General features: G+C 39.0%; 7 protein-coding genes across 9 annotated transcripts; 3 read left to right on the forward strand and 4 right to left on the reverse strand.

Moving 5' to 3' along the window:
* The first annotated feature begins 8,800 nt into the window (after positions 1-8,800).
* On the forward strand, positions 8,801-11,100 carry LOC127756604 (zinc-finger homeodomain protein 3-like). Its single transcript, XM_052281955.1, is given in 3 exon segments — positions 8,801-9,134; positions 9,919-10,802; positions 10,805-11,100. Coding segments are annotated over 2 exon segments (984 nt in total). The 5' UTR covers positions 8,801-9,134; positions 9,919-9,967; the 3' UTR covers positions 10,954-11,100.
* Positions 11,101-19,265: 8,165 nt separating this feature from the next.
* Positions 19,266-24,675, reverse strand: LOC127756689 (uncharacterized protein ycf45). Its single transcript, XM_052282053.1, has 10 exons — positions 24,376-24,675; positions 23,302-23,364; positions 23,123-23,200; positions 22,799-23,019; positions 22,046-22,118; positions 21,658-21,942; positions 21,039-21,182; positions 20,321-20,371; positions 19,743-19,990; positions 19,266-19,554 (listed from the first exon to the last, which is right to left on the reverse strand). The coding sequence occupies exons 1-9, from the start codon at positions 24,574-24,576 to the stop codon at positions 19,919-19,921; spliced, it is 1,188 nt and encodes a 395-aa protein (XP_052138013.1). The 5' UTR covers positions 24,577-24,675; the 3' UTR covers positions 19,266-19,554; positions 19,743-19,918.
* A 2,865-nt stretch (positions 24,676-27,540) lies between these two features.
* LOC127756578 (uncharacterized) lies at positions 27,541-30,844 on the forward strand. Its single transcript, XM_052281934.1, has 5 exons — positions 27,541-27,696; positions 28,701-28,828; positions 29,908-30,030; positions 30,215-30,317; positions 30,480-30,844. The coding sequence occupies exons 2-5, from the start codon at positions 28,734-28,736 to the stop codon at positions 30,726-30,728; spliced, it is 570 nt and encodes a 189-aa protein (XP_052137894.1). The 5' UTR covers positions 27,541-27,696; positions 28,701-28,733; the 3' UTR covers positions 30,729-30,844.
* A 3,636-nt stretch (positions 30,845-34,480) lies between these two features.
* On the forward strand, positions 34,481-37,303 carry LOC127757448 (B-box zinc finger protein 22-like). Its single transcript, XM_052282950.1, has 2 exons — positions 34,481-34,742; positions 36,548-37,303. Exons 1-2 carry the CDS (start codon positions 34,536-34,538, stop codon positions 36,980-36,982), a joined length of 642 nt encoding a protein of 213 aa, XP_052138910.1. The 5' UTR covers positions 34,481-34,535; the 3' UTR covers positions 36,983-37,303.
* LOC127757447 (protein STICHEL-like) lies at positions 37,293-44,104 on the reverse strand. 2 transcript variants are annotated; one of them, XM_052282948.1, is made up of 7 exons: positions 43,925-44,104; positions 40,968-42,940; positions 40,321-40,540; positions 39,577-40,143; positions 38,159-38,882; positions 37,714-37,789; positions 37,293-37,635 (listed from the first exon to the last, which is right to left on the reverse strand). In XM_052282948.1, exons 2-7 carry the CDS (start codon positions 42,870-42,872, stop codon positions 37,603-37,605), a joined length of 3,525 nt encoding a protein of 1,174 aa, XP_052138908.1. In that variant the 5' UTR covers positions 42,873-42,940; positions 43,925-44,104; the 3' UTR covers positions 37,293-37,602. The 2 variants fall into 2 exon arrangements, with proteins under 2 accessions (XP_052138908.1, XP_052138909.1); XM_052282949.1 differs by having other exon boundaries at positions 43,835-44,104.
* Positions 44,105-50,221: 6,117 nt separating this feature from the next.
* On the reverse strand, positions 50,222-54,916 carry LOC127756881 (uncharacterized). 2 transcript variants are annotated; one of them, XM_052282263.1, is made up of 8 exons: positions 54,489-54,916; positions 53,497-53,771; positions 52,999-53,353; positions 52,666-52,919; positions 52,369-52,581; positions 52,203-52,295; positions 51,999-52,100; positions 50,222-50,854 (listed from the first exon to the last, which is right to left on the reverse strand). In XM_052282263.1, exons 1-8 carry the CDS (start codon positions 54,517-54,519, stop codon positions 50,477-50,479), a joined length of 1,701 nt encoding a protein of 566 aa, XP_052138223.1. In that variant the 5' UTR covers positions 54,520-54,916; the 3' UTR covers positions 50,222-50,476. The 2 variants fall into 2 exon arrangements, with proteins under 2 accessions (XP_052138223.1, XP_052138224.1); XM_052282264.1 differs by lacking the exon at positions 53,497-53,771.
* Positions 54,917-55,902: 986 nt separating this feature from the next.
* Positions 55,903-60,447, reverse strand: LOC127757733 (uncharacterized). The gene is made up of 4 exons (XM_052283301.1): positions 60,110-60,447; positions 57,366-59,878; positions 57,193-57,280; positions 55,903-57,083 (listed from the first exon to the last, which is right to left on the reverse strand). Exons 2-4 carry the CDS (start codon positions 59,876-59,878, stop codon positions 56,307-56,309), a joined length of 3,378 nt encoding a protein of 1,125 aa, XP_052139261.1. The 5' UTR covers positions 60,110-60,447; the 3' UTR covers positions 55,903-56,306.
* Positions 60,448-60,948: the final 501 nt, after the last annotated feature.

The following is a 60,948-nucleotide window of genomic DNA, read 5'->3' on the forward strand; positions in this document are numbered from 1 at the left end:
AGTCCTGTGAGAAATAAGAGGCCTTTGGGCCCTGAAAAATAAGTGGTGTTGGGCCCATTTTGGGGCAAATCAACTTCTGGGTCCAAATGGTGTGAAAAAAGGATTTTGGGCTAATTTTTGGTACAGGTACTGAGTGTTATTTACTTTTTTTTTCTGTTATCATGTTGGGGCTATATGAGAATATATATTGTGTAGACAACAAAAGGAATTTGGGTAGTAAAATGGAATATGCAAATGTGCTATTGTATTGTCATGTAAAAACTCCCCCACTACAAAGGTGGTCCTTGAAAAACTGTGGAGGAATTTCTTAGTAATCTGAAATCATAATTCAGATTCATATATTGAATGGGTGGAAAGGAGATGAGGGTTCACGACAAATGATGAAATGGGTCAAGTATTCTTTTCTTTATTTTATTTTACAAAAAGGCAGGATATATTAGATAAGAAAATTGAACCCCCCCCCCCCCCAACCAACCTTTTTAAGATCTGATGGAGAGAATTACTCTATTTCTCTGATGCAGTAATCCACCATCATAATGTCAACTCAGATATTCAATTGGAGTTCGAAGAAAAGGGAGGGGGGGAAATAGTACCAGGGCCTTCTCTAAGATAAATTATTGACGCGAATTATTTACTTTATTATAGAGCTAAATTAAATATTTTTGAAAATAAACCTAACAAATAACTTAAACAAGTGGTCTAAGCAGTATAAGAATATAATTAGAGACGTGGAGCAAATATTATACTCATGTTTTCCTCTTGGGTAATCAAATAAAAACATACTCCCCTCCATTCCATAGTATAAGTCACAACTACTTTTTAAAGTTGTTTTATAATATAAGACGTGCATACATGCATGCCATTAACTAGCACATATTTTCAACTAAAATATTATTATTTAAATCCTCCACCATCAATATATCTAATATTATTAGGTGTATACATTCTATTTATTAGAATAATCTAAACTATGAGGTAATAATAATTATTGATTATTGGATTAAGAGTGATTATGCCTTGTATTTTTGAACGGAGAGAGAGTAAGAAAGTCATCAAGTGTTAATAATGCAATAAATACATGTGCAGCACAGAATGCAACTAGTACGAAGAATGGAACGGTTGCAAATTAACCTTTTGCACATGAGACAACACTTTGAAGGCAAAGTACACTTAGGTTTGTTAATTGGCTCAACTAACCAAATCTAACTAAAGCTAATGCTAAAGTACACCCCTTTGGGAACTAAACTGGAAGAGATGCCCCAAAATATTAATTGCACTTGGAAGACGGTGTTAAGGTATCTTTGTTTAGAGAGAGAGTGGTGTGTGTTAAGGTATCTTTAAGCCAAGGAAACAGAGATCAGATAGAATTAACACAGTCTCCTGTTACCTCCCTTGCAAGTAACATGCCCATAACTAACCACTTCCAGCCACACTTATATGTTAAAATACACACAAACATGAAACAACATGATAATTCATACTCCCTCCATTTCCAAATAACTAACACCGAGCAATATTCTTTTTTAAACCTTAATCACTCGTTTTTTTAAAAAAAAATTACAAATACTAAAAATGGTGCAATGTTATTAAAGTGTATTGCGTAATTTGCGTCTAAATGTAACCACGAAACTTGTGTTCATCATAGTATACAAGATGATAAAAAAAGGAGTAATTTGTATGGATGGAGGGGGTGTTTGATTTGTGGTTATTTTCATGCCACATCAAATGTGTTGAAAATTTTTGCACATAAGTTTATATTACCTTTTATTTTTCCCTACTTGTCGATCAACATGGTGTACTTTTAGCGCTACACTTTTTATCCAAAAACAGGAATATAAGGCGTCTTTTTCTTGTCAAATGTGTCAATGAAACAAACATGCCAAAAACATACCTTCATGGTGAGACGACTGATACTGACCGGTAAACTTAACCTTCGGTTGCAAACACAAATTCACATAAAACAAAAACGTTTTATTTTATTTTCTACAAAAAAAAGTGAAATAAACCGTGAAAGCAACACGATGATTCAAAATTAAACTCTATTTGTTTTCAGTGACAAAACTCTAGAAACTCTGAAAATTGAAAGGAAAAAAGAGGAGGGGAAGCAATAGAAAGAAAGAGATGCATATGGATTGGGACAGGGCAACTTATTGGATGGGTTTATGCATATACTCCCTTGAGAGTTTTATGAAATACTTGTCTCTGTAGTGATCACCATGGTCCCCAAGGTTAGCCATACGGTCCCAAGAATCGGATGCACGGCAACCACATTAATGTTGTGATTACCAACGTTTTCGAGAGGTCATTTTCAAGTTGTTACGATCGCAAGATTTTGAAGGTTAAGAAGAGATAAACATTGGGGATTATCAGGATCAACAGTGAGTGTACAGCCACCCATTACTGGATGCCGTTTGGATAATGAGGTTTATAAATTGAATTCCGGCCATATGCTTGAAGCTTCATTATGCCAAGAAAATTGGAAGATTAAATTCAGGTTATTATGTGGGGCAAGCTAGCTAGGTAGGTTTAGTTTGAAAGTGGATTGTTGTTGCGGATTATCTATTTGATTGTAGGGGTGAATTTTTTTAAAATAAACTTATTAAACGCTTTAAAACAAGTGGTCTAAGCAACGCAGTACAAGAAAGGCTTTTTTTTCAGAAAATACATTTTTCGAAGCATGAAGCAAATATTCAGTTTTAATAATCTGATGAATAATAAGTTTGTTCTAGTCCCTACATGAATACTCATTATTAAACCTAGGATGCATATACCTCAATGAGTTATGGAGAATTTAAGTTTGGAACTTTTGGTCAAAGTACTTATATTTTATAATTTTCTTCTTTTTGGTATATTCGGAAAAATTTTAGAATTATATTCGAAAGACTTATATTTTGAAATCCAATTGGAAAGGAAGAGGATAGGGATCCACGAATCAGTCTTCCAAAAAAAAAAAGAACAACCGCGCCACAAAAACCACAACCTGTCCAGCCTTCTTGGCTTGATTTAGGAAACATTGGCTCCTAGTTCAGAGTGAGAATGACCCAAAGTGAACAAAGCCATGACCTACAATGTTGAGAGAAAATGACATGATCTGCACCACAGCTAACACTGATCACTGTTCATCACCCTTGATGCAGGTAAAATCTCCAACATGTGGTGGGGTTACATCCATGCATGGACACCTACAACTCACACTTCAGAAAAACAGCAAAGAAAAACCCAGATCTCCACACACAACACAACATGCTTACTTGCCTATGATGTGAGACGACACATCAATCCAATTGGAGGGAGAGAAAGCAGTCAAACCAAGATGTGCATCATATCCATGCCATTCTGCAAGACAAGAACAGTCTTGAAAAAAAAAATGCTGCAAGAACAAACCAAAGCTTAGCCCTGTTTAGTTTCCTGTCAAAATTTTTCACCCTATCACATCGAATGTTTGGACATATACATAGAGTATTAAATATAAATGAAAAAATAACTAATTACACAAATTGTGTGCAAATTGCGAGACGAATCTTTTAAGCCTAATTGCTCCATGATCTGACAATATGGTGCTACAGTAAACATTTGCTAATGTTAGATTAATTAGGCTTAATAAATTCGTCTCGCAGTTTATAGGCGGATTCTGTAATTTGTTTTATTATTAGTCTACGTTTAATAATTTAAATATATGTCCGTATATCCGATGTGATACGCTGAAACTTTACACATTTGATCTAAACACAGCCTTAGCTTGAATCTCTCTCTCTTTCTTTCTCTCATCAGTTTGCATGCATCGATCGATCAGAGAGAGCAGCTGGGGCACACCTGATTAGGTGGTCCAGAGGGGGGGAGGTTGCAATTTAATCCGGTCCATCGATCCATCCAAAGGGGGGCAGGTTTTTGTCCATCATGATCAGGCGCGAATTCCGAGGCAAACAGGGAAGCGTCTGATGATGGGTAGCCATCAAGCTTAACAGGATGAGAGGTTTGTGTGTTGTGGTGCCAATGGGAGTACTAGGATGGTTTTTTTTCTTGGTCCATTCTGAGAGGGAAAACAACTAGATATTGTGGAAATGTTTTATTTGCAAGTAAAGGGAGGTTAATTTGGTGATGCATTTCCTTGGTGTTAATAAGAAAGGATTTTCTTAGTGAACATCCAATATAAATATAATTGAGTTTCGGTAAGAAGCTGGACTTCCTAACCTCGCTGAAATCATCAAATTGTAATATTCGTGGATGTTAGGATTGTGAATTCTAGTAAACAACAAACAGAGTTACATCTCGCTAGGTTACAAGTATTAAAAAAATGCATATTTGGTACGACGCTGGGTTACATACAACCGCACACGCACATACCCGAGAGTACTGAGAGTACTTGATTTTATTGATGGCATTGAATGTGTAAAGCCAACAAAAACCTGTGGTCAGTTGAATTGTGCAGGGAGCTTGCTTGCTTGCTTGATCCTGGTCCTCACTTGCAGGGCTGGAGATTGGGCATGAAGTCGGGTGAGATCCATGAGTAATGACTTTCATGCACCAGTGAGCTGCTAGCTAGCTGCAGCCATGGATCCATCATGGTCCAAATACTAATGTCCAGATGAACCAACTCGAGTCCTTAAATCCCTACTTCCTCCTATTTCATTTCAAATATAAATTGTTTTGGTCTTACGCAAGGAAATTTTTAAAAAAGGGTGAAATAACTAAAATTTTATTTCATTTATATTAAATTTAAAAAATAGTCATTTTTCACTAGGGAGATATCATTCATTTTGGGCTCGGTTTGGTTTTTTTTTATCTACGACTGATAAGCCACACAGAAAATAAACTAAGTAACAAAAATAATTTATGAGAAAAAAACCTTATATAAATGCTCGTGTTTTTAGTGGTATAGTGATTTAAAAGTCAATATAAAAACCAAAATTTAATTTTTTTTACTAATAAAACATTAAGCAAATTTGCAAGGCTAACCAGAGAAACAAATGATAGTATGTCTGAAAGCTTCAAAAGGACTTATGTTTACAATAAGATTGAAAATACCATGACCACTTATATTTGAAGTACATTTGGAAGGAAAGATTATTTTTTTTTCTCGAACGCGCAAAAGAATTACACGTCAATATATTAGAAAAAAAAAATATTTTTTACACAACGCATTAAGCCAGACCGACTCATGCTAAGAGAGGAGGGAAACAAAAGACCAAAGAAAAAAGACTCGGAAAGTATGACTCCAACCAGCGGGAAGGGGGCAGAGCCCATTACTCTCCCAATAAAACCCCAAAATTAGCAATGTCAGCTAACGACCAAAGATGACCCTATGAGAGGATGGACTGAAGGACCTCCAAGACGAGATAACGCAGAGTCGAAAACCCTGGAGTTCCGTTCCTTCCACAGTTATCAGGAGACCAAGAGGATCAGAGAATCGAAGCCGGGACGGAGATGCTCAGGCAAGCAAACCCTGGACAAAGGCCACCAATCCTGGAGGAAGGAAGGATTATCGCATAGCTAAATACAGCTGGTGACAGGGTACACACATACGTACGTATATGTGTACTGTATAGCGTACGTATATGTGTACTGTATAGCGGTCCTTACACCTCCAAAATTCATTTGTAATGTCGACCGACCAAGATGCAAATCATATGACACGCCCGTACGGTCTTGTCTAGTGATCATCTGCACTTCTGCAAATGGCATCTTAGCTTATTATCTTCCTTGTCAATTTGTTCTGTTTCTTTTTTTGCGAAATTAATTTGAGAAAAATTATCAAAGAATGAACTTTATATATGTCTTGTGCCTTGTATGCTTAGGCCTGTTTGCAACCCCAGAATTTCGCATGAATTAAATTCCTCTGTTTTAAATGGGGGCTTAATTTTAGAGCTACCACTACCAGTAGCAAGGATTGATCGGAACTTGGGAGATGTCAAAATTTGCAATACACAATATGGCACATCTAGATACCTTCTCAAGAATTAGAAAGTTTCTGGAGTAGCTAATACTATGATACTATCTAACGGAGGAAAAACAATATTTAATTCATGTAAAAAATATTTAATTATTTTGTACATATATTCAGAAAATAAAACTAGAAATGTTTCGCACAATATATTATATATTAATCATTATATTTTCTATCAATTGCTCTCATTTTCCCATCTTTTACTGGCTGTTATATTCTCCACGACTATCTATCGAATGAAATTTCAAGATAAAGAAAAGAACACCGAGACGAAAAGTAGGGCGGCAAAAGGAGATTGTATTGGGATGAGATTTTAGTCAAGAATAAAGCTTGCAGCCAGGTATTCAAGAATAAAGTGATGTGGATATGCAAAGACCAGTGAGGATGAAAAACAAAAAGAAGAAGTTGAAGGACTACAAATAATTGCAACCCAAAATCCAATGGGAAGAAAAGGGGAGAGCAAAAGAAGCTTAGATCTGTTCATCTTTAGCAATCTTTTTCCTTCCCCTTGAGAGAGAAAGACTGTAGGGTAATCCAGCCTTCTAACATCAATACCGAACATTCTTGCCGATCCAGAGGACATTCATCTGAAAGAAAGATAAAGGAAGGTACTAATGTACCTTAAAGATCATTCCTTGTGCACTTTGCATATTCATCAGAACAAAAAGCGATCAACATCTTTATCTCCCTCTAAGGGAGAATCTAATTCCAACAATGACAACTATGTTACCAATGCGATGATCAAATGCTCATGGTCAGATGGATGCATTCCAGATTACTCCCTTCAGTAAAAAATAAGTGATCTTCCCTAGAAAGAAAATCTAGGATGAATGAAATTAAATTATTTTATATTAACAAGTAATATTTTTTCTAGAATTTTCATTTATATAAAATTTTAAAAATAAATGTTTATTGAAAAAAAAATCACATCTACTTGTTTGACAGAAATCGACGAGAGTTTATTACAAATTTCAATGATTTTCTATAATTTCACGACATATAGAATTTTCAGTGACAGAGCTAGTAATGTCATGGAGCCTGAGTAGGACGGTCAACAAATGGCGATGGGTATTTGTCAGAGACTGATGAACACATGGTACCTACAGTGCTCTGGTTTGTTGATGAGATCTAGCAGCTCTGGTCACTGAGCCTGAAGTTCGATCCATCAGTGGTATACAACCACCAGCTCGGCCCAATGATGGTATAGTTGTAATGAGATTAGGTCTCCTGAATTCCTGAACAAAAACCATAGTTCTTTTGAAATATTATTTTCAGAGAAAATTTCAGAAAACTACTGCTACTTTGAAAAAAAACCAAGATTATGCCGCAATATCATAAAATTATAGATTTAGCATAGAATTTATTATAAAAATACATATTTTAAAAGTTCTGTAATTGAAATAGTGCTAGGAACTTTCCTCTAAATTTATTGCCGGATCTATAGTTATGCGATAATTCGTCTTAAATCTATATACAACTTCATGATAGGTTCAATGCTAAGTTTGTAATTCTGCAAAATCTTAGCTTAAACCTTCAATTCTGTTAATTTTATCTGTAGTTGTATGAAATATACGCTTACTTCCGGTCTCTGCGTGTAACCACAATATTTTGAAGATTGTCCTTGGAAAAGAAATTGCAACTGTCCTTGTAAACACTGCCCCACAGCACAACAAAAAATGTGCCATTTATTCCCCACAAGAGCCTCAAAGGAACTTAAGGAAGGCAAGCCGATTTTCTTTACAGGCAGAAGAATGTTGTGCAGTGAGCAGACAGCGGTAGACACCAAACATCTCCCATCAGAGAAAAAAGGGCAAACAAAGCTTACAAATATAGGATCCCAAACAAAGCTAGGGTTTAAGTGGGCCTAAGGCTAATGAGCTTCTCTCTGCAGAAGTATCCCCCCATTGCATGGGAAGTTGTAGCTGATAATTCCACAAATCATGTGCAAATTTCCAAATGATAAGATCTCTGAGGTGACAAGGATATATGTGGTGCAAAATTATTGGGCAGGTTTGTGATGATATGGTTTAGTTAATTCTGGTGAGGCTGGGGAACTGTGCCATTTCAGCTTCTAATTGGGTTTACATTGATTAGGAGCAGAGGTTGTTCAGCCATGGGGTGGTAGTGAACTACTCCTGTTTATGTAAAGCCCATGCTGGTTAATACTATATGATTGTATTTTTTTTTCTGTAAAGATACTATATTTTGCATGAGAAGGTAGAATGGGGAAACTTGTAAACAAATGTCATATCAATCAAGCAAATGTTTTCTTCAAAAATAAATTGACTTTAATATCCCCATGATGGAACATGATGCCATCTATTTCAGCTAACTAAAGACTAAAATATTTTGGTCACTAAATCCTTTTTTCAATACTAAATATGCATAACAAAATAGTTTCTGAATGCATACAAAACAAAACAAAACAAAAAATAAATGCTTAAACTCGTTTTCTGCCCAATCCCTTTCTCCCACTCTCTCTCAAATAAAAAGAAAGAATGGAAAGAAAATAATGAAACAAAAACAACAAGTCATTATGAAATTTATTTAGGCTGTGTTTAGTTTCAAATTTTTTCTTTAAACTTCCAACTTTTCCATCGTATCAAAACTTTCCTACACATACAAACTTCCAACTTTTCCGTCACATCGTTCCAATTTCAATCAAACCTCCAATTTTTGACGTGAACTAAACACACCTTTAAAAGAAAACTTAAAAATAATCCTGGTGGGGACATGGTGGACATGCTCAGCTCCTGTAGCTCTGCCCTCCCTCCATCTAGTACATCTCCTGACACAATGGATTCCTGATAGTGCAAGCAAAGCAAGCACCAGAAGCTAGTAGTATTTTTATTTTTATTTTTCTCTTGCCTCACCTCCATTTCTCCTTGTCATTAGATACACCACAAGACAACAAGCTTCTTCTTCACCTCACCTCTCATCTCATCACCCCCCCCCCCCCCCCACAAGCTCATAGCTCTCCTCCTACTCTCACAATCTCTTTGTTTTCTTGTAATTCCAACCACTTTGCAGGGCTTGTGCTTGTGCCCTTGCTAGTTGCTTCTCATTGCTGCAATGGTGGAAGGAGAGAACATTTGAGCTTTCTCACTCACTCATCACCATGGCCTTGCTCCCTCTTTGCCCTCCTGATTAGCTTAGTTCTTGAGAGACACACACACACAAACACTGCAAGGTTTGTTTTCTTATCAGTTACTACTGCTTTTGTGGTCTCTTATTCTTCTTCTTATTATTATTTGGATTTGTTTTCTTTTGTTCCATCTTGTTTGTTCCTCCACTGTTTCCAACCAGTGCAGGAACACCACCTGTTGTCCATCAATTGGTGTCCCTCCCACAGCAAAAAGGAACATACCTAGACTACTGCTAGACAGTCTAGGAGGTTTCTTGTTTTCTCACTAATTTTGATTATTAGTTTGAGTTGTTGTTATTTTTTTTTGTGTGTATTTATGCTAGTAGAAGTCTAGAGGAGCTAGGAGGGGTTCAAGCTCAAAGGCTTGTCCATGCATATGTTAGGCTACAAGTTGATATTGCTAAGAACAAATTAAGCAAAGCATCCCTTGCTTCTAGTAGTAGTAGTACTAGTGATTAAATTCTTGTGCATGGTGATTGATTGGTGAGTAGCCCAAGGAGAAAAATAAAGTTTATTTTTTTTCTTTTTAGGCTTTGGACCAGAATAAGACCTCCATCTTGGAGGTTGCAACTGGTTTATTATCTTTGTTTGTCAAGATCCCAAGAACATCTCCATGACTAATCCTCTTCTCTCTTTTTGTTGTCTTTATGTTTGTATGTTTGTCTCCTTTTTGAGACTCCCAATGAGCAATGGATTCTTGCAATCTTGATTGGTTTATAGTAGTACTTGGATAGTTTTGCAAATTAAGCTCAGCTCCCATGGCGCCATGGCGGCATTCGTCTATTTCGTCTTGCTCTTGCTGATTCTTGCTGTGTGTCCGCCATTGCAGCAAGCTCGGGTAGCTTCTGGAAGCTTCTGCTGTGTGTCCGCCATTGCAAATGGATCTTTCTGGGGCGCAGGGCGAGCTGCCGTTGCCAATGCACGCCGCGGCGTCGCCGTACCTCGGCTTGCACCATGACCACCACCACCATCATGGCGGCGGCGGCGGCGGTGGAGGGATGAATGGGCGGCACATGTCGCCGCCGACGCCACCGGCGGCGGCGGAGGAGTCGAAGGCGGTGGTGGTGGTGTCGTCGTCGGCGACGGCGGCGGCGAGGTACAGGGAGTGCCTCAAGAACCACGCGGCGGCCATCGGCGGCAGCGCCACGGACGGGTGCGGCGAGTTCATGCCCGGCGGCGAGGAAGGCTCGCTCGACGCGCTCCGCTGCTCCGCCTGCGGCTGCCACCGCAACTTCCACCGCAAGGAGCTCGACGCCGCCGCCGCCCCGCCGCTCCACCACCACCACCACCAACTGCTCGGCGTCGGCGCGCACCCCCGCGGCCACGGCCACCACCACCACCACCTCCTGGTGGCGGCGCTGCCGCCGCCGACGCGGATGGTGATGCCGCTGAGCGCCATGCACACGTCGGAGTCGGACGACGCCGCGGCGCGCCCCGGCGGCGGCGCGGCGGCGAGGAAGCGGTTCCGGACCAAGTTCACGGCGGAGCAGAAGGCGCGGATGCTGGGGTTCGCCGAGGAGGTCGGGTGGCGGCTGCAGAAGCTGGAGGACGCCGTCGTGCAGCGCTTCTGCCAGGAGGTCGGCGTCAAGCGCCGCGTCCTCAAGGTCTGGATGCACAACAACAAGCACACCCTCGCCCGCCGCCACCTCCATCCCTCCTCCGCCGCCGCCGCCGGAGACGACGACGACGGCGCGCCGCCGCCGCACCCCGACCCCGGCGGCGCGAGCTCGCCGCCGCCGCCGCACCACCTCCGGCTCCAGTAACCCAACACATCAAGAAATCCATTGACAACAAAAGCCTCATTTCTAGCTTAGCTGCATTGCATTGCATTGCTCTACTACTGTTCCATCAAATTGATGCTTAATCCTCTCTCTCTCTCTCTTGTTTAATTAATTAATCCATGTTTTATTTTTCTCTTGATTTCTCTAACTTGTTGTCTAGTGTTAATTAGTGAGCTGATTGGTGATCATGTGAGCGATGTCAAATTTGTGGGAGGGGGGTGAAACTGAAATCACCTGTCCATGCACATCCATGACTTGTAGCTTTCACTCCCCACTGTTCATGATATGATATGATGTGGTCTTCAGTTCCAAGTAGTAGCTAACTACTAGATGATCAGCACAGCTTTCCACAGTGATCACTGAAGCAAGTACAATATCGTGTGAGTGATCAGCAGCTAATAATTCCAATTTGTGTGTCTCCTTGTTCTTGTTGTTAGTTAGCATCATCAGCCTCTGATACCTCTGACCAGATTAGCTATAGCTAGCAAGCAAGCAAGAATGGTCTAATCAATAATGGATGGCATAACACAAATGATTGATGAAGTGTATGTGTGTTTTTGACAAACTGGCTCAATTATTCTTTTCATGGGGGGGGGGGGGGGGGGGGGCCATGTAGGAGAGAGGAGATGTGTGGGTGTGCAGGGAGGCAGGGAAGCATGTGGCAAGGGAGGGGTGATCCAAATATGGTTAATGCACAAACCAAGATCTGCAATATATGCAGTATGGGAGTGGAGCCCCTGAGGAATTGAAGAAGCTTGGTGAGTGAGCTGGTGTGCCAAGGCATTTCTGCATGCTGTTTGTTGGCAGTTTCAGATGATGTGCTTGCACTTCATGGCTTGGTTGTTTGCAAAGGAAAAAAAAATGAAAATCAACTTAGCCAAATCACAATTTTCATTTTTTTTTCTTTAGATTTTTTTTGGGAGAGGAGGGGGGGGGGGGTGGTAATCCATTAAGAAATAAAATGAAAATACACTTGGCCTCTGCATCTACATCTATCAGGTTGCAGGTAACATAGAAAATAAAATAAACTAAGACAACAAGAACAAATCAATTTATATATGCACGATTTTTGCAACGTTTGGTAGTGTAACATACTAATTTTAATTATAAGCATAATTACAGTTAAGTCCTACAGAAACCTTGTGAACATCAATAAAAGTACTCTTTGCTAGCTCTTGTATCATGTGAACTACTTGAAATAGTTTCAGAGTTCATCACAAGACCTGTCCTCTCCTCTCTCAGTGCTGTGATCTCCATCAGTCCATCTGGTTGTAGCCTGCTACACTGTAATAATCTTGTTTTTTAGTCCTATAGTAGATGCTGATAATTCTACTACTATTAGGTTTGGGCCCTGATTACTTGGGATCACTAGCAGGTAGCTGAGCTGATGATACTTGCTCCAGTTCCCCATGGAGCAAGCATCTGTCAGTCTGTCTGGTGTTGTCGACCTTCCATGGAATCCTGTCACACATACACTTCCATTACACTTTGCAAAGACATGTTCCAAAAGAAAAGAGAATAGAAGTATATAACCACATCCCTGTTTAGATCATTCCTCAAAATTTTACACCCTGTCACACTGTATGAAATATTAAATATAGGCTAAAAAAAATAACTAATTGCACAAATTGCAACTAATTTACGAAACGAATCTTTTAAGCCTAATTGCTCCATGATTTGACAATATGGTGCTACAATAAATATTTGCTAATGACGGATTAATTAGGCTTAATAAATTTGTCTCATAGTTTACCGACGTATTCTGTAATTAGTTTTTTTTGTTAGTGTCCAAACACCCCATGCAACACCCTATATAATATCTCATGTAACACAGCAAAACTTTACGCCTCATTATGTAAACACCCCCTTTGACGGTGTTGTAGTACTACTACTTCCTCCGTCCCAAAATATAAGCATTTTTTAGGTTGGCACGGGTATTAAGAAAGTATGTGAGAACGATAGAAGAAGGTGTGTGATTGGTTGAAAAGAGAAAGTAGGTGAAAAAGAATGGTTGTGATTGGTTGAGAGGAGAAGGTAGGTAGAAAAATAGCTTCATTTTGGGACAAAGTACTGTGCTAGAAATAACTATATTTTAGAACGAAGGTAGTAAGTAAACCTAGGTACAGTAGTAGCATCACATCTCCATGGCTTTGGCTTGGCTGCACGCCTGCATTTCTGAACGTGCTCCTCCTACTACTACAGTCTGAAGAAGTGAGCAGTCAGACATGCGCTACATCAATCATGGCGATGATGAAACGATTGCTAGCTACAAGGTGCACTTCGCTTTCCACAAGCTTAGCTAAAGAGCTCAACATAGCATTTTATATGTAAGGAGGCTAAGGCACTTTCTCTTAATGAAAAAAAGGGGTGATTCCTAATTAAGGAGTATCCCTTGAACCTTTGGGTGCTGAAATTTCTCGGTCGGCGGATTCACCCTACAAAATTTATGCGAAAAGAGACTCGTCTTTATCAGTGGCGAGAACGATCCAGTGGGTTAGGGTTTAGGGGTTGACCATGGAGGAGGTCTCAAGGTGGTAGGGCAGGTCTAGATGGATGGAAGGTGTGGCGAGGCGAGTCAACGGTGGCATTATAGGAGCCATGAATGAAGAAAATGTTGTGGAGTTTTGTAGGAAAGAAGAGCACCAAAGTGATTTAGGAAGTGAGTGATTTGCCAGCCCATGTTGCATTCGACAAATAATTGTCGTCTAAGATGACGTAGGAAGGTGGATCCTTATAGTGGAGGCACAGTAGGGGAAGGACTAACTACATGCCTCCTTTTATAAAAAAAACAAAATGGTAGGAGTTATCGAATTAATCAATTAGTATAAACAATGATTAAGTTAAAGTGACAAAGAACAAAGTAAATGAAAGCATTTTATCACCATGGTTTATGAGCTCATTATTTTAATGGCGGACCTCATTTACACCACGGACACTGCCAACATATATAGTGGTGTGGATAATGCAGTTGCGATAATAGTAAGGGCCAGGTTGGAGGGAGACATCTAGGGTTTAGGAGGACCCCGGGATAAGAGCGGGAAATACATATGCATTGATGAAATGTCTTTTTACAGATAAAGTTTTAGTAATTTTAACAACACTCGAGCACTCCTAACTTCCCTATACACCTCCAAAAAGAGGCATCTATACAAGTGTACGGAAAAAGAGAAGAAGACATTGATGGCTATGGCCTATGTTATTCACTTAGATGGACCTGTAAGGTTGAGTTTGTTTTCTTCATGTGTGCTTCAGCATACATACATAATTCGGTTAGCCACTAATAACTTACTAAGAGATCAACCAGAAGAGCTCAGATGAATATAATTCCATGAAAATTTAGCAACCCGTTGCCTTATTCAAAGTTTTAACTTAAAAATTTATATCTACAATGCAAGCCACGCTATGCAATATATCATGTCGACCACACATTGCCTTATTGTTTTTCATGACGAGTACTCATACCGTTTTAAATTATTTGTTATTCTAGTTTGGTCGCAAGTTAAACTTTTGTATCTTTGACTATCTAGATATTCATATAGTTCAACATCATAAGATATATGTTTTTGATTCACCATGAGAAATACTTTCATAATATGTACAGTCCATATGTCATTAAATTATATGAGTTTTTAGAAATTGATGATCAAAGTTTTTAGAAATTAATGATCAAATATAAAAAAGTTTTAACTTATGACAAAGATAGAACAATAACTAATTCGAAACACTGGAGTATTTGATTACCTTTTTTAAAAGATACTTTCTCGGTAAAAAAAATAATCTTACAGATGAGTTTGAACAAATATTTATCTAGATTTATTCTTAGGATTTATTTTTTTTTCGAGAGAAAGTAGCAGGCATTGTAGAGTAGTACTATCAAGCTCTGTACATACAGAGGCCATTATTAATTTCAGTGTCTTTGGCAGAGGCAGCACTGTAGAGAGCTTCCATTGCCCCTTTGCTGCTGCATGCAAGCATGGCCTCTGCGTATGTCACTGTACATTGTGTGTGTGTGTGATGAGAGAGAGAGAGAGAGAGATGTGTATGGCATGTTGCCATGCTGCTGCAAGGAGGAAGCCAGGCCATCTGCACATGTGGTGTGAGAGAGTGAGTGACTATAGCTCTAGCTGACTGCTTCTCTTGTGCATGCTCATGCTTGGTGTGGTTGCTGGCAAGGCAAGCCATCAGATCTCTCATCCATCTCATGCTCCCAGCTAGCTAGCTAGCCTTATCTCTGCATGCATGTTCTTTTCATCAGAAAGGCAGGGTCACCTTTACAAGCATATACTACTTCTGATTCTAGGTTGTTCAACAAAGATTAAAGATTCAGATAAAATTAACTTGAGATGCCCCTGAAAGTTTACTTGAGTAGGAAAGATCACGTCTAGCGATGTATTCACTCCGTCCTAAAATAGATATTAGCTATTTCTTATCTATATATGTAGCCAGAAACAACTACATTTCAGAATGGAGAGAGTAACTAACGGTGATCAATAAATACCGTGGTTGGATAGTAGTATTATATAATCCCTTATATTTTCTTTACAAAACTGAACCCGAAACCCCTTATATTTATGAATGGAGGGATTAGTATCATTCTTGGTAGCTCTGCTGTTTTGATGAATGCCATTACTCAGGTTTTCTGATTATCCTTTTTAGATAGAGTTGTCTGATTAATGTCTGTGGTCAATGCCCTAGGCCGTGTTTAGTTTTCTCTCTATTCCCAACTTTCTATCACATCATATCACATCAAAAACTTTCCTATACACATAAACTTCTAACTTTATTTTCAAACTCCCAACTTTCTTCAAACTTTCAACTTTTTCCAGGAACTAAACACACCCCTGGCTAGCTTGAGATGCAAACATTTGCAGGCCAAGAAAAAGGAAGCAGTGGCTGTGCTGCTGGCAGGGCCCAAAACCTGCTCCACAGATTCAGGGAAGGGAAGCAAAGCAAAGCAAGCAAACCCTGCACTCTGAAGTCTGAACTGAACTGATCAACCAACCCTCTTGCATGTACTTAATCTTCAGGAAGCAACCTTAACACATGTGGCACAGTGCACACCACAGGCCTCCAATCCAATGAGAACTCAACAGATCGATGCAATGAGGGAGATGGCATTGAAGAAGGCAGAAATGCGGAAACTGAAGAAGGCAGCTGCAATCAAATCGATCAGAAATTCAGACTGAAGGCCTTCTTCTTCTACTACTCCTATCTCCTCTCTCTCTCTCTCTCTCTCTCTCTCTCCTTTCTCCATTCGTTTTCCTTTGCGTGATCGTCGAGACGTCACGGCAAGATCAGATCACTGCAGAAGCTGCAGCAGAGAAATGCAGAGATGCAGATGCTACTGTCTTTACAAGAAAGTAGTGAAGGATCATATCGGAGGCGACGTCCTCGGCTGCACGTGAACAAGGATCATACCATGCATCCATGCGTGCGTGTATTATCCGGCAGAGGTAATAGCTAGCTAAGCACTACTCCATCAGAAATTACGAGCATCTAGGGCTGTGTTTAGCTCCACACCAAAATTGGAAGTTTGAAGAAATTGAAACGATGTGACAGAAAAGTTAGAAGTTTGTTCGTGTAGGAAAGTTCGATCTGACGAAAAAGTTGAAAGTTTATTGAAAAAGGTTGGAATCTAAACAGGGCCTAGGTTTATACTGTGTTCTAAAAAATAATTCTGATCATTTGCAAGTAATTAAAGCAAGGCAAATTCTGTATTGCTCAACAACTCCTTTTTCCTGATGCATATCATGCACAATGGAGAATTGGTAGAACCTTTATAAGGTGTAAGGAATTTTGTAGGATTTTCGCATGAATTTTGTCACAGGAAACAATTAAGTTCCGTATGAGCAAGAAATTTTCCCCTTCAAATATTATATATGGTGTACTAAAAGATATCATCATTGATCAATAAGATTGTTACTGTATCAACCAAGCACCATTGTGATCCCAAATACAGTGGAATAAGACCCAGGAATTTTCTTGAGTCCGGACAAAATGCACGTTTAAGCGATTATGGAACGAAAATTTCCCGTGTTCCAAATGAGGCTTCAATTAACATTGCCTTTTGAAAGTGTTTTAGAAAACATGTTTGAATTTTGATTCAACCTTGGGTTCTCAGTTCCATCCATGATCCATGGCTTGGCTTTCAGAAGCTAGATGATGACAATGACACTATTTTACCACAGGGGAGTCAGGGGAGGGTAAGTACAGAAGGAAGCCCATAGGGCACTGTTGGCCTAGGAAAATTTTTGCAGACAAGTTACCTTGCAGACAGGCCAGAATGATAACTTGTTAGCTTTTCTTTCTACTACCCTTTTTCACCTTTTCACTGTTGCAGTACATGTTTGGCTTAACTCATTGTCATTGATGCCACTGCTAGGCTGGCTTGGCAGGCAGGCATGCAGCTGATCCATTCAACCACTACTCCAAATCAGATCAGACTTCTTGTTATTTTTCCATAGCAACCAACATACTAATTAGTAAGGTTGTAGTTTCTAATAGAATATTACCACCGTGTTTAGTTCAAAAATAATTTTTCAAACTTCCAACTTTTCCATCACATCAAAACTTTCTTACACACACAAACTTCCAACTTTTCCGTCACATCGTTCCAATTTCAACCAAACCTCCAATTTTAATGTGAACTAAACACAGCCTACATTACGGCCCCTGATTAGGTATCGGGAGTGTAACACACTAACACCCTTCCTCCAAAATCTGCATTAATCTGGCTAGGTGTCTCAGGAAGGTATCATATTTTTAATTGTGATTTTTTACCTCTTAATACTATCATTTTAGTGTTGAGGTACCAGGAGATATCAGATATTAAGATGATGCATTCCTGAAGCAAACTTCCTATTGAGGCAAGAAACCTCATTTCTTGTTGTACCAAGAACCCTCATTCCTGAAGGAGGTAAAATTATGCATTTCTTGTTACATGAAAGAACAGTTCAAGGAAAAAGAGTAGAGGACATATCCGGTGAAAATGAGCTAAGTGTTGAAAACTCGTGAAAATCATACCTAAAAGTTTCGTAAATTTATGAAAAAAATACTAGAGATATGTGTAGATATAAAATACATTCTCACCAAATCTTAACTCCAAACTCAAGTTCGTTTATGAGAAACAAAAAAAAGACAAATTTCAGGTGAATAGTGTCCTGTTACTATTCACCTGAAATTTGTCTTTTTTATTACTCCTAAACGAAGTTGAGTTTGAACTTGAGATTTGGTGAGAATGTATTTCATATCTACACCTATCTCTAGTATTTTTTTCATGAATTTACAAAACTTTTAGGTATGATTTTCACGAGTTTTCAACACTTAGCTCATTTTCACCGGTTATGTCCCCAAAAGAGTATAGATGAGGGAGAGAAAAATGATCAAGGGCAAACAAACTACTTATACAACTTTTGATGATCATATACACACAGTGATGTGTATGTGCAAAGTTGACTGAATCCAGGTTTAGGAGTGGACTACAAGAAATAAGCCATTGTCTGTCTCTTTGTGCAAGAGATCAATCATGCTCATGCATATGCATGCCACAGGCATGTGAAGCCCTGCCACAGCAAGGACAGATGCTGTTGGCACTAACATGTAGTAACAAGCAAGGGCACACTTGGCCATGCAGGAAAGCCTCTTTATCTCTTGCTGGGAAATGTAGCAATGGCAGTTACTCCCTGATGTCAACCAATGAACCAACCATGACTCAGCATCTCTGCATTGCAAACACCAACAAAACAAATTAAATTGCAAGTGAACAAAATTTCAGAGGTATAGCCTCAGCAACTCAAGCATGAATGGTTCAGGGTTCAGAGAGATGTGTTGATGTTGATTCTTGTGGTCCATAGGAGGAGCTGCATGATAATATGTAGTACTAATGTACCAGCGATGCAGCAATCAGTTCACAGCTCAGAAAAAAAAAAAACAACTGGGTTACTACAAACAAAGTGTCTGCATTCTTACTACTGGCATTGACACTGTGCAAACTACAAAATTCAGGGTTTAACACTGAAACTGTACACAAGGACCACAGAGAGAATTGCAGGTCCTGCAGCTGAACTAAACCATGCACCCAATGAGATTGTAGCATATTCCACATGGTTATAAACACCAGGAGTCAGAATTAGGTACATCTAGCATGTTTCAGGGGATGCTTCATTGTGCTGTGGGATTCAGAGAACAGCAATTTCAGTTGGCTCAGAACAGCTGCAATGCAAGTTTTACTGTTATTTACTTCACTTTCACTTTTATCATAATGCCTTTCTTCAATCCTTTTTTGACCTACTCAGCTCCAGCTGGAACTGGGAATGGGACTACTAAATTTTACTCATCTCAACCTTTTTATCATTGCAATAGGAATTGAAGATTAAGAAGCAGAGGTACAAAACTAACAACAGGACATTAAACAGCATTACTTTTGGACTTCTTCCTTTTGTATTCAAATGTAATTGTCAACAAAGATTTTGAATCCATACAACAATTTTCCTGAGCTAATCAAAACCTCATACAGTAAAATCTTCTAGCTAATTGGGATAGATTTATCTGCTGTTTTCCTCTCATATTTCTGGAAACTAGGAATCAATTGATGAACTGCCATTGAAACACAAAAGGTACAATTCCGGGATAGTTAGTCCAAATGTTCACCAGAGGCACCTATGCAGGATGTTTCACTTCATTTTCTGCCATATGAGAAATATAACCAATACACAATCATTTTCAGTGCCAAAACAGAAAATACATTTATAAATTCAAGTCTACACAAATAAACCCTATCATGATTCAGAGAAAAACGATTTTGAACTGGAAAAGAAAAGAAAAACTTATATGCAATTGATTGAGAGCAACAGCATGGAAATTGTGCACTAACCTCAATGAACAGCACCAATTCCTTTGCCGGAGTAGCAGTAATATAACTTGACAAGTCTTTGGAATCAATACCAACAACACGCTGAATAAGTATACATTAGTCCACAGGGATCCTGAGGGACGGGAACATGCAGTTTGATAAAAGCAACTGTAACAGGTAAGCTCATATTCAGAATTTCAGAGTCCATCTCCATCATACGTTGCCCATCTTTCAATGACAACCTGAAACTTGTTATCCCTTTTCCTGACCTGAAATGTGACAAGTTGTCAGTTGATGCTTTATACATTATGTTCGGACTGAAATTATTGCATGGAGAGAATCACTACAGAAATGAAGATTTTGCTTTGCTAAAGAACAACATTGCACTGAAATAAAGAATAACTTAGATAATTTTACCCATAGAATCAACATTGGAATGCTCTAGTTCGCAGCTAGCACAATGGCAAATAGAATATTATGCTTGCAAGCGAAACTTACAGGTAAATCAGACGATTAACTAGTGGTACAGAAAACTACACACACATACACACACAAAAAATCTTGCATTTATCGTCATGAAATTGCTAGCTTTATATTACCTCAACAAGTGGTTTCTTGCCATGAAGTAACATGTCCACACTCCTTTCAGTCTGCACATAAAACAGACACCATGTATTGTATTCATCGCCCAGTGAACAATACTATAAAATTAATTTAGAGGTGATAACCTTTAGGAAGCATCTTCAGCTTTGAAAAAAAAATAGTTGAAAAATAGAGCAGCAATAGAAGTAGTGAACAAGTAGTTCAATTCAATAAGGATGATGTAAGAAAGAGTAATTATCGCAAAGGCAACCAGTCATTAACCTAGCATTATAGTAAATAACTATCTCATTAACCTAGCATTTGGTCAAGAAAAAAAAATAACGTTTATATATATTTCAGTTGTGTGATATAAAATCATTGCTGATCATGCCTAGTCAGGACATAAGAATACTACTAGTTCACAAGTTAGAACAATATAAGCAAAACTGTGAATTAGGAAATGCATTAGTACTGCAAAATATGATGAATTGATGATCATATTTGGTTCCCCCATCAATTCCTACACTTTACACAGAATCCTGCAAGCACATATATATGGATCTTAACTAAGACATATATTATTTCTGTGCAAATCTGATGTTTTTTACTTGGTTTTCATTTTCAGTTCAGAGCATTCTAGTTCAGCATCAGCTTAAATCACCTTATTAAGGTGAAGTTGAAAGTTACATATTCATGACCGTTTGACATATGTAGATTGTAGCCTGATAGACATACCCGATGAGTTACCCAGTAGTGTCGCTCCCTCATCTCAATAAGGAAAGGGAATGTTGGAGGGGCCTTCCTCTCCAGAATACTTTTCTGACTGCGGCGAGCACGGGCCTCTTCATCACCAAGAGTGACAGTTTCTACTCCTCCAATCTGATTTTCCAACAAAATAGAATTACAATATGACTGAATGGCCCATAAATTATGCTCTTTTTATCTGAAATTTTGTTTATTTAAACAAATCTGCAATTGAACTCTCGAAAAGCAAGGATGTAAGATGTAAGAAATTTGGATAGGATGCTCGAAGACATACTGTTAACTACATATTGTTATCCATAAGCAAATGACAAAAAAATGACTTTGAATGACATGATAAGACAATGGCACTTGTCATCTTCACAGTCCATTTTCAACCAATAATAGCAGAGCAATTCTAGGCTTTTGCAACTACAGATACAGCAAATGAACCTGCTTATAGGATGACAGCAAATGAAAGAATACTACTCTCAGTCAAGCTCATTTTAGGCATTTGACATTTCTGCATTGAGTAAGATGCAATGTAAAAGTTATATATTGAACAGAAGGACACAGTATGCATCTAATGCAAATTAAGTGAATAATGGCATACCAAATCAGATAAAGTTGGATTCTTTATAATGTTTGCGAGATGTTCTCCGTGAGCTGTACCAATAAGCATCACACCCCTTTCTGCAATTGATCGACAAGCTTGCGCCTCTGCTTCAGTACCTATCTCATCTACAATAACCACCTCAGGCATATGGTTTTCGACTGCTTCAATCATCACTGTATGCTGCATTGATGGTTGAGCTACTTGCATTCTTCTTGCACCACCAATCGCAGCATGAGGAATATCTCCATCCCCACCAATCTCATTACTTGTATCCACAATTACCTGCCCTAAACATCAATACACCGATAGAACATGTAAGGAATTAAATATGAAGAAAGTGAACATGAGTAAGAAAGTCTGCAAGATTGTAACATCGATTAGTTACCACTCTTTTCTGAAATTCATCTGCTAGAACACGTGCAATCTCACGCATAACAGTAGTCTTGCCAACCCCAGGCCTGGCCAAATAAAACACAAATCAATGAAATTTCAAATTGCATTAAAATGCACATGACTACACCACACCTTGCCTGAGTCCCTGAAGGGACATGAATGGACAGCATATGTAAAATGTGTTTTGTAACAATCAGACTACAGCATACATGGAATTCCAGATTTGTATGATGATAAATCCTCCCAAACTATGTCGGTTCTTGGTATATTTCTTAATCTAACCAAGGAGTGATCTAGTTACAATAGAAGGTCTAAAGAAGATCTCTTCCAGCCATAGAGGTTGCATTTTACTTAACTGCAACATCTTGATTCAACATCATGGACAATCAGAAAGGTTATATTATATGAATTTATCTGGAGAATTTTAGGTCCTTTTCCTTTAATTCCTCTTTAATTAGTTCTGCAAAATATAGAAAGCTTGATCATTTGAAATATCATCACAATATCACTTCATAGAATATCCTGGAAAAGGGAAGTAAAAACATAAGGTCATAGATTCGTGTTGCTGAACAGTTATGCACAGATTAAGACTACTTTAGATGCTGCTGAATTAAAAAAAATGTGGTCACTCTTGTAATACTAGTAATGTTTGCAAGTAGTACTGAGCAATTTTGGGGGTACCTTATATTTAATAAAAGGAATAATAAAAGGATGATAAAAATGTTGAAGCCGAAAGGCAACATACCTTCCAAGAAACAAAATGCTTTCTTTGTAATTTAAGAGATCACGGACCATATCAACATGCCCAGTAACGGCACGGCCAACTCGACAGGTTAAACCAACAACCATTCCTTTTCTGCTCCTTATGGCAGATATTCTATGTAATGTACCTTCGATTCCTGCACGATTGTCACCTCCAAATTCTCCTACAGCTCTCTGTGCCTCCTCCAATTCTTGCTGTGAGATCTATCGTACAAACAATCCAGAGAACATAAATTAGTTGTCAATACACAGGAAGCAAAACATAATTATGTGAACTGGACAAAATTGTACTATTGTAGCTTGATACCTCACTGTCCCGTAGATATTGGCCACCAGAGTCACCAAGGAAACGTGCCTCAGGTCGTCTCCCCAAATCCAGAATAACCTAATCACCCATTCATCAGCTAGGGTATTTTTGCAAATCCATAATAGCCTAATTTCACTGGAATATTCAAATACGACAGAGCTCAGCAGCATCTAGCTTACCTCTAAAAGCTGATCCTTTCTAGGTTCATTCTGCAGATTATCTCGCAAATCTCTTGGTAGAACCTGTAAAGGATATATTGGTGCCCCTCTGTCACTCAACTAGCATACAAGAACCACTTATACCAAAGTATTAGTACACAACAGTCTAATCAAGTATGGATGAGAGAAATGGCTTTGCACTTAGAAACACGATGGGCATAAAGATTTTAGTTTCTATTGAAACAAATTCATCTCAGAGCAGTAACATGGCCATCCTAGCAATTTATTTAAAAGAATTTATGGTAGGATGTTCGTCTCTTCTTACACTAATAGCTAGTGCTAGACTAAGAGCAGATGATGCAAACTAAACATGTTTATCACCATCTCTGCCATCACTAAACAGAACAGTCGTTATCCTCAGTTCCCCACCTATGTAACATTGATCAACTGCATAATCATCAAGAGATTGATTATTAGATCAGTCTCATTTACATTAGATGTGCAGAGATTCCTGTTAACTGGATGTGATGTATAATTGAGCTTTCACAGCCATCTTCATTCGACATAGTAAGCTGGAGTTCGCCATTCAAAAGGTTATGAACATAACTGTGGTCAGCATTCGAGAGGTTACCAACAACAAAGGTGGTTGCAGTAACAGCTCTCTAGCTGAGGCTATCTACTACTCCCTCCATTTCGTATTATAAGTCATTTTGACTTTTTTAATTCAAACCTCTTGAAAATTTGACTAAACATTTAGAAAAAACATAACAATATTTATAGAACTAAATTAATTTTATTAGATTTAACATTTAATATATTTTGACGTGCTATATTTTTCTATAAACTTTGTCAAATTTAAAAAATGTTTGATTAAGAAAAAAATCAAAACGATTTATAATATAAAACGGAGGGAATAGTATAATATAACCCATGTCAAATAATAATACTTGGTTATTGCAATGTTCTTTGATTTCTTCATTGTGATAAAGATTGAAGAACATTCAACAGCTCCAAAATTGAAGCAAGGAATGCATGAGCAGCTAAAAAACGAATTGAGAAGGTGAGATAAAGAAACGAGAGAGGGTAAGTGGACACCTGCAGGAGCTCATAGAGATCATCCTCGACGACGACGGAGCCTCCACCGCCACCGCCGCCACCTGCCTCCGTGGCGCAGCCGCAGCGGGCGGCGTCGCCGGCAGGCCGGGGCCGACTCCGGCGGCTGACGAGACACCGCGGCGGCGAGGGCTTCGGGGCGAGGAGGGGGAGGTGGAGGAGGCGGGTGGGCGACGGGGCCATGGCGCGGCGGCTGCGGCGGAGGGGAGGGAGGCTCGGCTCAGGCGAGAGGAAGCTGCGGTGGCCGTGTTGCGTTGCGGGCGAACGGATAACAAACGGGCTTCTTTCCCGCGACCGCCGTTTCCAAAATGAAGAAAAGTAATTATGGCTTCTCACGGAGAAATTTTTCACCGTGTCACATCGAATACTTGACACATACATTAATTATTAAATATAGAAAAAAAAACTAATTACATATTTTATATGTAAATTGTGAGACGAATCTTTTAAGCCTAATTGCGTCAAGATTTGATAATATAGTGCTAAAGTAAACATTTGCTAATGACGGATTAATTAGGTTTAATAAATTCGTCTCGCAGGTTACAGTTCTGTAATTTGTTTTGTTATTAGATTACGTTTAATACTTTAAATGTGTGTCCATATATCCGATGTGACACGCCAAAACTTTTCACCCCTGAAACTAAACACAGACTATGTTTTGTTCATGTGCACACATTTATCTCTATAAATACACATCCTACTTCACTAAACACCTCGAGAAAAACATAATAGTAACAATTTTCTTTACAAGCGCACCATAATAATATATGCACAGCACAAATGTTGTATGAACCTTGTCCTTATGAGTTATGAGTTCAAACTAAATAATTAAATACACGTCTGCCTACACCATAATAACATATACACAAATAAGTTTTTACAAATGCCGATGTTTTAGATCACGACTACGGTATTTACGGAGTATGGGGATTATTGGTACCAGGGTATATGCGAGATTGAGGCAAAGAGATGGAAACAATAATTTTTATACAGGTTCGGGGCCCTTATTAATTAGAATCATGTAATAGCCCTACTCCTGTTGGCTGAAGCCGGTGTTGTTCTTATTCATCAGAATCACACAAGTACAATATTTGAGATAACCTATCTAGTTATCTTTGACTTGGCGACATGGAACACCAACACGTAGTCGACGACGGGGTAGTCTTCCTCCTCAAATATGAACTTGTCGTGATCACATATCAGAGATAACACTAGATCCCTCTTATCAGCCTCTAATGGCACTAGATTGGGTCTGTTTAGGCTTATCTCTAATGTCGATGTCTTGCGGCGTGTATTGGTATTTGTTGGCTTGTCTTGGACTATGTGTCCTCCCATCTCCTCCTAAGGGGTCTTATATTTATACTCATAGATGTCTTATTGTTCAAATAGAACTAGAAAGACTAATATATTTACAATCAAGGTAGTCTTTGTAGTTTCTATGTAGAACTCTAATTGTCCTTCTTTATCCGAAACTCCTTCTATGTACGAGATATGATTCCGTACAAGACTTAGTATATGTGAGCCCTGCCGAGTTTACTCGATTACTATTGGGTATGTATTATCCATAACTCTAACAGTAGCCCCTAACTTCAATACAAATGAACGAGTTGATGTTCTCGACCGAAGACCTTAGAACAACATTTGTCGTGCTCACTTATCCTAGTTGTAAAAATCGAACCGAAACGGGGGTTAAAAAACGAAATCACTGCCAGTCTAGAGATGTAATTGACTTGAGAAAAATCATTTAAGCCGGATGTTTTTCTATAGAACCAAAGGAAAAGTGAGCTAGCCTGATTGAATCCCTGATGGACAAGGCATGTGGGTTCTTTCAAAACCCTACCTAATCCTTAAATATTTTCATGTCAAAAAGTATAAAAGTAAGCACATGGCATTCCAGAGCTAACTCTCAAAATTTTCTAAGCAAAATAGTTGGGCCCGTTACTACCTCTATATGCATACATACGTGCGCACCTGACTATTCGGGCTAGTTGCTACAATGGTTTTAGAAACGGAATAAATATATATTTTACGTCCAAATTGGATGTGACTAGGTAGTACGGTAGTGGGTTAGTTCTAACCGGAGACCACTCTATCCCATATATAAATCTCCTTTAATGACTTATATCTTTTAAATTGCATATATTTTTAAGATCTATTTTCATCATTATACTCTACGCAAAATATATGACAAAACAAGATCCATGTTGAATATATTCAGACATTTTATTAATTTAAATGTAATTTATTTAAATTATAGAAGTAGCTTAGATATGCAATAGAAGTAACTCTGTATAACATTAGAAGTAATTACATTATGACTGAATTGTAGTAAAAAAACTATGTGGAGTAAATTCACAAGCAAAGTGTAGAGAAGATTTTCAAGTAAATACATTTATGAAAGTAAGTTAAATAAATTCTTAAAATAACTTACATAAATCATATAAGTAACTTAGCACAAAATAGAAGTAAGTTATTACAACATTAGAAGTAAATTCGTTGTTGGGATAAAAATATGAGTCTACCAAGAAAATAAATTTAATTAGCATAAATTATGGAATTAACTAAAAACAATAATAAAAGTAAACAACTCAGAGCATGTATAAGAAGTAATTTAATCAAATCCGAAAGTATTTTTTATATACGATAAAAGTAACTTACATATATATAATAAAAATAGTTTACAAACATAAATATATTTTCATCATAATATAATTATGTAAGATCTTGTTTTGAATTGCAACGAACACAATGGTGTAATCAGTAGATCAAATAAGTAATCTAAGAGAAAATTTTATAAGAAGAAAAAAGCATGTATGACATAATAACAAACAGGACATGCATGTAATACATACACGTGTAGTAGTACTTATCTTTTTTTGCTCTCCGCGACTCATGCTATGTGCATGTGTGGTCGGATGGCTTTGAGGCGTGTCACGTGATATGACTAAAACGGGAGGCTTCTCGATTTAGATTTTATATTTATTATGTTGATTAAACCAAAATTCTCAATAAAATATAGTAGTATACCGTCATTGACCGATGGTTGAACCGGTTGGAAGTTGGAACCCAAGGTCGGGTTTAGAGAGGCAGGGGATTCACCGGTTGGGCTGGGCCTCTCTAAAATTGGAAGGAATATAGTAGGTCGTCCCGGCCCAGGGCCTGCGCTGCGGCGATCCCCATCCCATCCGTCCCGCGAGCGAGCGAGCAGGGGCGCCTCGTCCTGCTGCTTCCGCCGCCACCGCCGCCTGCGCCGATCCCCATCCATTCCGCGAGCGAGCGAGTGCTTCCGCCGCATCCATCCTGGTTAGTACATCCTCTTTCCCATCTCTCTCTACCCACGCACCTTTATCGATTTTGCGTTAACCCTAGCTTCTGTTCTAGAAATTTGCCTTCACCTTGATACTAATAACAGTTTTGTTTGTTCCCAAAAAGTTTAGATCCGCCCATGGTGCTGTGCTCTTCACTTTGAGTTGCTCCCTCCTAGGAGTTTGCTGAGTCCATCTAGTTGATATATATATCTAGTTAATGACTGCTCTATGATTATGTGCGGTGGTTCTGTGGTTTACAAACATCCATCCTTCTTGATATCAGCCAGTAATCCATCAATCTAGGTGAGCACCTAGTCATATTTGCAAATGCCAGATCCGATCACAGGGTGCTTGGCCCAGCTCCATTATCATCTCTAGGAGCAAGCACCCCTAGGTAAACTAGGTAACCGGTCACTCCGAAGCTCGCTTCACTCCTGTAGTTATCTTGTCATGGGAACCACGTTGTCCATGTGCAATCCAATCTACATTTACTTGTGTTGTTTCGGCTGGCTTGGATGGGTCAGTTACTCAAGAGTGCCATGGAATTGATGTGTTGCTCATTCTGTATCTCTTTCTTTTTATTGGGTAATAAATAGATGAGGTGCTCAAGTAAACTTGGTACTACTAGCAGTCTGTTTCAAAAATAAAAAATAAAAGTTGGGGGTTCAGCTGAGCACTCTTGCCCCACATTGGGTCCTCCCCTGCAAAAATATGTGATTGGTTATGATACTAAGAAAGAGGTGGAGCAAGATAACCAAGGTGGGAGCTTTAGTACGGTACAACATGGGAATACTTCTTTGTAATAAGAACTGGGAATGCCCTGTCAGGTCTTCCCCTTGATATAGGTGCTTTCAGGTTGTGAGTGATAGTGGTAAACAAGTCGCCATTTCTTTCTTGATTCTTGATTTTGATAGGTCTTAATGCCAATTCACCTTCTAGCTAGGTTGTTTCAAGACAGATTTCTCAACTTCCCTCTCAGATGGGCTTTCTGTCTTGCAGATCTCTGAGGATTATTCCAACTTCTGAGGCAAGATGTCGTACATGCGAGGCGACCTGCTCACTAGGACACGGAAGCTGGTGAAGGGCATGGCCAAACCTGCCCCTGCATGGCTCAAGGCCATGGAGCAGTAAGTATTGCCTTTCTGTCCCAAGCTGTTCCCTTACACATGAGTTTATTGATCTTTTTTTCCATGTATTGAGTATTCGTGCTACGAGCAGAGATAAGGTCGTTCAATGTGTTACTGTGATTGGTTGGTGGTGTGCTTACAGTTGGTTACTCTGTTAATGAAAGTATGAAACCCTAAGCTTGGCTACTGCTTGCTTTAAGTGGGAGTGTGCTCTTTATCTGTCCATTCCATTCCATTTTGTATTTAGTTGGCTGGTGTCTTGCTGCACATGCATATCTGATTTATTGGGATGCTGCAATATTCAGAATTCTGTGGGTAGTTCTGTATTATTAATTTATGCCCCTCCATACTCACATACACAATCACCTCTTTTTGGGTTTGCCCTTTTCTTTACCATGCTTTTCATCTTGCGTAGTTCAGTGGGTACATGCTAATAATCCTAATGCTAAATTGATTATCTAGATGTTTCATTTTTCTTTGCTTTTCAATCAAATGCAAATATCGTCCTAGTTTCTTCATTCCTTTTGGCAAATCTCAAATGCAATACCAAGGGAACTACTGATGTCCACACCCAAACATCAAGCATGTACAGTCTTAGTTTAGTGGTGCTCGGTCCAAACATCCAACCTTTTGGAAGTTAATCATCAGTTATGATCATTGTTCAAAACAGAATGAATTACGCCATGCTTTCCACCTTCCACACTCTGGCCGATCACACTTTGCAGTGAGACATGTATGCCATCCACTTGATCTGTAATGCCAAAGTTTGGTGAAATGTAAACCTGTAAAATGAGAGAGGATTCCCTTTGCTTCCTCTCTATTTTTTGATGTCAAGTAAACCTGAGCAAGGCAGAAGGTACTTGTAGCTGAAGGGTTTGTGTTTGTTTTGTCTCCCCTGTTCCATTTGCACTTGTCTGAATTTTGATATTATTATATAAACTAAAGACGTGATGATCTATTCATGGTTCATATTCTTTTTCTCGAAGTGTTTTGGTTGATTTACTTATTTTATACTTTTTTTTCTATTGTATTTCATGTTGCTCCCTAATCTTCTGTAACATATACTGTTTGTTGACCAGGGCACCTCCACCCACATTCCCTCGTACTGATGGGAAGATTAAGAAGATCGAGTTGCCAGAAGATGTTTATGTCAAGAGGTTCTTCAAAAAGCATCCAGATTCACTCTACCATGATGCAATCAAGTAATTTCCGACTCTGTTATTTTCCTTGCTCTAGGTTGTCTATACCTTTTCCTACTACAGCTTCGTTTACCTTTTGTTTCTCTCTCCTTTTTTTTTTCTTTGATTGTTTGTTGGACTTTAGTTTTTCTTTTCTGAATTTATCTCATCTCAAGTACAAAATTTATTATCTGCCCAATTATTACAGGATAAGCGGGTTTGATCCACCGCCAGCACGAGTTTTTGCTTGGCGTGTCTTAGAATTGAAAAAGGACGGAGTCAATGAAGATGATGCAATGGCTGTAGCAGATGTAATCATTCTCTTTTGAGTACATACTTCATTTCTTTTATTGAATATCTTTAAGAAACTGTTTCTATTTCTGTCATACTCTGTCAATTTTGAAAGTGTAGACTTGCATTTTGTGAACTATATAGGGATAGGGATTTGGTACTTATTAGATTCCATTTTGTAGATGGAGTATGCAGCAGAGAAGAAAGCCAAGAAGAAAGCATACAAGGAGCTGAAAGAAATCGCGCGCATCGAAGGAAAAAGGCCACCCCCGAATCCATACCCAAGCGCCATCAAAGAAATACAGGCAGAGGAAAAGAAGTATGTGAGAGAGCGTTTCCATAACCCCAAGATACTTGAGATTGTTAAGAAGATGAAAGAGGATAAGGAGTTATTTTTTAAAGATAGAGAAGCATCCAGGGCTGGGCAGTAGCTGGTATATTGCCATACTGTTGGTCAACTAGGTATTGTTGCTTATGATATTAACAAGCTGCTGTTTGAATCTGACTATTGTTTAACTTTCTCATGAAGAAATAATAGTTGCATAAATCGCGTTTGGTAGGTAGCAAACAGAAAAATCATACCAGTTTTGATATATGTTTGCTATGTGGATGCAAAGGCGACTTCATTACTTTATGGGACTTTGGCATGATTTCAGTTTCATCTCCCATTTCATTAGTGATAATCTGTATGCTTTATATGGAAGATTTTGCACCATTATGCATGAGTGCACAGCAAAATGTGTTTTTTTTTCTTCCCTCTTAGGCAGGATATTAGTCTGTCCAAAAGTGTTTGGATTTTTTTACCTTTCGGACATGGCATATTTTGTGTAGCAGCCATCAATTATATTTTTTAGAAAAAGGGTATTAGCGTATTTATTCAAATTCAGTGATATATGTACAATTGGACAGTGTGCAGGGTAATGTTCACGAGTCAGTTGACCAGATAGTTCTTTTTTGGTCGTGTGAACCTGGCAAGAAATGAAAAACAAAAATGGCAAATCGAAATATCAAGATATAAACAAGGGTTTCATAAAATTGATTTGATTTATGTGTGCACCACTTGTTTCGACCGTGTGAACCTGAGAAGAAACGAGAAGCAAAACGGCAAATCAAATTACAGTAAAAGAAACAACAAATTCAGCAAGAAGAATATCGCATTTGGCTAGCTACATTTGTAACCTAGTGGCCACACGTTTCAGGATAAGTACACATTTGTGTCTCGTTCTTGCAAGTGTATGCCTAACGGCAACATCATCTATTGATGTTGATGTTGATCCATCTAGATGTGTCCATTTGATTAATTTGTCATCTTCAGCCAAGATTTCCTCGCATGCAGTAGAATTTTCGGCAAGATAGCCTAAAACCTTGCACATTCTTGTACACCGAAGAAGACTCCTTTGATGTACATTGCCCTCTAATGTGGGTAGCTGATACATGTCAGGTTCTCAAAAATAGAGAATACTCGCTTCGTACTATTTTAAGCGTAGCTATGAGTTTTCGTGTCCAACTTTAATCATTTGTCTTATTTAAAAAAAATTAAAAAAGTCACCCATAAAATATTATTTATGTTTTATCATCTAATAACAACGAAAAATACTAATATTAAAAAAAGTTAAATAAGACGAATGATTAAAGTTGGACACAGAAACTTATGGCTGCGTCTAAAATGTGACAGATGGAGTAGTAAGTTAGAGGATTTCCCTTGTACACATATTTTGTATCCACTGTTGTTAGGAAGGGAGGATCTTATGATACATGAGTCGTCATGGTCAGTGTTGCAACTTGCAAAGCAATCAAAGCAATAAAGCGAGTGTGTTAGGGATAAGGTCTGATGAGTACTTTAATTTAGACATGGAACTGGCTACCGCCCTCAATTTTAATGATGTCCTTTTATTTATTGGTTTGCAACACTAGAGATATATAACCAACCTCCTCCCTTCTTTTTACTTGCATTTAGAGCATAGATATAGACTCCAATGTACTACATATTTTGTCATTGTGTTTTCTGATATTTATGAAAATTGTTGAACCCAATTTTCATGAAAAATATACTGATATCATTTACATATTAATTATTAATATTTTTAATCATTTTTTATGAAACAAGTATAAACACAACTGCTCATATCCACTCGTGCATAGTCACCCACATAAACACACATGCATACCCTTATAAGAATCCTCAAGAGATTGCTTAATATATGTTCATACTGTTGAAAGTATCAAAAAAAATAATTAGTCATATATATGAGCACCTATGCTGAGTTGGAGACTCAAACCCATGGTTGTAGAGACAATGGTATTGTTGAGCCCCAGTGAAATCGGCAATTTTTACATGGTTTGTCGACGAGAGGACAGTAGGAACGTGTTGGATAAGCCCAAGCGGTCACCCAACTAGCCCAGAAGGTGGCTTCGGCTGCAAATCTAGATGGATAGATTCCACCATCAGGAAGCTCAATTCACGTTATTTTAAAAGATATTATTGACTTAAGATTTCAGTGTTTAACTATACTCATAATAAAACATCTGTTTGTGGAAATGGAAGGAGTAACAAGTAATTTCAAAATATATTGATAGACAGTCAAACTTTAGAAAGTTTATCGGCATGGTTATGCGTCTAGTGGAAATTAAAGACCAAATTGAGAGTAATGATTATTAATCATTAATTAAGGTGGTTGCTCCCTCTTATTGCAGAACAAGTAAATATCACAGCAAGGATCATGTGTCGACGAAGCAGTAGCTGCATGCTAAAGCCATCTCAGTGATCGATCGATCACAGAAAAAAAAAAAAAACAGATTAGGACCACAGTGATAGGTAGGCAGATCATTTAGGGACCACCAAATCTTGTTCATAAAGATTTAATTAATCTATGCTCCATATTCATCCTATTCATTTTGATAGAAATTATTTTTTCATGTAATTAACAAATCAAACAATCCACTTGCATTGGGTCCCAATTCAAAACAAGCAACTCTAGGAAATATCTATTTGATCATCACATTAATTCTATAACGGCCAGTAAATAATATAAATACTTGTGAGTTTTGACTAAGAGTTAAGCCTTGATGAGTAAGAAAGGAAGAAAAGACCAAAAGAAGAAGAAAAAGCAAAAAGTGGATCAATCGATATGACATGTCTATTTCTCTTTTAAAAAAAATCTGACATGTATATATGGATCACACTATTATGGATGTCTCATTGACACGTTGGCCTTACAATGTAGTGGCTACTTTTTTTTTCTACCTTACACTCTTTTCAGCTTTTAATAGACGATATCATTGATTTTTTTTATATAAGTTTAATTCTGTCCTATTTAAAAGTCTTACACAAATATTTAAAAATATAAGTCATGCTAAATTATCTTCAATGTTAAATTAAGTCATAACAAACTAAATGATATTTACGTAATAAGATTAATGATTAAAGTAAGTGATGGCATCTATTAAAAATTGAGAAATTGAAAAAAAATGTTTAAGTTTTCCTTACTTTTTTTTTATCTAGATATAAGATGCCCTAAAGTGAAATTTACTCAGATATTTTTAATACAAGTACCACTAGCTTCCAAAAGAGACGATAAATAATGGTAATATAGTAGGACATAAATATATGAAAATATGTAGTGTAAATCACATATGTAGCGAAAACCTAATTATTGTTAGATTGAAAACGGACGCTTGACATTTATCCACGTCATCAAGAATAAAATTTTTACTTTCAATAAAATTTTATTAATTTTTTTATTATTGATGAGTTGAGCAAATCTCATTCGTAGATATTTATCAGGTTTCCATGATATATACGTGGTTTGCACTCTATATATATTTTGTCAGTAGAACATAACTGCAGCCAATATATACTCCCTCTGTTTCTAAATATTTGACGCCGTTGACTTTTTAAAATATGTTTGACCGTTTGTCTTATTCAAAAATTTTAAGTAATTATTAATTCTTTTTCTATCATTTGATTCATTGTTAAATATACTTTTATGTATATATATAGTTTTACATATTTCATAAAAGTTTTTGAATAAGATGAACGATTAAATATGTGCTAAAAGGTTAACGGTGTCAAATATTTAGAAACGGAGGGAGTATATGCACATATATATCCATTAATTCTTGGCTCGTGTATATATTCAACTATATATATATCCGTCAAGCTTGAAAATTCCATTAATTGGTCTCTCGTTGGGCTAACGACGCGGCGATCGAGTAGCTTAGCTAGCTGAAGCTGCCACATGAAGATCGGGTGCGACGCGTGCGAGCAGGCGGAGGCGGCGGTGCTGTGCTGCGCCGACGAGGCCGCGCTCTGCCGCCGCTGCGACGCCGCCGTCCACTCCGCCAACAGGCTCGCCGGCAAGCACACCCGCGTCGCGCTCCTCCTCCCCTCCTCCTCCGCCGCCGCCGGCGACGACGACCACCACCCCACCTGCGACATCTGCCAGGTACGTTACGTACTCTCGATTGATTAATTGCTCTTGCTGTAATTAACACACAGAGCTTTTAATTTGTGTCCTTTTAGTCAAAAAGAGCGGGGAATTTATGAATTAAATTAATTAATTCATATACGGAATTCAAAGAGATATTTTACATGGTACAAAATAAATATCTTATATATATATATATACAAATATATACTTTTCTTTTTCTTTGACCAAGATAAACCAAACTCGTATTGGATTAATGCGGATATATAGCCAATTAGCCATACAAGTTGGACAGATGGAGTATACTTTTCTAGCTTCTAGAGACTAGAGAAGAGAAAAAGGCGTACTCAGGCATTTAGATGATTGCCAATTTTCTTCAACCAAGGATACACATGCCTAGTAATACTACAATAACTAGCTAAGTTATTGAGGATGCAGTTAGCATAACAAACATTCCTAAAAGTTTTTTTTTGGGAAATTATATGCACTACTACTAAATAATTATAATTATATACATGTTTAACCATATATTGAAATCAATAATATTACACCTACGTGTATAATCTTAACCTTAAATTTATTATATTTTAGTCGTAACCCAAAAAATTTGACAATCTTAAGACTATAAATTTTTCAGAATATTATTTTATTTTGTTACGCTCTATATAGGATAAATTTAAAGATGAGACTTTACATGAAGATATAATATTATTGAAAATACATGTACAAATTTTTCTAGATTTTTTCAATGACATTTGTTAGTTGATATGCATAGTGTATACGCGTAAGGGCTTATGTGCATAGAATACGTTTCCATGCAGATGAATTTTCTTTTTTTTAATCAATGTTTTTGAAATTTTGAAACATTGTATATGGACATATATATTCTATAAACTAATAATTTTGAAAATCAAACCAATCAATTCAATCTGATCAATAATTCTAGAATCTAAAATTAGAAAAAGAAATACAAGTATGTTGTCGGCTTGTCGATTATATATAACCGTTGTTGATCCATTACTTTCTATTTTCTTGATTTAATTCTGAATCTGCAATCAATAAATGCAAGGTTATACTTGGCGTTTATTCTTAATTTAGTATTTATTTTATTAAATGTTTCTGAAAATGGGGATTAACATTTCATAGTCTCGATTTCAGTTATTTGTGGCGTTACTCTTAATTTTAGTTATATTTGTCATGAAATCTCAATTTCAGTCATTCTTAAAATTTTAGTTATATTTGTTGGAGTCTCAATTTCAGTTTTTTTTCACAATTTAGTATTTGCAAAATTATTTCACAACTATTGTCTATCAAGTTATGCTCGTCCAGGAGTCAATTTTAGTTTTTTTAAGAACTTTTATGATTTATTCCTACCTATACATGAATATACAAATTTGTTCCCTTTTCTCGAGCTAATATGGAAATTACTAACTACTTGTACAGATGTTCATATCATAGGCATTATATTCATTTGAAGTTTTTTTTCAGAGGTTTAAAGTTGTTATGAAGTTGCTCAGTGTAGATCATCCTCTTAATCATTTCAAATAGATTAATTAGTAATTAACCAAGCCTAAATGGGCGTAATTACATTGCCGATTAACCAAGCTACTCCATCCGTTCAAGAAAAAACCACCTTATATTATAGGATGTGATATATCATTAGTTGCTATGAAGTTGCTCAGTGTAGATCATCCTCTTAATCATTTCAAATGGATTAATTAGTAATTAACCAAGCCTAAATGGGGTAATTAATAAATTGCCGATTAACCAAGCTACTCCATCATCATATTAGGATGTAGTAATTAATTTGCACGTAATTACAGGAGAAGACGGGCTACTTCTTCTGCCTCGAGGACCGCGCCCTGCTCTGCCGGAGCTGCGACGTCGCCGTCCACACCGCCACCGCGCACGCCGCCGCCCACCGCCGCTTCCTCATCACCGGCGTCCGCATCGGCGGCAGCGTCGACGCCGCCGCCGCGGCCGACGTCATCGTCAGCCCAACAAGCAGCAGCATCGCGCCGGCCGGCTCGGCCAGCAGGAACCACGCCGTCGCCGGCGCCGGCGCCGCCGGCAACAACAATGGCCGGTCGCCGGCGCCGGTGAGGTTCTCAGGGGGAGACGGCGGCGTTGAGCCGGAGCAGCAGTGGCCGTGGAGTGACGTCTTCGCCGCCGACGACGACGATGACGTCAGCGCCGCCATGGAGCAGTGCTACTATCATGGCATCTCTGAACCTCACTCCTCCAGCCTCACTGGATGATGGCAGCTTAGCTTCAGTCAAATTAATTAATGAGCTGCTATAATTGATTTCCATGAACTGATCCCACAGAGGTCATCAACATCGAGAATATTAGTTGAGAAATTTTGCAGCTCAAAATGGCACAATGCAGAGATGGTGGCAAGTTTACATGAGGATTGTCTGAAGTGAATAACCATTCTTGCATAAGGAAGTTTGACATAACCAAAAACACAAATCTAATCAAACTAGTCTATATTGATCAGTTCCACTCATGAGATGGTACTCATAAGATCAAGTTTCTCATGAAAAAAAAAAACCAAATGCCTGTACAAGGACAATTTTCCTTCTTGAGAGCATAAACTGGCTGGAGCATGAATACACTGTCCACAAAGACAACACTTGTTACTAACATGATTGACAAATAGTCTAAATTGTCTCAACTCCTGTCTCAAGAAAGCCAAAAATATTAGGCCATCAGAGATTCAGAGTGAATATACTAGAAACAGAAAATGAATCATGGGACAAAGATGGTGATAGTGTCATACTACTTTTAATTTTAATTTTAAGCTATGTAGCATTTCCTGCTCCATGAATATTTGAAATGCGCCTTCTATAACATTGAACATGTCTGCTCTAAATGATTAAGAGGATTTGACACGCGTCTGTCTCTTAACCTGCATTTAACAGTGTCAGGCTGTCATTTGCTGCCAATTGCCAAAGAATATACAAACAAAATGTGACATTTATTTTACCTTTAGCCTCTTTGATCTTTGAGTTTTCCAACAGTGGAAAAGGCCAGGGCAACCAGGTCGTCCAGCTTCCGAGCAACTATAAATTTGAGACGGTAAGAATGGTTAAGGACACTATCAAGCAGTAACAAGAATCAGCATTGTCAATCAACTAATGTATGACACAATGATCCTAGAACCATTCTTGATCAAGTATCAGAATCAATAACTTGTGGATTCTAACATTTATTGTAATTAATAATCAGTTAATTCAACAACTGTAAGCCACATTTCAGAACTCTAGATCAAGTTATTTTGTGCTAGCTACCATGATTGGAAAGAAAGAATCGCTACTGGCATGTTTTATGTCCTAATATTCAGTAATATTCATTCAAAAATTAGATGTACCAATTTAATGTCCTAAAAGTTGAAAAGGAAAAGGGACTGAATAAAAACATGTATTACTTACATGCTCTCTTTGTCACAATTTTCCATGTAATAATCATCGCTGTGCAGCTTGCTCGGTGAAACAACATTTCTGTTTACGTTTCGTCCATTCTGGTCTTTCTGAACACCATAACTGTCAACAATCTTCATAGCTTTGATCCCATGAGAAAGGTCCTCATCTTCTTGGCCTGAGGGCACAACTAGGACCATTGACGATCTCCTTTCATACGGGCTGACAATTTGTGGCACAACCTGATGTCTATCAGGTCTTGTTTGATTTACCATGCCAGGTGTGTGTTTTTCAGCAGCCTGGAGCCAGGCACTCTCTAACCTTTGCTCATCAATCATTGATATCTTTGACATATGTGTGGCTTTAGTTTTTCCTGAATTTACAGAAGTAACTGAAGCCGACTGCAACCTTTCATCACCAGCTGAGGCAAATTTGAACTGCTCCAATCCTTTCTTTACTTCATCAGAATAATCAAAATTTCTACTTGAGGTGTTCAAGGTTCCCTTTAGTCGGTCGCTGTTCGATGAACAACTCAAGACATCAGACTCGGCTCGTCTTACTTTAGGTCCCATCTCTGATGTTAGCCCACTGGCTATAAAGTCAGGTAGTAGACCCATTCTGACTTCCACAGTGCATCTCAGTACTGTCTCAATTGAATTTGTAATGCTGCTCAGAAATCTTTCAGCCCGAGACCTTATGCTGCTGTCCTCAAATGCTATAAAGGCAAGCACACAGCCTGCAAAAAAGGATCATTGAATTTTACTTCAACAAACATGGAACACTTTCTTCTTTTGAAAATTGAAATAAGTGAAAATCTGCACAAGCATAAAAAAATACAAGGTCCTATGTTGAAGATAAGGTTCCCTCTTCAACTTTGAGATATGTAAGCAGCCCATTTGAAAGCCATATTAAGTCCTAAACAACTGCAATTCTATTTGCACAATTAAACATTGAAACTATTTTGGGGTATTTGGCCTCCACAAGTTGAAGCCACAGACTTAATTAAGCTAGCCTAGTAGATGTTGTACCAACATAGATGGTGTGAACTAAGGCCAATCTAGTCAGAGTTTTCCATATGTGATAAGTTAGAACTAGGACACCATCACTCTACAAACAGTTATCAATGTACAGTTTATAATTTCGTCAACTCTGTAACTGCTGTTTCTTTTCCATTTCTATTATGTAGCTAAAGTTACATGATTTCAACTGATTAGCAAAACATTCTGTAGTTCAATGATTCTATCAAACAGGACACATAATTGAAGATTAAGTTCCTAATATATTGAAACAATATATAGTGGGAGAAATTCCACCAAATCACAAATTTATCAGGTGCATTATCAACTATGTACTTTGTCTTTCGAAACAGTACATGACCCATATAAATATGCTCCGTGCTGAAAATAAGAGAGAGCACATGATATGTTTACCTTCACATTGCCTTACACATACTAGTTTTCCATGGTCGAAAAGTAGTTGTTGCAATGTCTTGGAGTGACAGTTTTCAATGCATCTCATCCAAATGTGGGCAAGACTTTCTAAGTTTCCATTCACCAGAACCTTTTGCTCAGAATAATTACTCCTTTGAGTAGAATCCTGTAGAAATCTATCAGCAGACATGCATTCTCCACCATAAGCAAAGTTACCATTCAATCTTGACCTAGATGAATGCGAGGCAAGGGCCTGAGGACTTGAATGCAGACTGGTTGCTTTGGGGTCAAGCAGCTTCTTTGAAACACCAAAAGCTGATATAGAATGTGAAGCGGCCCTGCTAGATGATGATTCTCTTCCTGCTTCAGTCACCGCATCATTCATTGATTTGTGGCACTCTGTAGTGCTGCTTCTTGCTTGGTTCATTTCTGAACTATGACCACAGCTGAGTTGTAGTAGAGCTGCAGTGAACCATGTGGAACGCTCACTGGAAAGCCGTATCTGTTTTTCAGCATCAGAAAGAATCTTCAACGCTTGCTGTAATCTTTCCAACTCTCCACCAGTTACTACATGGCATGAAATGAACATGTTAAGAGATAGATGAACGGGTTGCAGATTGGATGAACTTATCTTTTCCAGATGTGCTATGTAGTATGTACGAAATGGTTTGTGCAAGAGTTATTCGAGTCAAATTTATGCAAACAGTAACGAAGAACAATTTTAGAAAAGTTTACGGTACTCACAACTTCGACCACCAACTGCCATATCATTGGCAGTAGAATCAGCTAATTTGTATGTACCAGCAATGATGTCCATGATAAGCCCAGCTAATTGAGACATTAATGCCATTGGATCGATGCCAGAGTCCATCAGCTCTCTGGACCTTTTGACTGTTTCAGCCGTGTCTGATGACATAGCTATCTCAAGTAGATCAAGCAATTTCTCTTCTGAGACAACCCCAACCTATAAAACACGACTTGAGTTAAGTACCATTATTTCGAAAATTATGGGTTGCATAACCGATAGCATTCTTTACCCAGACGTGGTCCATCGATAGAGATAATTGTGATAATATGAAGAGTTTGCACTTCTATTAAAGAAAACAAAATAGCGAACTGTCATTCAAATAATTCAAGCAGAAGGACCATGAGTAAAGATGATGAAAACTATATGTATTAAGCATTTCTGGAAAATTGATAGTATCATGTATATATATGTACTGAACTATTTTAAAAGATAAGCTATTACTAAATCAGTGAATCAAATTGACAAGAAAAGTTCAGAAGCAAAAATATTGTACAGATTGTAGAAAATTGCAATTTTGATGTAATGCAAAGCAATATTTAGTCACTAATAGAAGCAATAGATCTGATCATAGCAAGCAACCTACCAGATCATTGACAAGTGAAGGAGTTATCTTTTTCCCCAGCAAACTCAACTGGTCTAGCATTGTCTCTGCATCTCGTAGTGAACCATCTGAATTTAGAGCTATCAAATCTAGAGCTGCTAACTCAACATCGAGATTTTCCTTAACACATATTCTCCTCAAACGACACACAATGTCAATATCTTTGATCTTCGAGAAGACGTACTTCTGACAACGTGATATGACAGCACGAGGCAGGTTATCAGGATCAATTGTTATGAATACAAAGACAACACGGGGTAATGGTTCATCAAGGAACTTCATAAATGCTGACCACAATTTGGATGACACCATGTGGCATTCATCAACAACAAACAGCTTATACCGGGATGAAGTTGCAGATGGCGGTATGTTTTCCAGTAAGTTCTTAATTCTGTTTATACTCTTCCTGTTGCTTGCATCAACTTCAATTAAATTAGTCCCGTTTCCACTTAAAAAGTCAGTGCATTCCTTACATATCCCGCAGGGTTTGTTTTCTCCAGGAGCAAGGCAACTGAGACCCATTGAAAATATCCTCGCAGTGGATGTTTTCCCTGTTCCACGGGGACCTTGAAAAAGATAAGCTGGGGCTATCTTTTCCCTTGTGATGGCATTACTAAGTGATTGTGCTACAATATGTTGACCAACAATTTCACTGAATAACTTTGGTCTGTACTTCTGGCTCAAACTTCTCCGGTCTGCCATTGCCAGATCAGCTCCATGAACAGCTGGATCAACCCCATCCTGGCTTTTACAGCTTGACCACCTTCTCCCATCCAACCGGCTCAAAGCTTCCAAATCAAGCTCCCCTACATTGGTTGAGAGTTCATCACTTGATGAATCAAATGATGAAGAACCAAAATCACAGCTACCATCTAAAAGTGACATTCCATGGGCAGATGTTTTTGAATGGCCCCATTTCAATGAACCAAATGATCTCTTCTTCCTATGCAGTGTCTGGCTCCCACATAATAGGCCGCTACCTTTTCTTCTGAGTATATCTGACAGTGAAGGAGAGTAACTTCTTTTAGATCCTTTACATTTATTCCTCTTTGATGAGTAGCCAGGAACATGAGACCTCCGACTTCTCCAAAGTGTTGATTGGTTAGACTCATCACCATCAAAAGAAGTAGCAGTCCTTCCATCCCATGAACCAATTGTACTGGAGTTCACTCTTCCATGTTTGTAATAGGATCTAGTTGAAATAGGGGTGCAAGAAAAGGAAGATCCCTCTCTTCTACCCACTTTCAGTAATCTAGAGGTATTTGAAGCGCTCACGCATCCACACGCTGCAAATAGTGGAGATGTTGGGCGTGAAAAGTAACCCACCTCTGAGTTCTCAGTATCCTCAGTTTGCTCAGTGGAGTTGACATGAAGATCAAGCAACTTCGAAACAGCTGGGTCTCTTGCTGTTCCTTTCTTTGACAACAAAACCCTGCTCCTTCTAGCTACTCTTTTAATCGGAGTACATGATGTTGAGCTCTGAAAATTGTAAATGTTGACTGGATCATCCTGACATGCATTGCTTTTCAAACCCACACCGTTAGAATTGTGTGGACTTTCCAGATTAATGTCCTCATCTAACTTCATTCCACTTTCACTGGACTTGTTAGAATACTGCCTCCAGTTGTAGAGATAAACCTTTTTTTGCTTCTTTTCACCCTTTGATGGTGTAGGTGACTCGGTATGCTTTGGTGCTATACTGTCTCCAACTCCATTGCTGTTGTGTACAATGTTCGAAGCTGCCGCCAATGGTCTAGAATCCAAAGGAGACCTCCACGTCGAGCTAGTCTCGGGATCTCGCAAGAATCGTGCCTTCCGCAACGCGGTAAGTTCCTTCCTTAAGTGAAGCTCACTTGGGCCAACACACCCTTCAACCATAGGTCCCATCTCTGAACTAGAATTATGACATGTCCAGCAAAGAGTGCACTATCCAAGAAGAGATGTGGCTTTTCTCCCTACAATAAGTTCATGGTAAGTAATGTCAATGTTTTTACAGTCAAATAGAAGCTACGCGTATGAACAAAACATAAATCAAAGAGTACTAATAAATACAGTAAATCTGTAATACAGAATACTAAGTAATGTTGACAACAGCTTCAGAAGCAAATTATTCAACATGCAGAAAATGTTCTGAAGCAGTGAAAGGCAATGACAAGCAAATCGTTCAACATGAAGAAAATGTTCAACTAGAGCTATTTCACACGGTGAAAGGCAGTGACAAGCAGATAAAGTTTTTTTTAAAAAAAAATTGTGTCTCATTCACATGAAAGTGCACTAACAAGCGCTTTTACTTAATATTTACATGTTAGTAAATATTTTTGCTTGCTCACATTGACTATTGTGTAGCAGACCTACGAGTCAATGGATGCGTGAATGGGATGTCTTTCAGTTCAGTCGTACCTACCAAGTTCTTAATACAAAAAAAAAAAAAACTTTTTATGTACATTACTACAAAAACTATTTCTTTGTTATGGTGATTTATCCATGGATAATGGATCTTTACAATTATGATTTTTTTACAATTCAGAATAATTCTTTTTTTTTTCTCATGGAACTGGAAATCATAAAACTCACCAAGTAATAACCAACTTCAGTTAACAAACAGTATAAACACCACAACGTTTTACAATTTATCCTAAAAGTTCAAATCGATTGAAAAAATTCAAAAACCACATCGCGTTTACAAACGAACCCACACGACGAACAGAAGATCAACCAAGCAGCAAGAAAACGAGCAAGGCAACAAAAACAAACCAAAAAAAATATGTTTATAGAAACAAAATACAGAATGAACACATCACTGGAAAAAGTAAAAAAAAAAGACTATCTTTTCTGTGACAGGGACGCACCTAATTTAAGGTGGGCTAAACCAAAACCCACCCCCAAAAATTCCCTTCCTTTTGAAACACAAAGCTGCGATTCGATTCGAGAATGCTCACCGGCCGGCGGCGAGAACGCGGCGGAGGAGGAGGCCGTCGCCGTCCACGCCGTGCGCGCGAGAGGGAGGGAGAATGCCGCCAGCTGTGCAGATCGGAGCAGAGCTAGAGCTAGAGCTAGAGAGAGAGAGAGAGGAGAGAGATGGAGAATGGAGGAGAGAGAGGAGAGAGAGGTGTACGAAGGAGAGAAATAGACGGAGGCGACGAAGGGGAAGGGAACATTTTCTTCCTTGTTTTCTTTCAAATTTTTTCTGTTTGAAATTAAAATTCCCGCTAGTTCCATAACATTTCGTCCAAACTCCGAAAGCTGTTAATGGGTGATGGATGGGGCCATTGTTCACAAATGCGATGATGACAGCTGCTCTCTCTCCGATCTAAAATACTCGTATATTGATTTCTAGCATTCGAATTTTATCCTAAAATATAATTATTTTTTTCATATACATTACTTTCTCAACCAATTAGTACGTCTCTTCATTCAAATTTTTGACATATTCTTTCTTTTCTCAACCAATCGCAAACTTTTTCCATTTAACTTCATCTATTGTTTTTAATACCCAAGTTTAAGCTTAAAAGTACTAGTAGTAAATTTTAAGACGGAGGGAGTATTAAATTACTATGGTTATCAAACTGAGACTGTATATGCAATGGAAACTACAGCTCGGATGTAAATTTTGAAATTGTTTCATAAAATTTGTAGACTTCTCAGAAATGTTTCATACAAAGCATACAAAGGTCTCAGTAAAGTATTATTGTGGTTACTCTCTCCGTTATCGAATAATTGACATGGATGCTATTTAAGTTCAAAACTTTGACTGTTTGTCTTTTTCACCGAAAATTTATAATTACTTCAATATATGTTGTATTATAAATATAACCATACAATTTCTGTTTACCATAATATAATCATTTAAGAATAATTTGTGATCAAAAGTCCGAAGGAAGTTAACCGTGTCGGTTATTCAAAATCAGGTAGATTTCGAAATGTTTGAAATGCTGTGAAGTCTAGTGTTTTAAAAAAAGAATATGCTATGGTTAGGAATGAAGTTGGTTTTTTATGGCTTTTCATAGTGCGATACGTTCGCGTTCAGCCCGAGTGCTCCACACTGAAAAATCAGCGCCACGTTCGCGTTAGGACCCACCAACCTGAGGATTGCGTGCCTAAAGAGAGTCGCGCGTTCTTTTGCGTTATCGTGGGGTGTGGCGCATGGAGAGAGATCCGCACCTGCGCTGTGGAGGGCGTGACATTGGCATCGTTCCTCCGCACATGTAGTGTGGAGGTCGTTTCCTTCATCGGTCCTGAGCTAGCTGGCATCGTTAGCCTCTTAAGCGCGCATGCCGCACTGCTAGTGCCCTTAAAGTCCTAGTGAGAGAGATTGCCATATGCTAGGCCCTCTAGTTTTTTAAAAGAGTGGTTTATCTAAAACATTCATTATATAACAAGAAGAACTTACGAAAGACCTACGAGTTTAACGTATTAGTAAGATAAATATGATAATTTTTCAAAATCTTAAATTTTTACAACCTTTTTTTATACTCCTTCCGTCCTATTTTAAGTACAACCATGAGTTTTCGCGTCCAACTTTAGTCGTCCGTCTTATTTGAAAAAATTTTATAATTAGTATTTTTTTATGAGATGATAAGACATGAATAGTATTTTATACGTGACTTATGTTTTATTTTTTTAAAAAAATTAAATAAGACGGACGATTAAAGTTGGACGCGAAAACTCATGGCTGCGCTTAAAATAGGACGGAGGAAGTATCACGGTTATGACGTGGTTGCATATTGTTTCCACCGGTCGTAATTTACACAATTACACACATTTTGTGTCTCCCCTCCAACAGTTGATTGTGTATCTTTGTGTCTGGAGTCTGCAATCATAATATGCGGTGCCCCTGTTCCGTTTTGGGCATGCCCATGGCATATTATGCCACCAAACACATCACATCGCTTTCATCATGATTCATCCACTGCTTATCAGAGCAGCCGACAGGGACAGACAGTCTACACCAACAGGCAGGTCCAACCATATCATGCATAGTGAAATTGATCGGTGTGATGGAAACGACAGTCCCAATTACCTACGGTTAATTGTAAGCAGTAACCGATTTATTAGTTATAAAAAGATAATTTATAAATAAAATTTTTAAATATATTACTTAACGATTTAAAAATCAATACTGAAAAAGGTACGTTGAAAAATAAAAAACAAGTTTTAAAATTTAAATTTTGGCAGCGGATTATAAGTAACGGGGGCATACCGAAACAATTCTTGTTGGTCCAGAATTTTTATATTATCAATTTAACTATTTACCAACTACTACAATACAAGTACTAACAAAGACTTAAAAAAAATCAAATTTTATATCTAGCTAGTAAATCGTAAATGGTTGGAAACGGTACCACTTTTACCGGAACGACGCTCAGTCAAATCGGAAGTGTTCAGCTCTGCAACACGGACAAAAAAAAAAGGAAAACAAAAAAAAATCGAGTGCCAAGTGCAACGGGACAACAACCAAACGGCCGGGTCGCATACTCGCATGGATGCATTGCATTGATCAAGCTGATTAAACAATCTAACGGTGCACGGTAGTGCACTGCATGCACGCATGCGCTTCATCCCAAAAGACAAGAAAAAAAACACTACTCCTACTAATATGTTTATTCCTTTTCAGATGAAACAAGTTTCCAAGCACATGCATTGTCTCGTGACAATGATTAGTTTTAAGTAGAAAACCTTTTGGCAGCCTGCATTCTCCAAGGAGTAGAGATAATCTATCTTACTCATTGATAATGCCGCATGTGCAGGGTATCTCATACTGCAGGACCGCATGCCTGTCAATACTTACTAAACACTTAAACAGAGAGTAGTTACAGAGGTTATGAAAAGTTGTCATTGAAAGGCCTTATATATATATATATATAACGGCTACTGATCAGCTGCTAAGTGTAGTACAAGACAAATTCTCCAGGACATGTAATCTCTTTCCATTCAATCATGTTATCACCATAATGTCAATTAACCCCGGCCCAATCTTGTAGATGCATTCATGAGATACAGTAAGCAAACCGGACTGTTTCTAAATTTTGGCGTGTGCTTTTGGAACAAAGGAATGAGCCATCTAAAGTCCATCACAAACAATCTATGCATAATTAAAACTGAAGAAAAAAACTTTGAGAAAATAAGAGTAAATAAGCAAGGGCATAAATAGTTTTTTTCGTTGAGTTTAACACCATTAATTTGGCTTCATGGAATATGGTCAGAAGACAATTTCAATTTTAAAAACCATATGGTTAAATAAACAAAGTTGAGAAAAATGTGGTCAAAATATTGGTGGTTAGCTTTCAAAACGGGTCAAAAACACAATTACCCTCTTAAAAATTTATCCAAAATTTTATACTTCATGGTTCAACAAGATGCTTAAGAAAACCATATGCCTCCGTCCTGAATGTTTTGTTACAGTTTGAGCCTGAATTAATTACACCCCTTTTGGATTGGATATAATCTGTTGGTCAATAATGTACTAGTACTGGACAGTGTACTAGTACAGTTTTATACTACTGTGCTACTATACGGGATCATGGGATCCCCATGTCGTGCACGTGGTGATCGCACGGACAGAATTAAATGGCAGAGGGTGACGTGGCGCCATCTGAGCCTTCCAAAGTTCAAACCGGGGTATCACTATCTATTGTTGGCGTGCGCGGGAAATCCCCTCACCTTCTTCACTTGACTTGACCCTCATAACTATAGAGGTGATGTCATGATTTCAAAGTTCAGCAGAAACAGTGAATAATATTTTTACCAGGCCAACCGAGAAGATAAGACCGACTAGGGGTGTTTGGAAGAGAGGGACTTAACCATAGTGAGCTAGGGTGTGCCCGGGGGGGGGGGGGGGGGGGCAAAGCCCCTGTTACATGAGATGTTTGGACACAAATTAGTCCCGGTTTTCCAAGTGGGACTAGCAATCCAGGACTAAAGATGCCCATCTTTAGTCCCGGTTGAAATAACCGGGACTAAAGATGCATATTTAGTTCCGGTTGGTAACGATACCAACCGGAACTAAAGAAAGGGTAGCAGCAATCTCATTAGGTCTCTTTTCCTTTTTTTTTCATTGTTTTTTAGCCAGAGTTTAATCCCTGTATTTTCTCCTAAATCGAGTGGGATGCATATTCCCAAATCAAACCCCAAATCAAAGTAACATCCCAAAACATTCACGTCACAAATATCAAGATACTTGTACACACAAATCAAATACATCACAAATCTTAAAAAATATACACACAAACCAAATACATCACATAGTATACATCTCAGATCCATGCAACAAATCACAAAATTATACATCTCAGTGAATCACAAATTGTAAAAAAAGAAGAAAAAATAATGGATGCTGGCAGTGCCGCCTGCCGCCGCTCGCTACTCGGCCCGTGCGCGGCCCCGCCGGGCGCCTGCCGCGTGCGGCCCCGTCGGGCGCGGCCCCGCCGGCCACCTGACGTGTGCAGCCCTTGCTGGGCGCCGGATGGGAAGGGAGGAAGGGGGAGGAGAGGGTCGGGATGGGAGGAGGAGGGGAAGGAAGGGGTGGAGGAGAGGGAGATCGATCTGAGGAGAGGAGAGGCCAGTTGTTGAGGAGATTGAGGCCGGTTGTGGGGGAGAGGATAGGGAATAGGGATTATATACTACGCGCGACTTCTAGGTATACCAACCAGGACTAAAGTAATCCCGGTTTGTGACACCAACCGGGACTAAAGATCCTCGTCCCTCTGACAAGGTACTGACAGAGGATGAACCGGGACATCTTTAGTCCCGGTTCTTTTTTGGAACCTGGACTATTGTGGTTTAGAGGCGACCGAGCAAAGATCAGTTTTCCAGTAGTGACACTCCATGTCTTAAAATATAGCAATCTAGTATCAGATAGAATATATGTACTACGAATTTGAACATATTTAAACATATTGTCATATATATTTTTGGACAGATATAGTACTATTTTTTTTAATTACTTCTTGTATGACATATAAATGTGCGTGTATTTTAAAAGAAATTATAGGAGACAAGTGCTACAAAACAACAAACGGTGCCCTCGACCCCCCAAGAGGAAAAACTACTCCCTCCATTTCAGAATATAAGAAGTTTTAGAGTTGGATATGATTATTAAAAAAGTAGGTAGAAGTGAGTGGTGGAGGGTTGTGATTGGTCGGGAAGAGAATGTTGGTGGAGAAGTTGGTATATTTTAGAACAAATCCTAAGGGCTAAAAGTTGTTATATTTTGGGGCGGAGGGAGTAGTTGTTCAGGGAGAGTGTCGAATATCAGGCACATCCCTCATCAGAGTCACAACTATGATTGTCGACGGGGGATACCTCACTAGTGGAGATAGGCACATCTATGACAATCTACTTTTGTCATGGAAGACGCGCAAATCGTCATAAAGTAACTTCTATGACGAATTTATGACGAAATGGGATTCGTCATAGAAGTCGCGTCACATATGTTTTTCTATGACTAAACAGTAGATTTCGTCATAGAAATGCTTATATCCATGACGAAGGTGCTCGTCATAGAACTGCTTTCCAGCTGGCTAGGACAGACGTCGTCCATGCCACGTGGCTATCACACGTGGAGTCCATGTTGGCTGTGATGTGGCGGATGACGTGTACGCCACGCTGGATCATCATGTCCCGTACGCTAGAGCCAAGTGGCAGTCGTATTTAACGCCACGTGTTGGCATTTGGTATGTCCACGTGGTGGTGCAAGCTGATGCCACGTGGCCGAACGTGGTGGCGCCATGTGGCAACCATATTAACGCCACGTGTTGGCATTTCTTATGTCCACGTGGTGGTGCGAGCTGATGCCACGTGGCCGAAGGTGGAGGCGCCACGTGGCAGTCATATTTAACGCCACGTGTTTACATTTCGTATGTCCACGTGGTGGTGTACGCTGACGCCACATTGCCGAAGGTGGAGGCACCACGTGCTCTCATTTTGAAGCGCCACGTGTACATATCTGATTTGTGACACACGTCTTTACCTGATGTTGCCACGTGTTGATTTGTTTGGATGACACGTTAGCACAGTAGGGATGAAGGCCCGCTCATTTTTTTTTTCTTAGCCCAGCCCATTTGGCCACATACTTCACATATTGATGTGGCCCATCCCACTATGAGATCTAGGAAATTTTTAGCATTCACCCATTTCAAGCAACAATTAATCAGAACTTCGCAGCACATAAGAAAATAGGCCCAACATCAAGATTGATCACATGGACAAACAAGCAGAACTTCACAGCACATTACAAATAGGCCCAACATCAATATATATCACATATACCAACTTCACATAGCACCATATTACAAAAAAGTTCACAGAACCTAGCACACATATGTTCACATTAAGTCCACAAAAGTTTGCCATAGGATGACATTAAGTCCACCATAGCACCAAACATCATTTCACATAATCAAGTCCACCACATGACAATAAGTTCACAAAACCATCAAACAACTAATATAAGTAGATGGAGTTCATCACAGTGCAGAAGATCATAAAGGAGACTAGGACAGATTTAAGTTACCCTGGGAAAGGCTCAAGATACGTCGAAGGAGCAAATTGTTCTCTTCCTGCTGCTGCTTGAACTCTGCCAACTCCTTTTGAGTCTTTGCCAGTGCTTCATTTGCAAGATTTGCTTGTTCTTTTAGTTCGACAACTTCTGCATGGAGAATGGCTGAACTTTGCTTTTCAGCTGCAAGTTCTTCCTGAAGTGCTGCTTCTGTCGGTGTCACTGATTTCTTGGAGCTCATCTGCAGACCAGCATTTTTCAAAAACGTGGTATTGGAGTTGTCCCGAGAGAGAACCTTGGACACAACTTCTGCACTAGTTCTTGGTGTCTCACCATCAGGTACAGGTTCTTCCATAATAGCTTTCATACTTGACTGCAGCAATGATTGAACATTAGCTATGAAATTAGATACATGAAAAACTGGCAGCTGCATTACACATTCAAAATACTGGCAGCTGCACAACACATTCAAAAAGTCACTGAAAACTGATGGAAAGCTACCAGGAAGCACAAACTAGAGGTAAGGAAACTTGTATAGAATGCAAATTTAACCAAATTTGTTTTCCATAAGCCAAAACAGAAACAAATTATATGAGTAAGCCAAGCATTCCCATATTTCGAAATATTGCATTGCCCTCTTAACTGTGAAAGAGACCAGAAACATTTTGAGCTCTAACTATGGTAGAATGTAATTATTTTCTATCTAGCCTCTAGCAACAATGCAGGCCAAATGCTTCTTGACAGAATCTAGGATATTGTTTTAGCATATATCAGAAGGCTGACTTTAGACTATATTTGATTAGCTTTCATGGCAGCTTTTGATTGATGGAACACCCTGGTAGCTATAAAAGAACAAAGTTTTCCCCTCAACTACTTTCATAAAATTTGGAGGGGGTGCAATGTTACTTAGCGTTGGTTATTTTCTATTCCTCCTATGATGCCTAAATATTTTCCCTAGAAACCACTAATGTTTAGAAAGAAAATACTAGCGTGGAGTACATAATCCCTCATAATTAAGTTTACTTTTCCAAGTTACAATGAAATAAGTTTTGAAGTAGTAAAGGCTGAAATATATTCAGTCTTATGTTCATATGATTCAAAACCTCAATACATGCAAACACCACTACAGCAGCTTAGGTAAAAATGAGTTTTCATGAATCACACCCTCAAACCCAGGATATTGATAAAAATACAAACTGCAACCAGGATCAATTGATGAAAAAATGTTTATGTAGCTTATTTGGCATTTTAACCCAATCTCAACTTATGTTGTATATGGTAAGTTGTCTAGCGACAAGTTTCCAGCAGCTACAAATTTAGTTTGGTATGTATTCTAACATTGTTAGAGTCTATAAATTCCATTAAGTCTGTAATGATCTTAGCTGCAAATATCTCTGCACACTAAGGACAGAAATTATCCTATGGATGTAAATATAAAATGAGCTGAATTAATAATATGTTGGCATAGGTAACAAGGAATTGAGTTCAATGTTGTAAGAATATACAGAGTGACTTACAATTGCATCTTTGGCAGCATCACTTAGACCTTTTTTCCTACTGGTATGGCAGTCCTCAAAGGCATCCACAGCATCAAGCTCTACAACCTTGTTCTTCTCCTTCTATTTCAGTACAGAAAATGCAGATCAATTATTTTATATATCTATTACATTAGATAAGTGGTTCTTAACTACAATTAATGCTAAAAGATAATGGGAACTTACGTAAGCGTGCAAGTGTGCAGCATAGCTGCGAGATCCCGTAGCCTGATGGAACCTAACATTAAGCCGGTTTTGCTTGTTCTGTTCAGAGATTTGCTACAAAAGATGTATGTGTTAGACATAGTCGCAGGTATAAAATGAAACAAATATGTCATTAGAGATGACATACCATATTCTTTGGATTTGACCACTTTGCAACAAGTTCCAGCCACTGTTCATCAGTCATGCTACTTATGGGAGAGGTAGTTCTAATCTCGTTAGCAGGTACTCCATTGAAGTAGGCCTTCTTCAAATTATACCGTGTTTGTCGTATCCCTTTCTGCAATACATCAGCACAAGCATCCCTTGTTGGCTGGTGTTTTTGGTTAATGGCCAACCTGACCTGATGGTTTGAATTGCAATCATTAAGGAGTAACACTAGGTCATATAATAGATGAAATATAAAAGAATATAGATAGGCTCTTACAGATAACTTGCCCATGAAGTTGTTAATATAGCCTTCATCATCCTTGTACTGCTTCCAATGAGGGAAGACAGGAACTTTAGTCCTAATGATAACACCCGCCTCTGATGAAAACTTGGCAGCTTGCACCGGTTCATCTGGCCTTTTCTTCCCTTCGGCAACAGCAATGGGCATTCTTCCCATAGCTTTGGTCATCTTGTCAAGCATTATTCCTGCAGTTGGTGGCCTTGATTTTCTTGTGCCTCTTCGTATAGGTACTACAGAGTATTCAATTACAATGTTAGCATTCATCAAATAGTTAAAAATAATAAATTTCTCTTCGTTGAACTAACTTGCCTTCAACATCAGAATTGGTTTGCTGTGCAGGTTGCTCTTCATGGTTGGCATCATGTCCATATGACCAGTCCATCACCGGGCTCGGGGGCCTGTTCACATCATTATCTTGAAGCAAATGTCCACTGCCCACATCTTCATCACCATTGTTTTCTGTTTCTGGAGGCAGTTCTTCATGGCCATTACCTTTACCTTGTTCTGCTATGAGTTGCCTTTTCGCTGACCTTGTTGAGACTCCAGGAGGCATTTCGGTTGGAGCACCCGCCCTCACTCTCTTTGATATCCTTACTCCTGGTGGCATCTTGAGGGTAGGTTTCTTCTTCGTCGCACACTTCTTTCGTCTAGTTTGTCGAGGGTACTACAATAATAAACACAAAAGTTGTAAGCATGTGAATAAATTAGCAACAATCATTAAAAAAATAATCAAATGCTGCACAAATTAAATGCGGAAAAGTTATTGCAGATATCCTAGCCCCCCCACAGCCAAGATAGAAGAAGCACCTCAATCATTATGGGGATGGGCTGCTCCGCTTCTAAATATGAATCATCATCACACTGAACCCCTTGTTCATCATCTTCAGGGAGATACTCTGATGTATCAGAACCTTCTCCATGACTTTTCTTGGTGCCTGAGTTTTTTGTCTTTGAAGATGCATGTTGTGTTTCGATATGTTTAATAGTGGCAGCTATGTCTTTGATGCCAAGTTCATCCATCCTTCTTATATTCTGCAAGATTTTCTCTTGCCGCGTTCTTTCATATTCGTTTTGTGCAGGTTCTTACATGAATACACATATTTTAATGGTCAGAATACTAGATGGCATTTTGATGGCATTTCCTAAGCATATAAGCATTTTCAGAAATAGAAACAATAAAGTATCTAGGCATTTGGGATGAAAAAAAAAGAGACCATGCTCATCAACATTGGGGATTTAATGATCAATGGTGAAAAACAACTTTACTTCAATATCTAGTAAAAACAACAGGGTGATTCACTTTTCCATTTTAAAAGACAATTTTGATGAGAACTCTGGAAACACTTTTACAGTGAACAACATTGGTCATATAAATGATATAGCCATTATATCCTTCTCTTTCACCTAATAAACTGTATCTATTTATACGACTAACTCAAATTATTGGTACATTCATAAACACAAACAAAGCAGAATCTAAATAAAATTTCCATTGTTGATCTGAAATCCACACTCTGGAAGATGCTTATGGCAACTTGAGGCACAAATTTATTTGAGAATCAACATAGCATGATTAATTTAAAGGTGCGCCTGAATAACACAGAAACAATGCCATATGCAGTAGCAAACTAGCAATAGCATCAACTGTTATTGTAGATAGTGACCTCAATCGGATTGCACACAGAAAATTCTTAATAGAAGTTGGACGGCAAATCAATCCACATGATGTATAACATCTAATAGCTTGAGACAGTACACATAAACATCTGAGCTTGAGACGACAAGATAATTTTGCGTACCTCGTGCTACTGGACGTCGACGTCTTCCCATCGGCTAGGTACGGCGACGGTGCAGGGACCTTGTCGATGGGGTACCCGGCTCCGGTGCGGCGGTAGGCATCGACGGTGTTGTGGGAGATGGCTTCGGTGCGGCAGTAGTCGTCGACGGGGTACCGGCTCTGATGCAGCGGAAGTCGTCGACGGCGTAGTGGGGGAAGGATCTGGTGCAGCGGTCGTCGTCGACGGGGTTGCAGCGGAAGGCGTCGTTGCGGCGGCTGTCGACGACGAGGAAGTAGGGGACGGATCTGGTGCAGCGGTCGTCGTCGATCGGTTTGCACGGGAAGGCTCCGGCGCAGCGGTCGTCGTCGACGGGGTTGCGGGGGAAGGCTCCGGTGCGGCGGTAGTCGGCGGCGGCTCTGGTAGAGCGGCGCCCCGATGGTGTGGCGGCTGGATTTGGGGATTAGGGTTTGGTGGGTGAGAGGCTTTGTAAATATATAGTGGTTGCACAAATGCCCCTGGGTGTTGTTTTGCTCTTCGTTAGATGGAGGATAAAAGTGACATTTCCCATTTTGATTTGGCAAATGGGCGGCAATGGAATGTTTTGGGGCTGTCATTGGCGGTAGGTTTAGGCGCCGAACGAAAAATCCTCCGTCCATGAGTAATTAACATTATCCATAAATCGAAAACATTCAAATTATACTAATCTATCTGGATTAACAATTTGACTTTAAAAATATACTCCCTCCGTTCAATATTATATAACTTGAAAATTTGGATTAAGGGGGTGTTTAGTTCCAGGGTGTAAAGTTTTTAAAGTATACGGACACACATTTAAAGTATTAAACGTAAACTAATAACAAAACTAATTATAGATTATGCCCGTAAACTACGACACAAATTTATTAAGCCTAATCCATCCGTCATTAGCAAATGTTTACTGCAGCACCACATAGTCAAATCATGGCGCAATTAGGCTCAAAATATTGGTCTCACAATTTACACGCAAACTGTGTAATTGGTTATTTTGTCTACATTTAGCACTCAATGCAGCTGGTCCAGGTGCCGCATCTCCAAGGCCGATGCTCCCAGCGCTGCTGGCGAAGAGGACCTGGTGCTGGCCATGATCGAGTAGCAAGCTTCTGGTGCTTATGCTGCTTGCTTCCTGGATGTGGGCGACAACAGTAGCTTGAGAAGAAATGATACTTCTTTGTACAGCTTGGTGAATTCAGATTGAGATCGTGAATGTGAATAAACTTATGGCTGATTATTGTGTTATTTTGAAAATGTGAAGACCATATTTGTGTCATTTTTTTATATCAATTGAATATGACAATTAAGAAAAAAGTGTAATGCTTTGAACAGATGCTTGAAGTGTAAGTTGTGTTTGTACAGATTGAAATTGGTTTTTGCTGCTTGAAATGTCATGGTCTGTACAATTTTAGACTGATATGCAGTATGTCACTTGGAACAAATATATATGTACATCACTTTGCATACTGTTTCACCAGGAAACTTACTGGATTGCCCAAAAAACAGAAGTAAAATATTTTCTCTTCTCCTGAAATTTTTTACCCAACTGCTTCACATATTGTTAGGAATATGAGTTAGCACCATGAACCTGGGAAAGAAATCAAATAAATGCAAATCATTGCTGGTAACAACTCTGTTCTTAAAATTGCCAGCTCAGAATCTCGATGTGTTTCAGATATGCAATGGCAAATGAGTTCACAGAATAAATCAGTTGTGACATCTCAGTTACATAACACAAAATAAATGAGTTTATAGCTCATCCCAATTACATATGACATATCAGATAGATGACACAACTCAAGATATAATTTAATCATCATCGGTGTCTTCCGGCATGTCATCTTCAGCGTTCCCATTGCCACTGTCACTACAGTACTGCAATATTGTGTCATCTTCATCTGCATCATCCCTACTGTCTTCAGTCAAGTTAACTTGGTTGTTAAGGTCTTCTAAATTAGCTTCAATAATAGTAACTTCTCCATCTTCCTGCAAATGGTCTAGATCCTCATCAGCATTACCTTCATGCACTTCATGTTCTGTATCAGAACAATTATCATCTTGGTGTACATAAAAAATGTGGTCATCTTTTTCAGACACATTATACATGTTCCTATGTTCGAATTTCTGCACAATTCGCCATTCGTTGCCCAAAGAGGTGTCCTGCAAGTAAAATATCTTCTTCGATTGAGTTGCTAAAATGAAAGGGTCATCCTTGTACCAAAATGATTGGATGTTGATGGATTTGAAATGCCCGTCATCCCTAACTCCTCTTGTCTTGCCAACTTGATTGAACCAATCACAACGGAAAAGAACCACCGATCGATAGATATCTAGATCAGAGTTATACTGCAACTCAAGAATCTCCCTAAGGACACCATAAAATTCAATGTTATCCCCTTCATGTGTACCATCAACCATTACACCACTATTCTGCGTTTGGAGGTATTTCTCACGGTCAACAGTGCTATACCGGACTCCGTTGACAATGCAAGATGCACAACTCTTTACTCGGAGATCAGGACCACATGACAATGCAAATAGTGCTTCACTGACCACCCCTGGATTTTCTTTCCTCAGCTTCCAGATCTGATATATATATATATATATATATATATACAAGAAAAATACACATGTTATTCCCAATTTGAAATTTCATCACCAAAAAATGATATTTTTGTAAGTGTGTGTCACTTACATGAGTCTTAAACCAGCTAGCAAATCCTTTTTCAAGTCTTCTGTCAACATCATGTGCATCTTCTTTCTCCAACTCTTCTCTATGCATGCTGTAGCAAATTATGACTCAACAATTAGGAAAATATTATATTTAATACAATACATGTGAAATAAACCTACATAAATGGTGCTTACTCCAAATATGGTTGAACCTCCTCACAGTTATTTAGCACATACCAAACTAGCTTATCCATGATTTCATCCTCCATGTACTGTATCCTAGTGGATCCTATGAGTTTAACACCATGCATAAAAACAGAGCTGTCACCATCCAATGGCCCATCCCCATGACGGGCGTCCCGATTAAATCTAGTGTCAACATCCTCCATGTACCTTGAACAAAATGTCAAGGTGTCACTTGCTACATAGGCCTCAGCAATTGATCCTTCAGGCCTAGCCCTGTTCCGCATGGAATTCTTAAAGGTGCCAAGTCGTCTTTCTATTGGGTACATCCATCCATATTGTACAGGACCTCTAAGTAGTGCCTCATCAGGTAGATGTACGGCCAAGTGCACCATCACGTCAAAGAAGGCTGGAGGAAAAATTTTCTCAAGTTTGCATAGGATCAGCGGGATGTCTTTTTTCAGTCGTTTGAGGACATCTATCCTTAGATTTCTACTACACAATTCCCTGAAGAAGTTACCAAGCTCTGCAATTGCTTCGTATATATCCTTGTCCACAAATCCTCTTATGCCGGCAGGTATAATTCTTTGGAGAAGGACATGGCAGTCATGAGTTTTGAGCCCCTGCACCTTGGAACCATCTGAACTTATGCATCTTGCTAGGTTGGCTGCATATCCATGTGGATACTTGACACCTTTGAGGAAGTTACAAAACTCAATTCTTTGTTCCTTCTTCAAGACATAGCGAGCTTGTGGGATGCGAACTGAGTTGCCATCCTGCTGTAAGTGCAAGTTATGTCTTATGTTCATATCATGCAAATCTATCCTCGAATTGACTGTGTCCTTTGTCTTGCCCTCGATTTTGAGCAATGTGCCCAAAATGTTGTCACATATGTTTTTCTCAATGTGCATCACATCAAGATTATGTGGCAGCAACAAATCTTTCCAATATGGGAGCTTCCACAGACTTACTTTGCGGCTATAAAATAGTGGCCCTTCATCCTCTCCACGTTTTCTTTTCTTACTTGTATCATGCTTACCCGGTCTAACATTTTTCACCTTCTCTAACTGCTCGAGGACCTCATCTGTGCTGAATTTTCCTGGCTCAACCTGGTTTTCGTGGTGTCCATCAAAAGCATGGCTTCTTCGCCAAGCGTGTGTCCTTGGAAGGAAACGACGGTGGCCAAAGTAGCCTATCTTATTTCTTAGTGCTCGTGACAACGGATTTTTGTCACAATGAATGCATGCATAATAACCTTTTGTAGTTCGCCCTGACAAGGTGCTTAGAGCTGGATAATCATGTATGCACCATAGCACGGCGGCACGAAGATTGAACTTTCTAGCACTGAATGCATCATAAGTACTAACACCTATCCATAATTCAAGCAATTCTTCTATCAGAGGCTCCAAGAATAAATCAAAATCCTTTCCTGGAGATGTTGGACCTGGGATCAGTAATGACATAATGCAGTTCGATGGATCGACAGATTCCCATGGTGGTAGATTCAAAGGCATAACAAGGACAGGCCACATGCTATACGAATTGCTCACCTTGCCAAATGGATTGAATCCATCTGTAGCTATGGCAAGCCTCATATTCCTTGCATCTTCTGCGAAAGTTCGATACTTTCTGTCGAAGTCCTTCCAAGCCTCCCCATCTGCTGCATGGCTCATTTCATTATCCACTGGCTTCCGCTTGATTTTGTGCCACTGTGTGTCTTCAGCTGTTCGTTTTGATGCAAATATCCTCTTTAACCTTGGGATAAGTGGAAAATGCCTCAAAACTTTGCGAGGAACCTTCCTGTCGCCAACCCCATCTTCCCATCTGGATTCACCACATATAGGGCATAGATCCATATTGGCATATTCCTTCCGAAATAGCACACAATTATTCTTGCACACATGGATCGACACATATCCAAGGCCCAATTCACAAAGATATTTCTTTGCCTCATCATAAGATTTTGGTAATTGACATTGAGGGAATGCCGAGGACAACAACTTCAATAATGCAGTGAAAGCTGTATTGCTGATTCGATAATATGACTTGATATGGAGCAGCCTCACAAGAAAGGAAAATCTTGAATGGTTAGATCCTGGGCAAAGTGCCTGCTTCGCATCTTCAAGAATTCTAGCAAACCTTGGTGGCTGTCCATCTTCCTCTGCCGCAGTGTATAGTTCACCTATTAACTCTGGAACTCCATTGTCATCCTCGGGTTCATACCCGCCCACATCTGTCCCTTCATTATGGTTAGTTTCATGTACCTGTTCCAAATATTCGACATCTTCTGTATCAACTAATTCTCCATGATAAATCCACCGGGTGTATGTTGATGACATCCCAAAAATATGTATATGGTCATGCACTTCTTGCTGAGGCAGTGAAGTGTGGTTAAGACACCTACAGCATGGGCATGGTATGTCAACGTGTTCATCAAATCTTTGTCCAACAAATTCCATGAACTGTTTCACTCCCTCCATGTATGCAGGTGTGAATTGTCTCCCATGTATCCAAGTTCTGTCCATCTGCTTTGGCATGTTAAAAAAAGCAATTAGGCAAACAAAGCTAATCCATTTTTTAGGACAGAATATTTTCTAAAACATTAGATGGAACAGCTGGTTGCTACATGACTTAAACCATGTTGATTTGTTCATAATACTCTGACTTGTTTCTCTGTTCATACAACACAAAGCATAATCTTTCATAGCTGAACTTGCATTTCATACTCAGAGTAATGTACTTATGGAAAATCATACCTTATATCTACTGAACGGCGTTGGTGATGGGCTGCGTGCGCTGACGACAGGATTGAGAGAGAGGAGGCGCTAGGATAAGACGGTGGGCGAGGAGCAGCCGATCCGTCTCAGTCGTCGAGGATCCCCCGCGCCGACCGGGATCCCTCCGCAGCCCCACCGACCAAGATCACTTCACCGCGCCGCCACCCACCACGATGCTCCACATCACGATGCCGGCCAGCCTGTGGAGCCGCCCTCCCCTGCACCGGTGGGATAAGAAACCTCCTCCTCTGCGCCGTCCCGGTGGCTAGGATCCGCCCCCACTGAGCTCCGCCTGCGCCGCCGCCACCCTCCCTCCCTGGCTGTGACCAAACCCTGCGCCACCGCCCCCCTCCCTCCCTGACCAAACCACTAGGTCGCCCGCATAAAGCATTCAATCATTCTTGTGTTCGAGAATTGAAAGGAAAACTAAAAGTAAAACATCATCAGCATGAAAGCTCCTTGCAGCGTAGTGGTTAAGCTAGAATTATGGTTAGTCACAAGTCGTGGGTTCGACCCCCAAGTGCTGCAGCATTTTTTTTAGAAAAAAGAGTTCACATGGGCTGCACAGATTCACACATGGGCTGCACAAATTCACGGACTGCACAAATTTGGGCTGCGAAAAAAAAGTTCACATGGGCTGCACCGATTCACACATGGGCTGCACAAATTCACGTGGACTGCACAAAGCATCTGCTGGCCCGAAAACGCACCTGTGCTGCATATACAATGTGGGGTCCAATAACAATCTGGATAGCCACGTATACAATGTGGGGTCCAGTGACAACCTAGATAGCCACATATGCAAGGTGGGACCAACA

Source organism: Oryza glaberrima, chromosome 12 (assembly GCF_000147395.1).
Source record: "Oryza glaberrima chromosome 12, OglaRS2, whole genome shotgun sequence".
NCBI classification, from domain to species: Eukaryota; Viridiplantae; Streptophyta; class Magnoliopsida; order Poales; family Poaceae; genus Oryza; species Oryza glaberrima.

Excerpts from the sequence above, each read along its gene's own strand:
- LOC127757447 (XM_052282948.1), bottom strand. The coding sequence starts at position 42,872 with ATGGGACCTATGGTTGAAGGGTGTGTTGGCCCAAGTGAGCTTCACTTA. Across the intron at positions 40,541-40,967 it reads CTTCACTTGTCAATGATCTG|GTTGGGGTTGTCTCAGAAGA; the intron begins GTAGGTTGCTTG and ends CGTGTTTTATAG. Across the intron at positions 37,636-37,713 it reads AAAGATCAAAGAGGCTAAAG|GTTAAGAGACAGACGCGTGT; the intron begins GTAAAATAAATG and ends TGTTAAATGCAG.
- LOC127757448 (XM_052282950.1), top strand. The coding sequence starts at position 34,536 with ATGAAGATCGGGTGCGACGCGTGCGAGCAGGCGGAGGCGGCGGTGCTG. Across the intron at positions 34,743-36,547 it reads CCACCTGCGACATCTGCCAG|GAGAAGACGGGCTACTTCTT; the intron begins GTACGTTACGTA and ends ACGTAATTACAG.
- LOC127757733 (XM_052283301.1), bottom strand. The coding sequence starts at position 59,878 with ATGGACAGAACTTGGATACATGGGAGACAATTCACACCTGCATACATG. Across the intron at positions 57,281-57,365 it reads GAGGTTCAACCATATTTGGA|CATGCATAGAGAAGAGTTGG; the intron begins GTAAGCACCATT and ends AATTTGCTACAG. Across the intron at positions 57,084-57,192 it reads CTAGCTGGTTTAAGACTCAT|ATCTGGAAGCTGAGGAAAGA; the intron begins GTAAGTGACACA and ends TATATATATCAG.
- LOC127756578 (XM_052281934.1), top strand. The coding sequence starts at position 28,734 with ATGTCGTACATGCGAGGCGACCTGCTCACTAGGACACGGAAGCTGGTG. Across the intron at positions 28,829-29,907 it reads TGGCTCAAGGCCATGGAGCA|GGCACCTCCACCCACATTCC; the intron begins GTAAGTATTGCC and ends TTTGTTGACCAG. Across the intron at positions 30,031-30,214 it reads CTCTACCATGATGCAATCAA|GATAAGCGGGTTTGATCCAC; the intron begins GTAATTTCCGAC and ends CAATTATTACAG.
- LOC127756881 (XM_052282263.1), bottom strand. The coding sequence starts at position 54,519 with ATGGGAAGACGTCGACGTCCAGTAGCACGAG. Across the intron at positions 53,354-53,496 it reads CCATCCCCATAATGATTGAG|TACCCTCGACAAACTAGACG; the intron begins GTGCTTCTTCTA and ends TTATTATTGTAG. Across the intron at positions 52,582-52,665 it reads ACTTCATGGGCAAGTTATCT|GTCAGGTTGGCCATTAACCA; the intron begins GTAAGAGCCTAT and ends TCAAACCATCAG.
- LOC127756689 (XM_052282053.1), bottom strand. The coding sequence starts at position 24,576 with ATGGCCCCGTCGCCCACCCGCCTCCTCCACCTCCCCCTCCTCGCCCCG. Across the intron at positions 22,119-22,798 it reads AGCATTTTGTTTCTTGGAAG|GCCTGGGGTTGGCAAGACTA; the intron begins GTATGTTGCCTT and ends TTATTTGGCCAG. Across the intron at positions 20,372-21,038 it reads ACTACTGGGTAACTCATCGG|ACTGAAAGGAGTGTGGACAT; the intron begins GTATGTCTATCA and ends TTTTATGTGCAG.